Raw genomic sequence first — 72,089 nt, 5'->3', positions numbered from 1 at the left:
CTCTCTCCATCGCTGAAACTCTTTCTCACACCAAGTCTTTCTCTTCTCTCTCATCCCTTCTCTCTCTTGCCATCGCTACCCATTCACCCACCCATCTCCAAATCCCTTTAATCTCAGGTCTTTCTCTCTCCACGGTCTCTCATCTCATCGCTCTCCATCGCTGAAACTCTTTCACACTGAACCTCTCTCTCCTCTCTTATCCCCTCTAGGTATTTTTTGTGGTTTCTAGCGGTGGAGATCAGTGAGTGATTTAGGTTTCTAGTAGTGGAGATCGGCGAGTTGTGTGGGTTTCTGGCGGTGGTGGGTTTGTGATTGATGTAGGCATGAGTCAAGTGGCGCAGCGACGGCAATGGCAGCGTGGGTCGATCGTGGGTTTCTGGTTTTGATTTTGATTTTTTTATTTTTTATTTTGATTTGGATCAGAGATCGGTGAGTGATTTGCTATGGATTTTTTATTTTGATTTTGGCTAGATTTTGCTCAGTGGAGGTGAGTGGTGCGACTGAGAAGCTGGACAGTAGTGGCGGTGGTGGTGGTGGTGGTGGGTGGTTGACAGAGGAAGAGAAATAGAGATTAGAGAGAGAAGTAAGAAATATTTTTATATAATTATAATGTGTAGTATGGAAAAATAAAAGTTGGGATTCTGGTGAATTGTAAAATGGTATTGTATAATTGATAAAGTGGTTTTTTAAGATGGTAAAATAGGATAGGATGACATGAGCCATTGTGAATGCTCTAATAATTGCATAATAGAGTATCTGAATCTTAAACATTTTGATTGAAAAAAAAAAAAGAAATGAAGGTTAAAGTATAGGCTCTTGACAAAGGCTTACTCTTATGTGGTTGGATTAAACTAAAGGTCCCAAGTTTGCCTAGTTAAGGGTACAATTTTGGTTCACTTGAGGATTACTAGAAGTTTGTTTCTTAAAAGTTGGTTAAAGTATAATCACACATTAAAAATAAAATTTTTGAAAAGTTGTACATAAGCAAATAAACTAAAAGGTCTAAAAAAATTGTTGTTTTTAAACACACACTATAACAATACACACTAAAATTTTGTTGTTACAAATGAACTAAAAAAAATACTTCTACAAAATTTCGTGGAGCTAGATAGCTACATCATTTATTCATAAAATATTTCTAAGTTAAAGTCATTACCATTTTTTAAGATGAAAGTCATCAAACCATGTACCGAAAGGTCATGTGTTAATGACTCTTCTAAACATGTGTTGATTATAGTAATTGCTTTCTATACAATCAAAGTGGATTGATTACAAAGATGTGCTATTGTTTGAGGGTGAAGCTTAATGCTAGATTCTCAACTTTTTTTTTAATGCAAAATACATTATTTAACCTTAGAAAGAGGACAAGTACATGCTATTGACCTCGCACAGTAAAAAGTTAAAAAAATCATAGTTGTGAAATTGAAATGCAAAGGTAATCAAGTAGTGGAGCCACAAAAACCACCAAAGTATTTGGCTGAATTCGAGTCCATGTAAAATGGAAAAAATGTCACACATATTCCTTGCAAAGACCCCCACGTTGCCCCGTTCAAACGGAATTTTGTCGGCTGGGTGAGGGTTTGCCTCTTGAATCGTTTCCCGGCCCAACACATTACACATTCCGCACTTTGATTTTCATGCGCATGGGGCAAAACAAAAATGATAAGGTAACATAAAATACCACAATTCGTGTTGTAACTATCTATACAACAGATTATAAGTAGTGAATTTATATAAAAATGACAAACAATCAATTATAAACTAATTTGTAGAATAATTACGACAAAATTTATGACATTTTATGTGGTATTGCCATTATTACAATTACTCTGCATAAAACCCCATACGATCCTCTCACATGTATGCTTTATTCTTTTTATCTTTGATTTGTGTGTGTGTCCTTGCAAATTTTTTTTTTTTTTTGACTAATTAAAGTGAACGTGTGGTGAGGTGGTTCTAGCCAATGAGAGCAAGCCGCTTAGATTTTGTCAAACACTAGAACCAATAAATTTAGAAAATTTAATTTCTTATTACTGTGGGGGGGCTTAGTGGAAGAAGTAATGATTAGTGAATGGATTTTGACACCACTAATCCCTTTGCCACGAGGATCAAAATAAGGGTTTTGTTTCCACCATTGCCCCTCACATGTACCCTTCTATCCGGGCCTTAATCCATCTTTTGAGCATGCTGCGTGATATGGAAGATGAGATAGCATATCATTATTTGGAAAGAGATAATTGATGTCAAATCTAGTTGATTAGTTCAAGAACTCAAGTAAGAAAATAAAGAGCTCAACAAAAGAAAGGTCTAACCAAAAGAACAGTCCAAGACTCCGATCTCTAAGCAGCTTAATCATCTCGAATATTATGTTCGATCATTGAAATTCGAGTACTAGATACGAAAAGACTGTTGCTCCCTATTATAGAGATTAATGACTACATGGGAAAAATTATAGACATGATGAAAACAGTAATACTTGCCGATTAAGGCTTGCAATAGCCACAACTAATAATGGCTAAAAACAAGGAGTTTGCCGACAGAAAAACCTTATTTAAGTAAAAATTCTGATAAAAAACATGTAGGAGAGTATTGTCACATTCAGCTTATTAATTCTCCTTATATACACAATGATGTATGCAGTTGTTTTCGATATGTTACATCACTTGCAATAGTACAAGTTTAACTAAGCAAGCTAATCCATTGATTTTATTAGGTCAGAAGATTGATTGGTGCAAATAAAGTAATTTAGAAATAGTTAGTGGATCTTTTGCCTAGTCCTTTCTATATGAATGGGCATGCTTTTTTGTATCAAGCGCATTTCTAAAGTAAAGGGAATCTTAAATATATAAATATGTAAGTATGAAGGATTAGGGATTGAGTTGGGGCCAGTACATGAACCCAAAGACGGAAATTGCCTTTTTCATGAGTTCAAGAGATTAGTGGACTCGATGCGTCCACTCACACTCTCACTTTTACGGAAGGCCATGTAGCACACAGTGCAAAGCTCTTCCAACCAACAACTAGATTTTTTTTTTTTTTTACCCCCTAAAAAAAGCAAGAACTATTTCTTTTTTTCCTCAAAAAAAAATAAAAAAATAAAAAGAAAAAAAGAACTTGTTGACAGCATCATCGAATTTGATAAGAGGAAGGGTAATAAGTTTAAAATATTGCTGTATTTATATATAATTTTCTCACAAGTTATATATTTCAAAATTTTCATCTCTTAGAGTGTATTTGTATAAACTGCTGGAAAACTGTGTTTTGAGTTTAAAACCAACGTTTGTAAAAAAGTTATGAGGAGTTGTGATTGCAAAACAAATTTTGTGCTTTATAAACGTTATTTTAATATCTCAAAATGCCTAACCAAACGGACCGTAAAAGTACAAATTTGAGAATTTTAATATGAAAAGAGTACTGAAAAATGGAGAAGAAGGTTTGTTAATCATTTCTGAGAGAAGGTGTTTGAAAAATTTGTACGGTTGGGGAAATGATGAAGTTAAAATAGTTGAGGGGAAAGCATTCATGCAACATTGAAGCTAATAGATAAGAGAGAACCTTATTGATATGACATTAAAGAAGGGTGGCGAATTTGCCCTCACATAGGTGTTTAGGAACCGAAGGCATTTTTCCTATGCATGTTTCACCAGATGCAAATTCTAGTACCGACTACCAAGTACTCCTTGCCTTTTGTCTTAATTTTTCATGCAACTGAATTCATAATGATTCAATCCCTCCACTATTCTTTTCCCCTTCAATATCTTGACTCAAAATAGTTTCAGACTTTTGGTTTTTGCTATAAATTCAAATTTTAAATTAAGAATTTTGAATTTTTCATAATTATTTAAAAGCAATAAAGGCAGTGAGACAAAATACAATTTTCCAACTATATATTGTTGAGGCATAATATCTTTGAGACCCCGCTTAAATGTAAGGTGGAAGCTTGGAATGTAAATTTGTGAAGAGAACCACGACCATGAATTATCAAATCAAATGTAGAATGAACTAGATGCATGATGTGGAATGAAATGCACAATAGAAATAGCAGTAAAGACAAACGATCTATGATTGTCTGTGATGAATGAAGGCCGAACAATGGCAACAAGGACTAAAGAATGATTACAACATTGTCGATCATCTTCAAATCTCTCAAGTGGTGTACTCAGATAATAAAAATGCTGGAAAGGCTAGGATCCAAGAAGAATGACGGTAAAATAGTTGTCGTGATAACATTGAATTGAGGAAGTTACTGATGGGAAAGAATGCGAAAAAATAAGTAGAAAGGTGCGGAGAATGGTTTCAAAGTTCTAACTCTGATTATCATGTTAAAATAGACAATAGGAAATAAAATAATGTAGATTTGAAAAAATGGAAACAAAAAAGTAGACATGATTTGGACAAACGGTTTACGTCTACAAGGGATAACTCCTAAGCGACTAAATCTTTATAATATTAAACTGTATATTTTTTTTTATACAAGATAGAATTTCTACTCTAGCCTAATTTAAGTGTATATGTATGTGAATCTCCCTCCTGGAGACTTGAACATCAGTCTTTGCCTCCCACACCTCACAAGCATTTATACCTATGGAGTGATCACCGTACCAAAGGTGTGTGGTGGTATTAAACTGTATATTAAAATGAACCAATGTAGGGTATATATAACAATTAAGCTTATATTGACCCTAGAGTTATAACACTTGTACTAAAACTAAAATTAAGATTACTTAATTTGCTTTACATGTATATGGAGCTTTAACATATTTGGGCGTATTGACTATTGAGGGATAATATCTCTAACACAACCCTAGCATCAAAGTTATTCTTGCACCATCTATATTGGACAAAAGGAATAGTCTAGTAGAAAATATAAATAACATATAGGAAACAGAGAAAACTAGATATGCATGCTTGCGCAATAACAAGCCCAAAAAATGATGTAAAGGAGTTTCTGTAATTCGCACGCGAGCTTTGATTGATAAGGACAAACAACTAGAACGACATATTCAATGACATTGATAAACTTGAGCCTTAGGCTTTAGCTATAAATGTTTAATTTAATTGATAAAGTTGATACCTAGTTTTTACTCTTTTTGATGTCAAATTGTCAATTGACACAACATCATAGTGATATATATTAAGTAATTTTGTTCTGTCCAATTATAATAAATTAATAACCGTACTCCATTTTCAATTTAAATATCTTACTTTTCTACCACTTCTTCTTCTTCTTCTTCTTCTTATTATTATTATTATTATTATTATTGGAAGATAAACAGGATTTTCTTACTATCTCACCTATGATATAATTTTTTTTTTTTTTTAATTTATCAATAAACAAGAAGATGACTATATGCTTTTTATATTTTATTAATAATCTTTCTATTTCATTTTAAGAGACAGAGAATTGGAAAGAAAGAAAGATCCAACTTACCTACCAGCTCAGGTGTCTATGGTCCTCTCTTGGACTTTCTATGAAAATGAATTTTATTCGTTTGTTCATGTTAAAGACCCGGCAATTGTCTCATATAGTCAACCTGGTGGAATTGGATAATTCTAAGTTGTCATATTTTTTGGAACAAAAACAATCAAGAAAAAAGTGAGGAAGTAAATTCCAACTTTCACGTAGTTTTCAATATAACACATCCAACACAGAGCTCACAATCGATAGCTTAGAATAAAACATACATATAAAGAAGTCAATAAATATAATGGGTTTCCAACTTTTGAAACCCTAATAATATTTTGACTATTTATGGCACATCAAACAAATCTCCCCTAAAAAGATACGTGTAATATGTAATTGTTCTTTTTATCTTAATAAATATTCGACCTTTTTGATGCAAAAAAAATATATATAAAACCCCACCTCATAGAGTCACCCAAAAATGATTTAAAAAAAAAAGAAAAAGGGAATGTATATAGGTATGGGGGTTAAGGATCCAAAGCTTATTTTGCAGCTTAGGAAGAATATTACGCTTTAATAATTGGTGATAAATGACCACACGGATAAAGCGAATTCGGATAAGAGACGAACCAGTGCTGGTATGGACCCAGCTTTGAAGAGACTGACCTCTCATGAGTCACGAGGTCCCTCATATACTATTCGAACCAAAGTCACCAAACTATATATAAAATCTAGGTCCCCCCAAAAAAAAAAAAATATACGTAGGAGTCGTGCCATCAAAGCTATAAATGGCCACTTACACAAGATACTTGCACTAAATTTCAAGAATGAGCATTGGTGGTGTCGGTCTCCTTTGCATTTGGGATGGGAAATTTTGAGATTCACTATGTGCTTCTTTTTCAAGTTTCCATGTTCTAACCTCATTGATGTTGAAATAGGTTGAATTTGGACTTGTGGTTCGGGTTGTTAGTTTAATAGTATCGGTATCTTTTGCGATGCTTCCAATAGTATCGGTATCTTCTGGAATGCTTGATGTTTGACATTTGAACCTCACTTTTCTTATCTAGATTTAGTTTAATCACATAAATTGGTTTTCGGTTCAAGACTAGATTTGACTGTCTCTTTGACTGAACCGATATGTATAGCATTAAAGTTTTTTTTGAATTGATTTGGCTTCAATTCTGCTGTGGAATCAATACCTGAGTAGATATAGATGTTAAAAAAATATACATCAACATAATTGATTCACAAGTATGGCAATTAGGTCTTTTTTTTAACTTGAAATATGAAATATATAAGTAGATGAAATAAAAGAGTTTCTAATAGCTTTAACATACAAAATAAACCCCAACATTCTTATCAATTCATTTTATCAGTGGCTTAAATGTGCATCATTATTAGAGAGGATCTTTTTGCATTGGGATGACTAAGTTCTCTTTTTTTTGGTCAACGGATGACTAAGTTCTCATAACATAATATTTGTCTTCTAAAGAAAAGAAGAAGATTAATTACCATGTTTGATAAACATCTTGTTGCCTTGTCTAGTTGTCTTGCATGCCCTATTATTGTAAAAACTGTCTTAAGTAAAAGGCTATATTTCAATTACTGCATTATTCATATTTCTTGCTTTTAGTGAATGATTATGCTTATACACTGTATAACACATGTTCCCCAAGAGGCTAGCTCGGACCTATATACCAATAAGAAATGGGTATTAATTATTTGCAACAAACTTTAATAAGCTTCTAATTTCTTTTTCCTACATTAATTTTGATGTTGTTCCAGCACATTTGAAATAATTGATTTTCCCCCTCCGATAATTAACCTAGCTAGCTAGTGGAACAAAATATATAGATGTCCTAAATTGTTTTATTCGGAAAATAAATAGTACTATGTATGTGATCTTCTTATTTCATGATCACATGGAAGTGAAGTTAACATTATTAAGTAATTCATCAACTTCTTTCTTGAGAGTATTATTGAGTTTCATGTGTATAGGTTTCACTACAGAGGCCTACCTAGTCTGATAGAATACTTTTTTTAATTATCAAAAAAAAAATTCAAATGTGTTTTTAGGATACCAAAAGAATTATTACAAGAACTTCACTTTGTCAACTTTTAAATACAAGACAAAAAAATTAGTTAAAAAAAATTACTTATTATGTTGTTGATGTGATACCAATTACACATTAGCATCTCACTTTGTAAGTATTTTATATAAAGCTAATATTAATTTTAGCATTTTTCTTTACCTTTATATACTTAAAATTTAGTCAAATTTAGCACTTGCACATCTATATCCTATGCATCTTTTAAAGAGATTTACTATCTTAATGTTGCCAATCAAAGCATGCACATAAATAGGAATCTTTCAGGTTCCAATATGAAATAGTTGGGATCGCCAAGGACTTGGGAAAAAGCACAACAAAAAAGAAATTAAAGCAACCTAGGAAGAACACTACCGTTTAGACCCATAATTAAACAATCAGTCACCATAATTTCTCTCTTTACCATTCCTATCAAGCTAAAGCATTGAACACAAACAAGGAGAGATTTTACAGTGAAATAGGTCAGCATATATCGATGCTGGCATGGCCCCCCCACAAAACATTTGGCTTTGGCTCGTGGAAGGTAGCACCAGGACCCAAAACTTTGTCAAAATTTTTACCCTTTTAAGCTGGCTACAAAGACATTTATTCCATTTGCCCCCATTAGAAATTTCCCATATTGGGCTCCCTAAAAAACTTTATACACACAAGGAATTTGTGTAACAAAAAACAGGAAGCAGAATTATCAAATACACTCACAAAGATTGAACATTTGATCATGTAATTGTAATTCTAATGGATTTTAATTAATAATTAGCCCATTCTTTTTTTTTTTTTTTGGTGGGTGTTCTTTTCTCATGCATTATTTTTTTAGGTACTATGGATTTGTAGCTTAAACTTTATATAAGTTTATATCATGTCACGCATTTCCAAAGTGGGCAATTTCAAGTGTTTATGCTTAGCCCCATCAATGGGGGTCCCAAATCGCTCAAAACTAGCATGTGAATGCCTCAATTGAAAGGTACCCCCTCGCCACTTCACAAAAAATAAAAATTCCATATTAATTCTTTTTTCTCTTCTAGGCTAGTGCATTCATCAGCATGACGATTAGGCAATGTGAAGTGCTATGTTCTGTACCAATCAACTATAGTAAGCTGTGAAGTCATGAAAATACGATCCGAATTTATTAGTAAAGAAACAAAGACGAAATTGATTAGAAAGAAAAAACAGTGCTAAGTGGAACGAAAAAGTTGTAAATTGTGGGCTTCCAGATCCCCAAAAGTTTGCTGCTTAGGTGTATTAGAACAAATTGTCATATGATGGTTTGGATAAGTAAAAGAAAAATAAAGTGAAAGCATTGAGAGAGAGAGAGAGAGAGAGGCTTCTTCTTCTTCTTTAATGGCTTCTCCTTTTGTTTCCTTTTCCTTTTCCTTTTCCTTTTCCTCTCTCTCTCTCTCTCTCTCTCTCTCTCTCTCTCTCTCTCTCTTTAGAATCTTTTTTGATTGGTGGGGGTAACAAGAACCCTATGACATAATTTCTCTCCCAAGTCATGCCCACCATAAGAGACTACTTTAATAGTTTCTTAATCCAACTAAATATCATTAAAAAAATGTTTTAAACACTTAATTATTAACACATATTGTAAGGATATATAACCATGCTGGTATATTACTCTGTCTCTCTATTTCATTATATTATACAAAGTAGCTCATCAAAGCATCAGGTGGACTAGGGGGGGTCTTTGATATGTAGGGCTAATTAAGAGGGTGCGTGACTGATATAAATTATAGAATTTACATGTCTTATCGAGTACTACTAATTACTAAGTAATCATGATAGCTAAGCAAACAAAAACATATACACAATCAAGAGCACCATTGATGTCCCATGCAATATGAGTGGCTTTCATGCAATTTTTATTTACCAACTTTCTGTGCAAATTATGATTATATTGGGAATAGCCCACTAAAAAATTGTTACCCTACTCTACGTTTGGCTTAATTTAGTACTCAATTACTTTACTATACACTATGGTAGTATATAGCTTTAGCTAGGCCGTGGTATTTGCATAAAAGTCATAAAGCTTTAGGCGTTTTTATCAATTTTGCTCTTCTTGTTCTTCTTTTTTATGTGTGATTAGCTTATAATAATGCCAATAATGGTGTTATCAAATTGAAGACAGATAATATTCATATGTTTTTCTTTGCCTTTCACCGTGTCATGTTTTCCATAAACTTATAAGCTGGACCACCCTAGAAGAGAAGCTAAAGTTTTTGGCTTTTTAAAAATTTTTCTCTAGCTTTTTCATGTTTGCTAGGCTTTATTATTTGATGGATATATAAAAACGTCCATGTTCACAAAAAATTGACATCTCATTATAGCTCAGAATGTGATCGTTTGCACACTCACATGAAAAAAAAAAGTATGACTTCAAGAAGAAGAGAAGTCGAAGTGAACAACAGATTAATATTAATATTAATTTTACCAAACAACATGTACGGAAAATTCAAGAAATTTTTTAATATTAATTTTTTATTTGACAAGAAGTTTATATTATTGCAGTAAAGAAATAGTGGATTGCTTAGTTTGGACCCTACGACAACGTTGGGTACTGCCACCATTACTGTCACCTCCATGCAAGCCATTTCCCATGCTAAACTCACACCGACAAAATCTATTTTGGTTTTCATGAATTCGAATCGACCATGTTCTTTCTAAAAAAAAAAATACAACTAGAATTTATTGATACCAATATGTCATAAGTTCGATTAAATACAAAGTACGTAACATTTGACTTGTCATTATTATCCCTCGATTTTCGATTTCATTGAAGTTCATCTCCCTTTTGCTTATCAATCTCTGATCTTAGCACAATTTAATTTGGGATCCAAACCCCACTAACTCCAATCCCATTTGTTTAAGTTTCATGATTTTTATGCAATCCATTCCTGACTCTCAAATCCATTAATTATTTCATTAAAAAAAATAATAATAATAATAAGGGAGAAGATCTAGTGTAAATCGATTGGTCAGACTTTGCAGCCATAATTAGGTTATCGATTTATATGAATTTTTTCCAACTCTCGAGAGTCGCAACAATTAGCAGCCGAAATATTGGAAACGGAAATTGAACTTTATTGGAATGTAGTATATTTAGAAATTGCATCATTAGTTTAATCTCTAAGTGGGGTTCTAAGTTTCTTTTCAGGGTCATTGCGGTTGCCTAAACATTATAGATCTCAAAGAGTTCACACATCTTTTACCTAAAAAGAGAGAAAAGAGTTCACATGCCACAAAACATAGTCAACCATCTGTCCCTAATCGTGAGAAATCAGAAATGTTATATTTCTAATTTCTGTTTGAAAAAATTTTGGCTCGAAACAATTTTTGGAACTATTTTGCTTTAATTTATTATGCAATTATTAAAGAAATCATTCATGTAGTTACACGATGTTTTTAATGAATTATGTACTTGTTTATATAATATTCATGAATAGTCTTATAATTTATCACGTAATGAGTTGAAAAATATATAGTCCTAAACCTGTTGGTGCAAAACTTTGTCATTTGCATTTAGGCTAAAGTTTTGCAATTTTTCTTTAATGCAAGGACACATCATTTTTCCTAAATTTGTTTCATAATTGCTAACATATTATTTTTTATATAATATTCATGAATAGTCTTATAATTTGTTACATAATGAGTTGAAAAATATATAGTCCTAAACCCGTTGGTGCAAAACTTTGTCATTTGCATTTAGGCTAAAGTTTTGCAATTTTGCTTTAATGCAAGGACACGTCATTTTTCCTAAATTTGTTTCATAATTGCTAACATGATATTTTTCATATAATATTCATGAATAATCTTATAATTTGTCACATAATGAGTTGAAAAATATATAGTCCTAAACCTGTTGGGCAAAACTTTGTCATTTGCATTTAGGCTAAAGTTTTGCAATTTTGCTTTAATGCAAGGACACATCATTTTTCCTAAATTTATTTCATAATTGCTAACATGATATTTTTCAATTGAAATAACATCACTTTCACTTGAATCTATCACTGATACTACTTTTATTATACACATATGACAACATGCAATGTAAATAATTATATAGAAAAAATGTGATTAATTAACATTGTTTCCCTAGCCTTATTGTTTGCTTATTGGACTAACTCATAAGGAGTTACAATTCATTTGCAATGAATAATAATATCCTGCCAAGCATTAAAGAATTATTTGAAAAACAGGCTTTACTTGAAATAATGATTTGAGATTAAACGTGCATATGGATTACCTCTTAATTTGTTGAAAAACTTGTTTGCTTAATTATTTTTTGAAAGTCAATAAAAATTAAATTGCACCTAGAAAATGTGAGATTTAAAAAACTATCGATAAGTAAATAAGTTAATAATCTAACAAAAAAAAAAACTAGGATTTTGTTAATGAATACACTAAGGACATTCATAAGACAAAAAATTTAGAAACTTTTCATGGCAAAAAAAAAAAACAAAAAAACAAAAAAACAAACAAACAAAAGAATTGATTTTTTTTTTTTTTTTTACAATTTTTAACCTCCCATTAAAGTAATATAAAAAATTTTCTAATATGATTTATTACCAAATTCCTTAAGAATTTTTTTTTTTTTTTAATTTTAAAATTTTAACTTGATGGTTAAATTGGAAGAGAGAATTTAAGCCTTAGTCATTTTCGTTATAAACACCAAAATATTATAGTCAAGTTACAAATCTTTTTGGGTTAGTACAATGTTATAGTCGTTAGAGTTGTTGGATCTTTTCAAAAAATAATGTATACCTATGTTTGAATTTTGAAGTCTTTGCTCTAGGCTATTACCATTTTCATTGTCTACCACCCCTTGTCCAAGGGGGCACGGGTGTTCAATTTCTATTGGACTAGTTGTTAGAAGCACCATCATGTAGAATTATACATTTTCCTGCTACAAAGTAATGTGAGAGCGCTCACGACATTGAGAGGTGAATTGGCCCATTTAGGGTACAGAGGGCCCATAAATTTTTTGTGTATAATGCAATGGCGACCGTGCTCAGAAGCAAGGCCAGGAAAAAGCTTGTGTGGTGTTGAAAGCTGGGAAGCATTGAGGCTGATACCTATGGTGCCGCTATTCAAACCATGCAACATTGTTTCCAGAATCCAGATATCACTGTTTAGAATCTTGCATTTACGTGGGCCACCTTTTCCACTCTATAATATCAAACTTGGACACGGCAATCCCAACCACCATATAAAACGTACAGAGATTTTCCATGGCTACAGAGAAACACAGTTTATATGGAGTAATAATTGCAAATTATTAAATGGATATGATACTGTATATATATATGCAGTGCAGACTAAATTAATCTCCATATTCAGACTTTCAAGTTTAACACAGATATACGTACCACTGCCAAAAACTCAATTGAGTCCGTGTGGGGGCTCAATTTCTTTAATCACTACTGTTCCTAATATTGATGATTCGTGGAAGAGTTTCAAGAAGAGTGTGTGAGATCAGTGCAATTGCTCCTCTGATGAGGGGGCAGTGAATTTTCATTAATTTATCTGGGCTCGTACAGAAACAAAATAAATTTTCATTAATTTACCTTTTAAAGTGAATAATAACTATAACCTATATTCCGAAAAGAATTCAATATTTCCACATAAATGCACTCTTATGCTCAATGTAATTGTCGGACATGGGACCAACCTCTAAATATATATATATATATATAAATGGCCTCACATAGTTTTTGTTTTAGATGAACCTATAAAGATTTTGGTGAGTGTCTGACTTGGGACCAACCTAATTAGGAATTTAGCCATCTTTAACTCTAAGTATGTTTGGTTCTATTTATTTTCATCGAAAAAGGAAGTGTACATCATTGTAAAATATCACATCATCATTTTATAAAAATATAATAAAATAGTTTGTAACCATGACATTACTCTTAAAAACTTGAAAAAAGCCTATGAATTCAACTTTCACATGGGTTTTGTTTTAGAAGAACATTTTGATTATTTAGGTGATTGTGTCTAGCTTCATTTAAATTTATTTATTTTCATCTCAAAAAAGAATATATAGCTTTCTAAAGTATTATACTTTAATTTCCAAACTATGTACAACTAAACAATATTAACATCTATAGAAAATTTTGAATTGGATTGTTATTGCCCATAAAACTCTTTTTTTTCTAATATTAATTTTCCTTAGACAATCACATTCTTTCTACGTGGATGGATGATTGGAAAACACACAATCATCGATATATACATGTGTTTTAAACTTCAACCACAAATTTTTTTTCCCAGTATGAAAAATGGTAACGTGCATGGAAAAAGTTGACTTTTATAGTTTCTTTGGTTCTGACAAAGTGTTTTGACACAAAAAAAAATAGGGGTTCGAGCCTCCAAGTCTGTGTGAGAATTTGAGAAAGATAAGCAACAAGTTTATAGTATATATTATTTTTACAGTAACACAAATTTTTTGAAAGAAGGTAAATAATCTGGCGTAGGATTAGGAGAAATGTCAGATGCCTAACTTTATGGATACAAATCCATGTGATCAAGTGATGGTGATCTAGGAGAGTGTGGCATGGCACTAGTTCTGTACCACTTGATTAAAATTATTATTAAGTAAATGGTACTTTTTTTTTTTTTTTTGTGTTTTTTGGTTTGTAAAAGTCGTATGTATGATATGAGAGACTGTGAGAGAGTCTGAGATTGTGGAAAACTAAAAAGCCTGGCCCTCTTTGCACGCCGAAAAAGAGGCTGCCATATCTCGAAAATACTTCTGAGTGTTTCTTTCTTTGTTTAGTTGTAGTTGTTGTTGTTCTTCTTATTGATTATAATTACTCGAATTTTGTGAGGAAAGAGAGATCGAGTAGTGGGTTTAGTCGGATATGGGTTTCGAGTTGTTCGATTGGGGTTTTCTATATGATTTCTTTTGCACTAAAACCACGTTGGTTTCTATCCATACAGCCACTTGATCGATCACCTTCTTTTTTCTCCTGCAAAACGAGTCAATGGCCTCTTCATTTTCGTTGTTGTGGCCCATTCTCCCAATATATGTAATTATGTATTTTGACTATATAGGGTTATTGTCTCACTTGTCTTTAATTTATGCATTGATTAGCTATTTACTTTCTTTCTTTCTTTTTTTTTCTAAACGATTAGCTATTTACTTGACCAAAATGAGAAACACATTTCATAAATAAATGAGAAACACATTAGTTCAAAACAAAAAAGGAAAAAGTCACTGCCTATTTTTTTTTTTTATATTTTAATCATTATATGATGATTTTTTTTTTTGAGGAAAATTATATGATGATATTAATATGGGTAAATTACATTACCTTTCCCTAAGGTTTATCATAATGAACCTTTTCCCCAAAACTTTCATATAAATGATACTCTCTCTTATATGGTTTTTATAAATGCAACAGTTAAAGGTTTATTTATATCCTTTTTTTTTTTTTTTGAGAAGGATTATTTATATCCTCTTAAACTATGATTAAACTAACTGAATGTTTCATTTTTTAAGATAATTATCCAAAATATGAAAGAAATGACCTTCTATTCTCTTGAGATTTGTGTATACACGACACTTAAGTTAGGTATGCATAAATTATTAGAAATCCATTGAAAAATAAAATTCTAATACTGAAACTCTTTTTTTTAAAAGAACTATTAGTGAAAACTTAATTTTTGCATTTATACAAACCCAAATGAAGGAATTTCATTTTCTGAATTTTTTGGGGATATATAGAGTCATTTCATAAAACCTCAAGAGATTTTGATATAATTTACTCTATTAATAAATATCTAAGTATTTGTAGACCTTTTGAATTTAATATTTTACATTGAATATTATATAATTTTAATTTAATCTTTCTATAAAAAAAAACCATAGTTCTTAGGTTCTATCATTGATCGGTGTTGTTAACTTCATGATCAGTACACCATAATGAAGGAAAATTTTTGGATAGTTGCATTTTTTATATTCCGGTTTTGATGGGATGAATTTGAAGCTTAATGTACTGCATATTCTGATCATTAATTTATTAGGGTTGAAGTTGAGATGAACAAAATTAGTGTTTGTACAATTATTTGAAGTATTTCTAGTATTTGAGCATACTTAAGATATCTTAAGCTCTTTACTGTAATTTATCACATGCGTGTAGTTCAAGTAATACTGTAATAGAATGATATGTATCTGCTAATGATTCATGCAACTCATGTTAGAGCCGTCATAATAAAATTGTAGCAACCCCAATTTATAAATATAACCCTAAATTAGTTGAATCATGTAAATTTAAGTGTTTGTGTGTTCATCTTTGCTACTCTTTCTTTTAGTTACATCCCATATATCTTGGTTAGGCTTCATGTTTTTTTCCTTTTTTTTTTTTTTTTAAGAAGTGAGAGAGGAGGCGTTTCAACAGTTGCATAGCCTATATAATCCACAAGTCAAAATTTTAATTCATTGGTAAATGGAGGCATGTATATCAAAACATTCAACATTCACAATTCACATTCTTTATAAGCTAATGTGTTGAAACTATATCAATCACATTCATTATCATGTATCAATTTGTAAACATCTTCTTATAAAAAAAATGTAAACATGTTGTAATAAAATAATAAATCTAACATTTTTCTTAGACATATATATTTCATCTTTTTCTTGTTATAATGCACATAACTTTGTTAAGTCTAGGCTCATAATTTCTCCATTTTTCTATATCTTGGGGAATCAAGAAGTTATCGTGCGCCAGTAATAGCCACAACATAAAAAATTAATGTCACATGCTAAGTGATCTGAGAGCAAAATCATAATTGAACCTGCCATACTAACTGAAAACCGTTTCATATATCCTTTTTTTTTTTTTTTTTCTGAAGTTTCATATATCCCTTAAAAAAAAGGGAATTGGGTACTTAAGATATTCTCAATGGTCAGGTTTCTGATTATTGCTAATCTACACATATATGGTAAATGATTTGGAGTAGACTAAATCACAAATGATGAGCTAGTCACCTGAGCCTTGTTGCACTTAAATATTGTTATACCAATACTAATAATGTCACTAACATTAATTAATACTGGGAAATCAGAATAAGCATCGTGTTTTGTACAGGAAATTCTCGTTTTTATGAGTTACATTCATAAATTATACATGTTCATACTTCATAATGCAAATTAGTAGGCAATTAAATCTTTGTGTTACAAAAATCATGACCTGGGTTTGTTGAGAACTGAGAATCTCCAGTTCTTCAGTAAGTTATGTAACAACAATTATTTGCTCAGCCAAAAGAAAATTGTTATTAGGATTCACAATTGACAATTAGAAATGTTTCTTCGGCATTAATTTTGTGGGTCAATTAGATTGTCAGAGAAAATATACGTACGTAGTAGGATGCACATGAGTCATACATAGACTATAGAAAACTTTGTTACCACCAGTACTCAAATCAATCAAGGGCTATTATAATTGTACTATATTGATGTGCTTATATCTTCAAGCTGATGCATATAGGTCACGTTGGAACCCATGTGGTCATGTTCTTTCTGTGACATGCTGCTTCTAGATACGACCCCTAATTGGTGCTGCCAAATGGTCCTCGGCATCAGGCTTCGATTACATTCATGCATTGTTTTTTATATGAGTTTTGGCCTCAAGTGAATGAAAAAAAGAAAAGAAAGAAAAAAGAAAATTGAGCTAGTGACCTTTGTTCATGAAAGAAAAAGAAAAAAAGAAAATACAATGCTGAATAAATAGAGTTTTTGCTTTAACCATAATTTATAAAATGAAATGTAATTGCTGAATTATTCTAATAAATGACATGAATAAAACTGATTGTGTCTATTGAACTAATAAGGTTAATTTTTATTTTTTATAATTTGATAGTTGAGGAAAGAGGCATTAAATTTCGAAAGTCTCAGTTAGATATAGAAGAAAAAGTATTAATTGAACTACAAAACTCTTAATATAATATGAATAATACTAATTTCCGTTTCATAAAAAACAAAAAATGACGTGAAATTCGTCATATATGAGGTACTAAATACTTGGTATTGTATTATTTATTAAATAAAATGAATAATTGCTTTAGTAAGTCTTACATTAGGTACCTTTAGGAACATATAGTCCCTACATGAAGTAATGTAATAAATACAGCCCCTTTCAGAGGATGTGGTGCACTGGTGCTTACCCATATCCTCTTTCTTTCATCTTGCAAATTGCAATAGCAATGGTGCTTGTCTCTCACCTGTCTGGCTAGAGGAGAATTCATTACACATCGTTGTCCATTTGATAAAACAATCAATGGTGGTGAGGAGATAGCAAAATTCTCTAGGCTTAATGGGATAAACACCCAAATTTCTGTTCCCATCAATCTTTTCAATGCTTCTTCTTGCTATTAATAATATCTTATATATATGGATCTTGAAAACACTTAGCAAAATTTTTTTTGGATTTTTGTGGCCATGAGAAGCTCCTCCTATTTGCAATCATAAATAGGGTTTTTTTTTTCAGGTTGTTAAAGGTCCGTTACCATGTAGTGTAGGTATAGAGGTTGTATAATTAGCTTTGGATCTTTTTGTGGTCAAAGGAAGAGTGGGCATTGTCAAAATTGGGACCCATTTGATGAATGGTAAGGATTAAGTAAAATTTGGTGGAACCCATAATTTTAAGGAGGTATAATATAAAGTGGGCCCACTTAGATATGGAAGATAAGGGATATTTTTGGAGTTAAATGCTTACAACTTGACACACTCTCTTTCATACTGAGTTTTGGACCTTTGGTCCTATGCTTAGCTGTGAAGGGATAGTCATAGCCCAACCTCCCCATGTAAACCCAATTGATAGAAAGACCAAGGTATCACATTGTACCCATCAAATCACAATTTTAAAGTTTTTATATTGGAGCAGTTTTAGTATCACATAAATTATTACAACTTTTATTATAATTATTTTATGTGTCAGACTGTAATTGGTTTGCCTGTCAATTTTACATAAATTCACCACTTTTTTTTTATTACTTACGGTTTATCACATAAACAATTGTAACACAAGTTGTATCAGTTTATATAGTTTTAGAATTTTTTTTGTTACATTTAATTAGAGTCTAGACTATGGATCTCGGTGGGAATGTACCACTCGTTCTGTGTGTGTGTGTAATTCTATTTACATTTGAGAGGCAATTTCTAAAACCCCATGGCCAATAGTATATCAAGCTTGTCAAGAATTAATGGTGCACTCAATGACTAGCTGATAACAATAGGAGCTAAAAATGAAGGCGGTAGAGACTGAGAGACTTGAGAGGGTTAGAATTAATTGTGGAGGAATCGATCGAAGACAGACATTCGAGAGGGACCCTCGTGATAGTCACGTGATTTCCATCCTATGACAAAAGACAGCTGCCCAACAATCCATGCCTTCTCACACATGCTCCCTTACCCACCCACTCCCCACACACCTTCTCAACTCTCAACCTCTCATGTGCTGCCAAGTTTCACAGACACACGTGACGCTGTATTCACTGTGAAAAACTTATGAGTTATGAATTGGTGCCAATGATTGTTATCTTGTAAGCCATTTAATAACAGCTTATTTATATATGGGAGGGTTTGGATACAGTTGAAACGCGGACGTCTGGGTTTCAGTTTTTTTTTTTTTTTTTTTTTTTTTTTTTTTCTTTTTGCTGGGACGCGCATCGTTCACTATTTATTGGCCATCACCAGTTAATTTAGACCAATGAATAATGATTTTAGGCGTGAACAGTATTTTTTACACATTAAAAAATTATTTTGCTACAGTATTTTTCAGTTAACAATTTCAGTTTTCAGCTGTATTTAAACGGACAGTGCCCGTTTAATAAAGATTATTTTTCTTAACTTATTTTACTATTCAGTTTATTTTTGGTACTATTTATAGGTCTCACTGTACTTTTTAGTACTATTCATAGATCTCATTATACTATTTCAGCTAACTTTTATTTTTATTTACAGTATTTTCAGTAAAAAGTTTTCATTTTCAACAAAATAAGTAGATCCCAAACAGATTTTTAACTTTTTGCTAAAAACGTACTAAAGTATACTTCTACTCTAAAAAAATGGAAAAAAAAATTAAGAAAAAGTGAGTTTTGAAAAATTGTATATAAAAGCTAAAAATTAATTTTAAAAGCTTTGAGTTTTGTGACACCAATATATATATATATATATATATATATATATATAAGACCTGTTCTTCTGATTCTAACTGCTGGGAATGAGCCATTAGCTGCTGGGCTAATTCCTTTAACTCTTTGCTAGATTTCCCAGTGAGCTGGACAGAATCTATATATATATATATATATATATATATATATATATATATATATATATATATATATATATATATATATATATATAGCGGTAGTATTTCACTATTTTGTGTTTCCTTCTATAGAGGTTGTTAGGGTTTCAAATCTTGAAAAAGACATTCTTTGTAATAAGGGAAGAATTTAGGATTTTGGTATGAGATAGGTCCTAAGTTTTAACTTTTTGAAGATGATAACGTGACCCAAATTTGGTTTAAAGACCGACTTTCTATTGCTTAAAAAAACTAGTGTTTTGAGTAGGACTAGGGTTAGAATATGACTTAACCCACCCGAAAATGTTCCCCCAATCATCTAGATCCTTTGAATATCAGTTCCTCAACATGTAAAAGAACTAATATGGTTATCTTTAGGTAGAGTAGGTATGGATATGATCTTCTTTCTTACTTTTTAAGGCTAATTGCACTTTGCTCCAATAAACTATGGGGACAATCTCAATTTCCCAAAGTTCCCCTAAACTATAAAACTAAGGAGTGTCCCTTTGATTGATTGGTAATATACAAATTTCTCCTTGCTATTAGTAAATTTTGTCAAATTTAAATTTTTTGCAAGACATTAAGACCTTGTTTAATAAATTTTTTAGAGAGGTTTTCTCCTTCTTTTTTTAATTTTTTATTTGGTGGATTCCAACAATTTTTCTTATAAATTCAAGAAATTCTTTGTGAATTTCATGCTATTTTCTTAATACGGATGTGTTTTATTTCTTATGACTTTTGGCCTACATCATAAAGCTTCATGATCCACGTTGATCCAAAATGAAAACTATTCATGAGTTGGTACAACATTGCAAATTCCAATTGTCAAAGACCTTCCTTGGACAAATTTTATTTTTATTTTTTTTATTATTATTATTATTAATTTTTTTTAGAAAGAGAAAAACACTTGTGAAAAAAGTCAATGCAGAAGAAGCGTCAAGTTTAGAGATTGGAAATGAAATCTGAGTTAGGGTTCAAGTGCTTGTGCTTTGATATGTTGGCAATCTAGGACTCCCCCCATATTGTCACTATCTCACTTAGTGACAACCTCCCTTATTTTTTTCATTATTTTTTGAATATTGTAAAATCTTTTTTTTATCTCGTTAATATTATATTTATAAATTCATTTTTTTAAGGATGCAAATTTAAAAGAATTGTCTGTTCTTGAATGTTGAATTTCTTTTTTTTTTTTTTTTTACTCATTTGATCTTAAGGGCAAAATTGGAATTGTACAATGATATATGTGTAAAGTATGGTGGGGGCATGGATTTTGAATAAATTGGATATTCAGTTAGAAATGTTGAAGTTAAAGGAATTTATTAATGACAAATATGGTAATATGCATATACCAATCAATCAGAGGGAGACACTCAATTTTATAATTTCATAGGAACATTGAGATTGACCCCATAATTTAGGAGAATAAAGTACAATTAAACCCTTTAGAAAAAAAGAAAAAAAAAGGAAGAACAATTTAGGCATTGTCAAAAATATGATTCTACACTATTGGTCTCTCTGGCCCAAAAAAAGAAAAGGAATAAAACCCTTTTTTGGGTCACTTTTTTTTTTTCTCTCTACATATGAGTCTTGCTTTTGTTCCTAATTTATTGTGTGATATAACATCAATTAATATATAGATTTCCTCTAAAAAAAAATTGATATATAAATGAAAGTAATCGAAACGATTTGTCCCTTCAAAAAGATAAGAGCAATCAAGTTTGGCCGAATCTTTTTGACTTGGAGATAGATATGTATCTCTTGAGTCTTGACACAAAAGGAGCTCTCATGGTCATAGAAACCTTTTGCAAAATTTAGAAGCACTAAGAATGTGTCCACTCGATCCACACGTGAAATATAAACATAGTAGAGGACAGCTTCAAGCCACATACAATCATTTATGTAATACTAATCTAAAACACTGTTTAGATACCGCTTAATGCTGAAAACTGAAAATTGAAAATACTGTAGCAAAATAATTTTTAAATGTGTGAATAGTGCCGTGAGACCCAATTTTAATGAAAATTTTGTTTAAAAAAGAGGTCTGTGAATCTCATGAACAATGTACGAGACCTACTAAAAAAACGTTGCCGCTAAGAAACACGCAAAACGCATCTCCCACACGCACAACTATTTAAAGCTAGCTTTTGAATCATTGGATGAGCTTGAAACTTTTACTAGTCCTTTCTAAGTTTATTACATACTAAATATGCAAAATCTAAACTTTATTTACTTCATGGGACCTTTAATGTAGTAATGTTTGAAAGTTGTACAATTTTCGTTCCTAGATCAGAAAGAAAAAAAGAAAGAAGGGAATAAACTTTCAACTTTGCTAGCTCTTTACACGTGTAAAAACTCTCTCCCTTTAGCTTTTTTGTTAAACTTGTCTATTTGTATTAGGTCAATTTGGACTCAACACAACATGCGATGGTGTAAGAAAAAAAATAGTACACGATTAGACCTTGAAAACACTTTAAATCTTCAAGGTAGAAATCCACATTTTAAACATTTAAAAAGTAAAATAGAGACCAAAATGGTTACGACTTACGATAGTGAACTTATAATTTTATTTTTACAATTTAGGAGTTATTACAAAAACTTAAAGAAGCCTTATTCTAAACAAAATATATCTAAAGATTCTAAACAGATCTTCTTATCTTAATTAATATCCTACAATATATCTTTTTTTTTTCGGTAGAGATATCCTACAATATATCATGTCCTAGGTCAAGATTTTATACATTTTTATGGTCTATGTTAACTTATTAGTTATCAAGCAAAATGGGACTCAAGTCATGTTTACTATGTTCGAATATTCTGACTTTGGGTCAAAGGGAAATTATAAATTTGCATAATGGTTGTCTACCTAAATTTCCTAACCTGCCACATGTGATGACATTGCACTTCTTTCTCTCTTTTTTTCTTTGTCACTTTGGTTGTCATATCATAGAAAATGAAATGTGAAAGAAAAAAAAAATGAAATTGGCCAATTGGTATAGAAACTAGTCAATTAGTCATTAGTTACTTCCAAACAAATTGACAAATTTTCTTTTCCTTCATTTCCTAGTTCAAAGAAAATAAAGATGGAATAATACAACTCTATTTAGCTCATTGTTTTCAAGACTCTCATCGTTGGATTCCACATTCCACTCGATTCCTTTTAGGTTAGGACTTGGACCCCATACTCGAGTGCAAGTTTACAAAATGAAAGTCAGCAAGTTCCTTTTTTTTTTTACATTTTGTGCTAGCTAAAACAATAAATCATGGCATGTATATATAACTTCTCTCTTTTGTCCCTTTCGTTCCATGGTTTTGTTTTTTTATGTATGATAAGAATAATTAAGAACTAAAAAATGGCTCTAGGTATTGAAGTGTTTCTTATTCCAACCCCATCTCCATATCTCATTGCCTTCCCACTATCATTTGCCTCCTTTCTCTATTGCACGAATGGATTGGAGAGATCGATTGTGGTCGACATTAACAAACCTACACGGATCCACATTGAAAATTCAGGGTAGGAAAAAAGAGATTCCAAACAAAGTCAACAGCAAATTTTTTTTAGTGGATTCTCCTACCTAGTCCTACCATTATTGCACATGTTTTTTACGACTTTCGACTACGTGATAAAATATTAAAATCTTCAAGCACTAATAAAACAATAACATTTAAAAGTTACCATATATTTTTTTTCTGTAAGAATCAAAATTTTCATTACCCTGATGCAAAAACTAATATGTAGAGCACAGTTGAACTCCAAGAATCTTTTTTTTTTTTTTGAAAAATAATTAAAACCCAAAGAAGAATTGGCCAACCCAACTTTGAAATTTGACCTAGTTTTTCCAATGTTGTTATAAGGATGACAACAACCTTTGGGATACAATTTAAGCTCAACAAAAGTCACCATTGCAATACTCAAAACTATTCAAGAGTCAAGGCCAAAAATTTAAGCATCTTATTGACTATAATCTGTTAAAATTAAATGGAATTAAGACTTATGTGGTAGAAGAGGATGGGAGGGACAAGATTATCAATGAGTTTGATTTGGTTTTCTTAAGCTTTTATATGAACAATGGGAATATTTGAGTGCAAGGCATGGACCCATTGTTCTTGACTAAGAGTTGGTCGTGGCCCATGAGCCCATAGGGCACTATGCATATTGGGCTTTGGACCATGGGTTGGGCTGGACCTTGTCAAGCTTGGGCCAACGCAGTTCAAAATTTATGCAGTTGGATTGCCCAAATAAGAATGCTTGGGCTTAGGCTCAATCCTAAGTACGATTAAAGTTTTTAAAAAATAAAAATAAAAATTATTTTAAGGTCATAGTCATTCTACACTTACATGTCCTTTATTTTCTATAACAAATCACATTTAATTCTACCATTTGGCACAAAAATCTTTCGATAATGTCATTGTATTAGGTAGATAGGGATATTTCTTTAACTTATTTTTTAGTTACTTCACTTTCACTTACAACCTAATTAGGATATTCACTAGCCAAATTTTACTTAAGTTGGAATGTTTTTCTAACCATCTGTTTTTAAACAATAAAACTTGAAAACAATGACTTTAATTGAGAAAATTGAAATACCACACCAATGCCATAGATCTCATCCATTCATTAAGTTTTTCAAATTATTTTTCAAAATAATAATAATAATTATAAAAATAATAATAATAACGAACTTGACATACAAACCCATCCTTTTGCCTCGAAAGGCATATACTTCATGATAGTCAAATTGCATACCTTTTAGTAGGTTGCCTAACGACTGAGACTGAATGGACCCATCAAACCATCTTTCCACACAAACCGAGAAGAGAAAAAAGGAAGAATTTGGTCATTCTTTTTTTCCAAATAGACGTTAGAATTAGGTGAAAATTATGACTTTCTCTTTAGAAACAAAAAAGAATAAGAATGTTCATCAATTTCCCCCCCTCTTTTCCCGGACAAGATCCAATGCAAGCAGTGTTGTTGTGATTCAAATAGAAGACAGTCTCCAAAAGATTTAGAGGCCCAAAACAGTCAGTGGAGACAATAGCCAGGCCCAAGACTCAGAAATAGCTAATTGGACATTATTCAGTGGACCTGCTGCCAATCACAAGGCCTACTTTTCCAAATGGAATGCTTGCACTCCCACGGGCCTTAGTAAGAGTATGTCTGGATTTAGTAATCATCACAAACCACCTCAGGCCCAATCAGAGGAGCTTTAACTGGCTTTGAAAAGAGAACTTGCATCTAACCTGGCACATACCATGTATGCAAATACAATGACCACACACTTAAAAATAAGGTGCTTATGAGCATCAATTTAGTATTATCTGGCCCAGCTGATGAAGATTTACTTTGAGAACAAAAACTACACCTAATGTATTAGTATTAGTAGTGTTAAAAAGTTATATTGCTATTTTTAGCACTAATAAATACCAAAATATGGCTACATTGGTGGAGCCAAAGTCAAATAATTTGGCTCTACAGCTACAATACACAACTACTTTTGGATGTGCACTGTAGCTCATAGGTAAAATAAAAAATAAAAAATAAAAAAAATTAAATTGTCGTGTTCACACTGCTTTTTAATTAAAAAAAAAAATCTATTTTTCTCTTTATTTCTTCATTCTTTTCCCATTTCCTCTCCTTTTCTCCTCTCTGCTACACTGCGTTTGTCCTCTGCTTCACTGCCTTCTCGAAACTCTCTCATTGCCACTCAATCTCTCTACCCTCACTCTTGATCCCCTCACTCTCTCCATTCTGTGCCAGCGCTTACTTTCCTTCCCATTGCCCTCTCTCTCATTAGACTCGTTGCCCTTCCCATTGCCCAGCTGCAACAAACACACTTGTCGATCTGTTACTAAAGCAAATTTTGTTATTGTATTATTTGTATCTCATTCCCTTTTTGCCAATTTGTTTAAGGTTTTTTAATTTTTTTTTAATTTTGATAATATGTTTATGGTTTTGTTGATTGTTGTGATTGTTGCGGAGGTTGTGATTGTTATTTATTGTAGTAGATATATTATTTTATTGTAGTTGATATATTATTTTTTAGAATTTTTGTATTATTTTATTGTGTTGAAACCTAAAATAAAATCACTAATGTTGTATGCTTTGTAAAGTGAGAAGGTAAAATAGATAAAGTAGCTTTTTTGTGGAGTCATATTACTCAATTTATGGCTCCATCAATGTGGATGCTCTAGGGCTCTATGAAATGGCATACTTGGATCGAATTCAAACCCACCAAAGGATAGTATGGAAGTTCACTGAGTAAGGTGAGGGTGTCATTCAAACCACTTTTTGTAGGTTGATGGACTGAGAAAATGGAACCATAGTAAGTACTCCAGCGGCAGTTGAGTGAAGAGGTCGATTGTCCTGGAACTCATTGGTACAAGATTCTAATGAAAGAAAATGACCTACTTACTATACAAAAAGACCAAAGGCTAACTTGTGGGATTGATCGAAATCACTCCAAAAATTAAGTCTGTTAACGTGTATAGTGTTATGGGCTTTAGGCCCAACTAGATTACTTGTATAGCACAAATTCTTGTACTACACATTTACTTGTACTACACTCCTATGCCTCCTATATAAAGACACATATGTATATTCTTAAATTGAGAAATACAATACAGTTATTCAGTATTTCTAACATGGTATCAGAGCCACTATTCTGACCTTTTCTTAGCAATCTTGTCTTTATTGGTGTTATTCCATTCTCAACATCGCTTCCGCCATCACAGTAGCCATGTTTTTCGCCGTAGAACCTCTAACATCTTCCAGTCGTTGTCTTTGGGTTCTGGACCTGTAGCCGCTATTGTTGAGGAGTCCTGCACCACACAGACCACTGCACTTACTGCTTAATCGTGCATCTTGCTCCGATAAGGGTGAGTTTGGTTTAGCTTTTTAAAACTGAGCTTTTTTAAAAAGTGGAGTTTTCAAAAAGTGCAGTATGAAAAAGCGTTTTTTGAAAAAGCTGAGTGTTTGGTAAAAGCTGTTAAAAAGTTTGAAAAAGCTGAATGTTTGGCTAATACTTATAAAAATGGTGGTTTTAGTAGTAAATTACCAAAAAGGACAATGTAAATATAAAAGGAGTTTGTTTCATATTAGCTAAATATAAAGGACAATGTAAAAAAATTATTTTTTTCTCACCAATATTAGCTAATAATAACCTACCACTTAAGATTTATTGTGAAAGTATTGTGAAAATATTGTGATAATTAATACTGATTTTAATTTGAACATACTATTACAATTATTTTTTTCTCTTTCTAAATTTTTTTTTTCTCACAAATATTAGCTAATAATAACCTACCACTTAAAATTTATTATGAAAGTATTGTGAAAATATTGTGATAATTGATACTGATTTTAATTTGAACGTACTATTACAATTATATTTTTCTCTTTCTAAAAAATTTATTTTTTTCTCACCAATATTAGCTAATAATAACTTACCACTTAAGATTTATTGTGAAAGTATTGTGAAAATATTGTGATAAAAATTGATACTGATTTTAATTTGAACGTACTATTAAAATTGTTTTTTTTCTCTTTCTAAAAAAATTATTTTTTTCTCACCAATATTAGCTAACAAGAACCTACCACTTAAGATTTAATGTAAAAATATTGTTATAAAAATTGATACTGATTTTAACTATTAAAATTTTTTTTCTCTTTCTAAAAATATTATTTTTTCCCACCAATATTAGCTAATAATAAACTACCACTTAAAATTTATTGTGAAAATATTGTAATAACATTTTCTTCTTTTTTTCCCTCTTTTTTTTATCCTCCACACACGGCATTTCTTTCTCTCTCTTTTTTCCCTCTTTTATTCTCCTCCACACACGTACCCTTACTCTTATCTTTTATTATCCTTCTTTCCTCCTTTTTTTCTTCCCTGCCATTCCCCCAAACTCCAGAGTCCAGAACGTTCCAGCTCTCCTTCTTCTTGTAATTTTTTTTTTCCTTTCTCCCTTTTCTCTTAGCACTACGTCTGTAACACTCATGCACTTCTTCACCCTGATCTTCTTGATTCTTTTCTTTTTCTCTAAATTCAACCACTCACAAAGGGGATCTGATCAAATCAGATCGGGAAGAATGGATCAGAGCAGAGCAAATGGGATCAGATCAGATCAGCAAAGGGGATGATTCTTTTCTTTTGCAAGGGATTGATATTTTTTTTTCCTAAGCTGATTTGGGAGTTTGTTATAGATTTTTTTGTGTTTGGATTTGGAAATTTGTAATTGAGAAGGTAGAGCAGAGAGACGAGAGGAATGGCGTGAAGCTTATTTTTTGATTTATCAAAAGGTAATTTTGTAACTTCATCCAGAGTCCAACGGTATGATTTCTCAATGTGCACGAGCTTTTGGAAAAGGCTCCTCCCAGCTCCATTATCTGAACGTGTTTTTCCTTTATAAATGAAAACACAGCTTTTTTACAAAATGCAACTTTTAGTTTTTACCAAACGCACATTTTATAAATTTGGTTTCAAAAAACGCGTTTCAGCCTTTAAAAGTGCAAACAAACGGGCACTAAGTATTTTTCAAGTACCACAGTGATCGTCTCGCCCCGATATATTCAGTCATTGGAGCTTGCACACACTGCCCAAAGATTCTGCGTTGAAGCTTGTGCGCCCCACGCGCTTACACACCCCAGATCTACACCAGCTGACGTTAGCCCTAGGTAACGTCATCACTGCCATGTCATCAACTGACATCATCGTCGATTCGCCTGCCGACGTCACCCGCCACGTCAGCTAACATCATTGTTGACTAGACGTTGACCAGACCGTTGACTTTGACTGAAGGTTACTTTGACCGTTGACTTATCTCTAGGGTTGACTTTTTTGCAGTCCAGGTGCTCCTTACCCAGTTTTTTGCATAAATTTCATTTTTGCATATTTTTCTTCTAAATGAAGAATAATGACAGGTCTTCTTCTTGTTGCAGTAATCGTCGCCGACAATCTAGCAAACGTTTTTGCAAACGTTTTTGCCACAATATTAAGACTTGCTATCATCACAACAAATCAATCGTTTCAATTTCTGCTGCTACTATTGCTAACACTGAAAGTGTCCAACCAATGGCTCTCATCTCTGCACAGTCTAAGTCTTCAGGTCGCACTTTCACCATGTCCACAGATGACATTAAAAACATCATCGCTAATGTCATTCGTATGGTTGGTAATACATCTTATTCCTCTTCTCTCTCAGCTTTATCCGGTATGTCTCATTCCTCTTGGCTTATGGATTCTGCTTGTTGCAATCACATGACACCTCACTCGTCCTTATTTTTTGAACTTAAACTTGCACCACACCCTCTTAATATTCACACAGCAAATGGTTCCACAATGTCTGGTCATAATATAGGTTTCGTTTTGACCTCCAACCTCTCAGTTTCTGGGGTCTTTAATGTTCTTGACCTTTCTTACAATTTATTTTTCTGTGGGACAATTAGCTGAGTTCGGTTATCGCATTATAATTGATTATTCTGGGTGTTTTGTGCGAGATCTAGGGACGGGACAGGAGCTTGGGACCAATCCCAGAGTTGGGCATATGTTTCCCATGGACAACCTTCGTCTTCCACTTGTTGCTCCTGTTTTTGTTGCTGCAGTTTCTTCTATTCCTTCCCTTGCACTTTGGCATGCCGACTTGGTCACACATCTTTTTCTCGAGTACAACAATTGGCTTCTAGAGGTTTGTTAGGTTCAGTGTCTACAGAAAATTTTGATTGTGTTTCATGTCAGTTAAAAAAACAACCAGCTTTGCCTTTCAATACTAGTGAATGAATATCCACTAATATCTTTGACCTTATTCATTCTGATGTTTGAGGGCCTTCCTCTATCTCTAGTATTGGTGGATCTCGATATTTTGTTGTCTTTGTTGATGTTTACTCTCGTTATAGCTGGATTTTTAATATGAAGCATCGTTCTGAATTATTGCAAGTATATTCTAATTTTGCAAAAATAGTTAAAACTCAATTTTCCAAGCGTATCAAAATTTTTCAATCTGATAGTGCTCTTGAGTACACTCAATATGCTTTCCAAGCTGTTTTGCATTCCTATGACACTGTTCATCAACTAACTTGTCTAGGTACTTCTCAGCAAAATGGTAGAGCCGAACGAAAATTTCGTCATATTTTTGACACTGTTCGTGCTCTTCTTCTCTCTGTCAAAATTCTTGCTCCTTTTTGGGCTAAAGTTGCTCTTCATGCTGTTCATGCTATTAATCGCATTCCCAGTCATGTCATCTAAAATCAAACTCCATATTAGCGCCTTTTTTGGGTCACCTCTAGACTATCACCACCTTCGCTTCTTCGGTTTTGCTTGTTTCGTTCTTCTTCAACCACATGAGCATAACAAACTTGAGCCTTGGTCAAGGCTTTGTTGTTTTCTTGGCTATGGCAAAACTCAAAAGGGGTATTGGTATTATGATCCTGTTTCTCATCATCTTTGTATCTCCTGCAATGTTGTCTTTTGGGAACTTCGCCTCTTTGTCGAGCTCTCTCACCTTCATGCTTCTCTATCTTCCTCCTTTGTCTTAGATCTATTTCCAAATGAGGCACATATTCCTTCTGTAGCTGTTCCTGATCCTCCTATAGACTTCTTTGTCTAACTACCAGATATTCTTGATCCCTTTTCTAGTTCCCCCTTTAATGAATAGGTGGAAGATGAACAGGTCGAAGACGAACTACCCAACCTTGAGCTTGGGTCCCTCGCTCCTGCTCCGCCTGAAGATCTTGCACAAGACATTCCACCTCGTCACTCAACTCAGGTAAGATCCATTCTTGCACATTTACTTGACTATCATTGTTACATTGCCCTTTCTACACTGCACGAGCCTCACACCTATCATGATGCTTCCACTGACCCTTTATGGCAGATTACAATGAAAGAGAAACTTGATGCATTATCTAAAAATCATACTTAGGACTTGGTCACTCTCCCCCCTGAGAAATTTGTGGTTGGTTGTAAGTGGATCTACAAGATTAAGACTCGCTTTGGTGGGTCCATTGAGCACTACAAAGCTTGTCTTGTTGCAAAAGGTTTGACACAGGAGTATATGATTGATTATGAAGAAACCTTTGCTCCGGTTGCTCGTATCTTATCTATTCGTGCCCGCTTAGCTGTTGCTGCTGCCAGTAAATGAGACATTTTCCAAATGGATGTCAAAAATGCATTCCTTAATGGGTATTTGAGTGAAGAAGTTTATATGCAACCTCCTCCTGGTCTCTCTATTGAATCTAACAAGTTTGTCACCTTCCACGTGCACTTTATGGCCTTAAACAAGCTCTACGAGCTTAGTTTTTCGAATTCAGCTCTACCATCTCTCGCTTGAGTTACATAGCCAGTCATTATGATTCTGCCTTATTTCTTCGTTGCACTGACAAAGACAGTTTTTTACTTCTCATGTATGTGAAAGATATGATCAGAACTAGTGATGACCTCAGTGGCATTCAAGAACTCAAGGATTTTCTCAGTAAGCAGTCTGAGATGAAAGATCTTGGACATCTCAACTACTTCTTGGGTCTTGAAATCACTCATTCTACAGATGGACTTTACATTACTCAAGCCAAGTATGCCTTTAAACTCTTGTCTCGAGCTGGACTCACTGATAGTAAGACTGTTGACACTCCGGTTGAGCTTAATGCGCATCTGACTCCCTTAGGGGGGAAACCATTGTCTAATCCCTCTCTTTACAGACGCTTGGTTGGCAGCATAGTTTATCTCACTTTTACTCATCCAGATATTTCCTATGCTGTTCACCAGGTGAGCCATTATCTGTCTGCTCCACGATCGACTCACTATACTGTTGTTCTGCGCATTCTTCGATACCTAAAGGGCACTCTCTTCTATGGTCTTTTCTACTCTGCTCAGTCTCCTCTTATTCTCCGTGCATTTTCTGATGCTGATTGGGCAGGAAATCCCACTAATCGCAAGTTCACCACTGGTTATTACTTTCTTCTTAGTTCTTCTCTGATTTATTGGTGAAGCAAGAAACAAACTCATGTGGCCCGCTCTAGTACTGAAGCAGAATATCGTGCCTTTGTTGATACCACATCTTTGTACTTTGATTGACAGCTTCAAGTTGGTCTCACATCTGCCTTGAGTTTGAGGGGGACTGTTAATGTGTATAGTGTTATGGGCTTTGGGCCTAACTAGATTACTTGTATAGTACACATTCTTGTACTACATCTTTACTTGTACGACACTCTTATGCCTCATATATAAAGGCACACATGTATATTCTTTAATTGAGAAATACAATACAATTATTTAGTATTTCTAACAAAGTCAATGGAGAGGTTCGTAAGACAAGCCCAAAAAACATATACAAAGTAATGAAATTCAACAAAAAAAAAAACATTAAATAGATAATTGCAGGAAATTATGGAAAATTTTTTATTGTAACTTATAATGGCGGCTGCTTTCACCTTAATAACTTAAAAGCCGCCACTACAATAGAAAGTTTAATCATTTTCTTCCTTTTGCAATGCTTTTATTTTTAATCCATAGCTAATTCATATATGCAGCACCAATTTAATCCTTTTTACAAACTGTAACAGAATCAAGGGAGTAAATCTCGTACCAAATGCCATACTTGTTAGGCTAGCGGAACGATATATTTCAATATCAATCAATATTGGTGCACCGTTTCAGATTTACTGCATATATATATATATATATATATATATATATATATATATATATATATATATATATATATATATATATTGAGTTATACAACACAATAATATAAAAAACACACAAAAGTTATTGTGAGAGACCGCGAAAAGTCTCTCAAAAAAGAGAGGTTTTTGGAGTGCGTTTTAAGACACCTCTCTTTTTGGGTAAGTGGTATGGAGTCGCCACTTATTTTTTATGTACAAAAAATAAGAAAACTAAATACAAATTTGACGTAAATGCACTTTTGGTCCCTACATTTTTGGGTCATTTCTATTTTACCACTTTTAGTCCCTAAATTAAAAAAACACGTTCTATTTTAGTCCTTACCATTAGTCCACTAACGAAAATTGCTTATGTGGCTAACTGAGGGCAATGCTAGCACTTTTAACACTGATATGGCCATTAAAAATATTTTTTAAAAAATAATTTTATATTTTTAAAATTCCATGTCAGCATTTTTCAATTTAAAAAAAAAAAAATTAAAATCTGATTAAATTATAATTTTTTTTTCCCATTTTGGGTTTTAGCTCTTCTCTAAACTAAGGAAATTTTTTTTTAACAGACAACTTTTGATCTGACTATCTCCCTTTCTTTTTTCCCAGCGAGTCTCATTTTCACACACTTTCTCACCTTCCAAACAAACGGCAAGAAAGTTGAGCGAGAAAGCAAAACCTACAGAGAAAAAAAAAGCAAAAAAATTGTAATCGTTAAGTACTAAAAAGCGAGGTCCAAGACTCCAAATATAAAAGGTCAAGTCGATTTGTTTTCAGTTCCGTTTTTTTTATCAAACACTCCGCCACTGATTTTCTCAACTCGATCCTTCGAAGTTGCTCTGTATGATCGGTTTTTTTGAGTAGAGGAAAAAGTGAGTATGTTAATGGATTTTAGCATGTTGTTTTCTTATTGTTCAATATTGGCCTTGAGGTGGGGTTTATTTTTATAAGTCTTGCTATAGCCTTCGCATTTTATGTGTCCTCATAAAAAGAATTAAACTAAAGCTTTGAACTCAATGTTTTAGCTCTCTGTTGAAAGGTTAAGTTCCATGAAGAAATATGTTTTTGGATTAGGCTCTGCTCAAGTTTTGGTGACAGCGGTGGTGGGTGGCTTGGGTTATAACTCTTCTCTAAACTAAAGGAAAATATATTTTTTTTAAAATTTAATCATATTTTAATTTTTATTAAGTAAAATTTTTTTGAGACTTTTTTAATTAAAATTAAAAAAAAAATTGAAAAATGCTGACATGGAATTTTAAAAATATAAAATTATTTTTTAAAATATTTTTTTAATGGTCATGTCAGCGTTGAAAGTGCCAACAATGCACTTAGTTAGCCACATCAACAATTTTCATTAATAAACTAACAGTAAGGACCAAATGGAACGCATTTTTTAGTTTAGGAACTAAAAGTTGTAAAATAGAAATGTAAAGACCAAAATAAAAATGATCCCAAAATGTAGGGACTAAAAGTGCATTTACCATTCATTGATTGAATAAATAAATAAATACAAGTTCAAAAATTTGAACTTTACATGGCTTTGAGTCCTAGTTACAATCTACCAAATATATATGGCTTTTTAGTTCTAGTTACAATCTACCCAAAATAAAAACAAAAGATAAAGCTAAGTCTACTTAACCAAAAATCTAAATTTGGAGGCTAGGTTACTGAATGGGAAGGTATTAGACACCCATTCCGCCCAGACAGAGTCTAGTTTTAGTAGACTCTTGTGACCAATGTACTATTTTATGCATGTTATGTATGATATGTTGAACATGTGAAATAAAAATTAAATCACACAAATTTTTTTATGATTGAAATCTCTTCTTTTGTTTTTGAATCAAATCTGTTTTGATTAGTAAAAAAATTGATTTTGGGTTTATTAAAAATATCAGATCTGTTTTGTAGTATATAGAAAAAAAAAAGTGGTTTTTGGAGATAAAAATTCAAATATGTTTTGTGATGATAAAAAAATTAGTTTTTGGGTTTGTAAAAAAATCAAATATGTTTTTGATAAATAAAAAATGGTTTTAATTCTATGATTGAGCAAAGTTGTGATTGAGCAAGGGATTGTTAGTGATGCTAGGCCTTGTAAGCGGCGTGTTAAGTTTTAGATTCCTGTAAACTAGATTATTTAACCTAATTAATTAACCAAGTGAATACTTAGGTTTATTATTCAGATCCAGCTTAAAACAAAATAATTATATCATGTAAAACAACGGAAAATATAAAGAACACAAAGATCTAATGACCCAGGAAAACCAAACAGGTAAAAAATTTGGGGAGGATTTAGCTTAACTATCCTCAAGGTAAAAAGCAAATTCACTAAAAAGAATTGAAATTTGTACAATAAAATTTAGACCACTAACATCCTATTGCTACCTTGAGTAGAAAACTTACTATCACGATCCCATGATAGCTCCAAGTCTATGGACTACTTCTTTCATTGATCTACAGCAACCACAAGTTCTCCTACTTGTGAATCTTGATCTTCTTGAATGTTCTTTATGCAGCAACTGAAACAACCATTAAGTTCTTGATGTGAATCTTGATCTTGATAGTTCAAAGTGTGTGTATGATGATAAACACCTATAGATCTCACAAAAGATTCACCACACAACTCAAAAAGACTTAGAGAGCTTTTGGGTACAAAACCCTAGATCTACAAAAGAGGCACACTCTTCTCTCTTTGAAAAGCCTTTTAAAAACGTGCTTAGGATTTCCTTTATATACAAGAAGAAATAGATTTGAAACACTAATCCTTTTTGGGCTTGAACTGCTAGTTGGGCCTTAATTAAATTTTTGCAGATACGACTCTCGATCGATCAAGCCTGTTTTTCGATCGGTCGAACCAGGCAAATTCTGAATTCTTCTTTCTGCAGCTTGCTTGGTCTTGAATCTTGACTTGTATCACCTTGAGCATTATCTAATAATATATATAGACTCTAAGATCTGTACTTAGACAAGTTTGGGTTCATGATTTGCCAATTGTTCTAAACTTTTAGAACCTAACACAGCGCAATCATTTTGTCGTCTATTAAGTCTTGAATTGCATGATGAATGGTGAAACAACGGTCAGTGTCATGACTAGGGCCTTGGTGGCAGACACATCTTTTATTTAGATCTTACCTTGAGGGCAAGGGGTTCGGAATTGGTCTTAGGTCCAAGGACTTTAGTAACCCTTTTGCTTTTACCTTATCAAACACTTGGCTCATGGGCATGTACAACTCATGAAATTCTCTTTTAGGCCTAGGCCCTTATGTTACTTACACGGGTGCAATCAATTGATAGAGATCATTTTTATGAATATTAGAAATTTCTGTATCCTTGGAATTAGATCCTATATTCTTTCTAAACCTCGGTGGGTCATCAGTTTTTATGGTTCCATTATTTAAAGCATCCTCAATTTGGGTTCCAGCAGCAAATAGAGCTTTAAAATTGGGAAAGTATTGTGCAAACAAATATTTATGATACACAGGTAACAAATTCTTTACAACCATGGCTAATTGTTCTTCCTCACTAGGCCTACTCATCTTCTGTGCGGCCTTAGCTCTCCACTTGGTGATGAAAGTGGAGAAGGACTCCTTCGGCTCTTGTTTGGTAGTCTCAAGGTCTCTTTTTATGATCTCAACTTCTGTATTGTACTTGTATTGCTTGTGGAACTCTCAGCAGATGTCCTCCCAACTTCTTGCTCTTGCATCATCTATATTGAGGAACCACCTAAGAGCGGCTCCCGTAAATGTGCTTTGGAACATTTGAGCATGCACTTCCTCGGCCGCGCCTAAGGGCTGCATAGCCCTTATGTACATCTTCACATGGGACTTTGAACAACCGGTCCCATCAAACTTGTCAATGTTTGCATCTTGAACTTGGGTGGCAATCTTGCATTGGGGAACAGTGAGAGAAAATCATAGTCCATAAGGTCTTCCATCTTACGGGCTTTTCTAATCATCTCCTCCATCTTATTCATTCTCTCGTTGATCTTCTTCTCACTTTCTATGGCTAGTGGATCATGATCAGTCTTATCTTCCTCTTGATTACTCTTTAGATTCTGAAACTATTGCATCATACGGTTCACGTCTTCCCTTAGCTGAATCTGACTAGCTACCATAATATTAAGTAGCTCTTGGGTGTTCATGGGTTCCTTTGTATTTGGGTGTTCTCATTCTTCTGCTATAGTATGGGGAGCTTTAAACTTCTGGTGGTTTAAACTACCTTAGAGGTCGAAGATGGGGTTGTGGTGTTGCAACAGTGGAGTTTTTTCTATGTTTGACGGCTTCAGTATGGTGATGGGAGTGGCAGGCTTGGAACTGGAGCTACTGGCTTGAGTGTCGGACTTGTGTTCTCTTTGTAATGTGCATTGATAATAGCTTAATTTTGCATATTTATATCATTGTTAGAAAGCATTATCATACTTATTTTGAGTTAATTCATGCATTTTATATTTGATTTTGGAATAATGGTGAATAATTAATTTTGTGCTTAATTGAATCTTATTACGTGAATTTGTCTTTTGTAGGAGAATAAAATTAAATAAGTGGATTTTTGCAAAGAAGAATGCTAATGGACTTTAAATTTACAAGGGCCGTGATGAAGTTAAAGAAGGTCAACCCAATTAAATTTAAGTCCAATTGAAGCAGGGAATCAAAGGAAATTTGCATCAAATTCAAGTTCAATTTGGATTGGGATTTCAGCCTACACATCAGTTAGTATTTTCGGCATAACTTTCTGGTCAGATGTCCAATCGAGATAATTCAAGTTGGGCTGGGAAGTTAACTTAAAGGGCTACAATTCTGTAGTTTACCAAAAGTCTAAATTCTAACAGTAAAATGGCCAAAATCGTCAGTTAAGTGAAGCCTAAAAATCTGGGATTTTCCCCAAACGGGAATTCAACTTGTAATAGAATTCCTTGACCTATTTAAAGGCTCTTTAAGACAAAATTCAAGGAGGCTAGTGCTAGGGCTGGGGGCTGATCATAGAGAGTGCGGCTACTTCTTTGGTTTTCTTCCATGACAGTTATTTTTATTTTTATTTGTCTAGTTTAATGTTTAGTATTTTATTTGTGTGTTTTATTTCAATTACTATGAGTAGCTAAATTTACAATTAGGGTTGAGGATGAAACCTTGTTAAGGATTATCAGTAATATTTATGTGATTTGATTTTTCCCACAATAGTTGTTCTTTAATGATTTAAATTGTTCTTGCTTCATATCAATTGACTAAGATGAGATTCTAGATATGAGTTCAATCATGTTTTTCTCATGATTTAGGATTTATCTTAATTATTTGAATGCTTGGTTTATTAATTCTTGATTTTTATAATTGGATATATCTTGTGATTTGTTTGGCTATAGATACAATTGATGATTTGATTTTACACTTAAGAAGCGAAGAAGAACATACTTTTGATTTTTAAAATAAGGATTTTAATGAAAATATTTTCCATGATAGCAAGATTGATTTCTAGATTATCATGTAGTGGTTGGGAAAAATTAAAGATCATAAATATATGCTGATATGAATTAATAAGGTGGATTCCAAAACCTTAATTCCTTTCCCTTGATTGTTTACATCTTTTTATTGCTTTATATCTTTTGCTTAGTTTAACTATTTGCTTAATTTTATTATTTGCTTAGTTTATTTAATTTCAAAACAACAATTTTTTATTATACTAGATTAGGATTAATTTGGTTAAGATTTAATTAATTTTCCTACGTTCATTCAAGTCCCTGTGGGTTTGACCTCGTTCTTCTCAAACTATACTTCGATACGGTTCGTACACTTGCGAGTATTTTAAAATTTCACAACAACCTTCCTTCAAATCTTGACCAAATTCTCCCCTAATGACAGGCTTGGTCAGGTTAATCAAAGCTAAGACTCCATCCACATCCATCAATCAACCAAAGTAAACACACACAACATGCAATGCAAGTTTAACGGGACCGACCTAAGGATAGGTTCTAAGTCATTACGTTGTAGGGTGGGTTTATTGTTTCGTTGTTTCCCATAGCTTAGACGTTACACCTCCCAACTTGTAATGTAATGAACATTGTGTTGCTCCAAACAACATGGTTTGTCCTTTACAGTCACCAGGAATTGATCCTATGACTTTGGGTTATGAGTTGGTGAGTTCACCACTGGGTACCCGAATGTAATGAAGACCGGTGATCCATGGTTACTACTACCAAAAAATTGTTGCAAAAAGGGTGCATACATATTGTTTGAATGCACACACAATGACAGTTAGAGAAGGATTTTAACAAACAATGCATACAATGAAATATCATACAAAAAAATATCATTCAACATCCCATCAAACATAAACAAACAAACAATAACTATATCATGCAAGACCATGCAAAATAATGGTACATATTTGGTCACTTAAGTCTAATACGAAGCTTAGCCCTTGTGGGAGAATCAAAAAGTGCCTCTCAAAAAAGAGAGATTTTTGGAGTGTTTTTTAGGGCACCTCTCTTTTTGGGTAAGTGGTATGGAATCTCCACTTATTTTTTATGTACAAAAAATAAGAAAAACTAAATACAAAATTTCATGACTGAATGTTCCATTCATTGATTAAATAAATAAATAAAATACAAGTTTGCAAATTTGAACTTTACATGGTTTTGAGTCCTAGTTACAATCTACCAAATATACATGGCTTTTTGGTCCTAGTTATAATCTACCCAAAATAAAAATAAAAGATAAAGCTAAGTCTATTTAACCAAAAATCTAAATCCGGAGGCTGGGTTACGAAATGAAAAGGTGTTAGGTACCCATTTCGCCCAAACAAAGTCTGGTTTTCTAGACTTTTGTGACCAATGCACTATTTTATGCATGTTAAGTATAATATGTTGAACATGTGAAATAAAAATTAAATCACACAAATTTGTTTATGATTGAAATCTCTTCTTTTGTTTTTGAATCAAATTTGTTTTGGTTGGTAAAAAAATTGATTTTGGGTTTGTTTAAAATATCAGATCTGTTTTGTAGTATATAGAAAAAAAATGTTTTTTGGAGATAAAAATATTAGATATGTTTTGTGATGATAAAAAAATTGGTTTTTGGGTTTGTAAAAAAATCAGATCTATTTTAAATAAATTAAAAAATGGTTTTAATTTTGTAATTTAAAAAAATGGTTTTTTGAAGAGAATTTCACTCATAATTTGAATTTGTTCAATCATGAATTAAAACAAACACAAAAATAAACATAGTAGTACATGATCTCTTCCTTTATTTCAACAATTTGCATCTATTAAAAAATAAGATTTGTATCTTAAGAAAGATACAAATCAGTTTTGATTTAAGAAAAACTTAGATCTACATCTAAAAAAGATGTAGATCTATTTTTATATTGAGAAAAATTCCAAATCTACATCTAGAAAAGATGCAGATCTATTTTTTGATTAAAAAAGTCAGATCTACATCTTATAAAGTTGTAGATCTGTTTTTATTTCAAGAACAAGTATTATTCACAAGCAAATTATTGACATTCAAGAAAAAGATTATAACAATCATGTGGAAAAAACAATCATGCTTTAAACAAAACAATTACGAGTCATTCATGTTATGGAAATAAATATTCATCAACATAAAAGGGAACATGGAAAAGATAGGGTACAGGAAACAACCTCTTGCATGAGCACTCTTTGTTCTTAAGAGGATGTTTTAGGGTTCAAAAAAACTTATTCAGTTATACTTGAAACCTAAAAACCCTAATTCTTGTAGCAATTCTCAGAGAGGATCAAAGAATTTCAACACTCTTTTAGTCTCAAAACGTATGCCCTCAGAGCGTAAAAAAAAGGTGCTGAATTATGAGATTTAGCCTCTATTTATAGAGGTCAGAGGACTCTAAAAAATAGGTATGGACGATTAGGGTTTGAATCCAAATGCATTCTTTTACGAAAAGGTCGAAAATGGTGTGCATTATCATCATTCGAAGGCCGTTAAGCCAAAGCCCATCCAAGTGCAATTCGGCACTTTTAGAGTGCCATTCAGACTTTTGTGTTCGGGTGCCATTTGGACTCTTCTTGAGTTTTTTGGCCGATCCTTGTATCTAGACGTGTTTTCATCCTCCGTCTATGATTTTTTTTTTATCTCTTTTCTAGATAATTCAGGCTTTTTAAGAACAATTATCTTGAACAATTATCTTGTGGATAAATTCCTTAAAATAAATCTTGATAAAGTTCAGGTTATCCACAATTTTATTGTTATCCAATCACCCTTTTTATTCCTATGCATGCATCCCTATCTTAAACACTAATTATCAACCAATCACAAAATTATTTAATTAATTTTAATTATTTGACCAATTAGAATTAATTTAAATTAATCGTGTATGGTCGGCTCTTCCTAGACACAACGTATATGGACCGTGCAAACTTGATCATGCGATATCTTTCGATTCGATGGTTCAATTTAGAAATCAGAAACACTGTTGCGACCGTTAGATTCTCAAAATCATTTTCATGATACGTAATGAATGACATGATGCATGTAATGTAAAGACAAAATGATGTATGTAATGCAAGAACAGAATGATGAATGTGATGCAATTATGATTTTTTTGGGTACATGGATAGCCATTTGAGTCATTCTCCTTGATTAAATCATATGTGCAAAATCGAGTGTCTACAGTTGCTTTTGTTGATAATTGCAAAACAAACATTAAAGTAAATGCTTTGAATTTCAAACATTTTGTTCACATGAGCAGTTAGAGTCTTGAAAACACAAGAAACAAAGAGACAAAAAGAAGGTAAAGAAAAACAGATCTAAGACCACAGAATAGAAGAGGAAGATGAAGCTACAGCGGAAAAATCAAAGATGTACGAACTAAACAGAAAAAATGACTAGGAGGAGAAGGGGAGATGACCGGTGATCTAGAGGCTATGGCGGCAGAGCAAGTGAGCTGTCTGCCACTACTTTTTCTTCTTTGTTCTTATTGTTTTCTATACTGGCCAATTTATGTTTTCCAGCTGAGATATCCGGTATTTGCCGATACATCTGGTATTGTTTGGTATAGGCTGGTACTTTGAGCAATACGAATCAAAGGGATTTTTGTATCGGTTAGCTCGCCGGAACGATGAATTCTAGCTGTACCGACCGGTATGGTATGGTATTCACTCCCTTGAATAGAATCCAAATGAATCTTTTGTTATACATGAGGCAAAAGTTGTATGACTCATTTTCCAAAAGTAGAAAATATTCATTTTGAAATCTACCCTAAATATATACACTTAAATTTTAGTAGCTAGTATCAAATTTTGACAATGGCTGGTGTGCCTTATGTCAAAACTTCACTTTCTTGAGTAATTCTTAAGTATTTCTAGAGTGTGAAAAATTATGCTCCATTCACAATGTTGAATCTGTAGCAAAAAAAAAAAAAAAAAAAACACACACACACACACACACACACACAAAGGCAAACACTTAAGACACCTTTGCAATGGCTTGTGAATAACTATAGCTAACAAGAAAGGATGCTACTATAACATCTAAAAATAGATGTTATTGTAGCATCATGCAAACATTAAAATCTCATATTTTTATTTTCTCTCTAGTTTTCACAATGGCTGGTATTACTTTAAGGATAAAGTTTAGCTATAAAATTAGTTGTAATATTATACTACAACCTTACTCAATATTTTTTTTATGAGAAATAATATGTTTACAACATTTTCACAACATTTTTATAACAAATCCTAAATGACAAGTTGTTACTGGCTGTTATTGTTGGGGTAAAAAAGTAATTTTAGTGTTAGGTTCAAATTTAAACCAATAACAGCTGACTACCTATGATTTGTTGTAAAAATATTGTAGACGTAGCACTTCCCTTTTTTTATTTTGTTGAAGGTGAATATTTGACAAATCCACTATTAGATTACATCTTCTTCTTATATCCTTCATGCTTGTAAAATTTCTAAAAAATTAAAGATCAATAACTATGCAAGTTTTTGTAATTTAAAATTATGCATAAAATATAAACTTATAGATCATATAGTAAATAATATCTTATTAATACAAAAATTTGACATGTGTATTAAGAGCATTAAGAACATGTAATTCAATGGTTCAATTTTCAAAATATATAGTAATATTTATTTTATTGAATAATATTGTAGTCTTATATTACAACTAATTTTATAGTTAAACTTTATCTTTATTTTAATATGCTGAGAGTATATTATCTTAATGTATTGAGAATGCAATATAAAGAATAGAATGTAAGGTGACATAAGATTGATTATGTAAAATAAATAAAGTACGTTTTGGAGATGCAAAATGCATATTAATTTGAAGAAGCTGATGGGAGTGATCTTATTGATCCAAAAGAAAATCGTTGTCCGTTTAGTCTTCCCTGTAAATTTTGAATTTACGAAGTTGCTTTCTAAAAATTCGAACGTTGAGTTAGACATATATATCTTGGAGCAAATCAATATGTCGGTAAGCTAGCTAACATGGATGTCTAACTTTTGGAACCTTTTTTGTGTCTATGACCGTTACCCAATTTTCATGAATTTTGATTTCTTATGGGACTACAAACTACAAAGAACAAACAACTTAGCCCCTCTCATGATATATAATATAAAAGGATTTCTTTTTTTTAGAATGAAATAATATAGTGTTGGAAATACTTGCAAATTCTTAGATTTGTGAAATGCAAATAACAGAAAGAACATAACACACGTAAGAAATTATATGGTTCGGTAATTTTTCTACGCTCATATAGTTACAATAATTTACTATTTTCAAGAAAAATATACAAAATACTGCAAAAATGATATTCTTATCTATCCAAAATAAATTAAACTTCAAAAAACCTATCATTAAAAACTGTAACACTTTTATATCGAATCTGTTCATATTTCAGATTAAACACAAACTAAACTTTACATATCCGACATTTAAAAAGGATATAGTTATACTAACTAGTCTATTTTAATACAAATGATATATATCCTTATAGATTAATATATATATATATATATATATATATATAAAAAGATATATATATCCTTATAAATTAAAAGACAAAAACCATATGACTACCCGTTAGGCAGTTCAGAAATTAAGCTCACATAACACGTGCACGAAACATTGAGCTGGACGGCAAAAAGTCGGTCCTCCTGACACATACATGTCTTTTTAAGCTTGTGGTTGTCGTCATGACTCATTAGCCACTACCATTTCTGTGGCTCAAATTCCTTAGTCGGTTCCCATGGAGGCGCTCGTGATTATTGTAATGAGCCATTAATTTCTCTTTGTGGGACCAAACCCACACTTTATATATTAACGACAAAGATCATCTGAAAAAAAAAAAAAAAAAAAAAATCTCACAGTATAATGGTTCAAGTTTTATTAATACAAGGAATTAACACACACCTAGGGGTTTATAAATGTTGTAAAATTCCACAGTTTATAGTAAAAGCTGCACTATGCTGAAAGGTTAATCACTGTTACATTTTCCTTCCTTTTATTTCTGTTTTTCTCTCCAAAAAAAAGTTACTTGGATTGTAAGTTTTATCACTTGATCTTCTTCTTTTAAGCCACAACATTTTTTTTTTTAATTTAAAAATGTGGCTTATTTTCTAGATGGGTATGCTAATAATAGCGCAGATAATTCGAATGATGACATTGATAATACAAAAAATTATATTAAAAAAATCTATGATTTAATAGCTTATCATAGGTTATTAATTAATCATAGGCCAATAATGGAAACAGAAAAATATACCAAAATGAATAAGTTCAAGAAGCTACTCGCCCTGTTCCTGTCAGAACCCACCAACCTTATCTCTATGAGTCCTAACAATAAATAAATAAAAATGAAGATGAAGATGAAAATTAATATATATATATATATATATATATATATATATATATTATTGATAACGAAAATGACCTTAAACCAGGATTAAAGGAACATAATTTCATATAAAATAGGAAGTTGACATTATCACATTTAGGCCTAGAGAAAAAGAAAAACATTTAAGAAATTTTAAGATGGATGCTCACCTTGTTTATATGTAACGAATTGTATCAATACCCTTCAATTGATGTGTTTAACTGAAAATTACATTCAAATTAAGAGCATCAAACACCTTATGTGTCAAATTTATACTCCAGAAAATGACAAAAACTAGTCCATTGTTGGATGTTAGTTAAAGGTTAAAAACTTAGTTACTCTTTTTTAAGTACTATTCCTTAGATTTCTCAATATAATTTAAAATTTCACGTACATAACTGCTTTGATTAATACAAGTGTACCGCATAAACAATCTCTAAAAAAAAGATATACAATATAAACAATGTATATTTTTAAATAACAAATAAGTTAATAAGAGAAGATTCTAAGTTTTGCCCTTTGGTAAAATAATGTCACAGAGAAAAATGTAAAGAATAGCATTTTAAAAACTTTTGACGTGTGTATGCTACTAGTTTTTACAAACTTTGAAATAATTAAGAACATCATTCAAGTGCATTCGCGTGCCCTCTTTTAGTCCCACGATTACTTCCTAGTCTTCGAGTGTTTCATCCAATTACCTTTCGCCATCAATTCCAATTTCCAAACTTTAATTCAAAGTCAAGAATGTTTGCAAATTATAAAAGCAAAGTGATAGTTACAAATGAGAAAGACAAGGACAAGGACACCCATATCTCTTCATGATTACAAGTAAAGAAACAAAATAGTAACGTTAGGTATACAACTTTTTTTTTTTTTTTTCCAATAACAATATTTGATATTTTCTTTAAAGGATCATAACAATATTTGATATAATCCGCTGTTATTGAATTAATAGCACTTTCACCTAAGTTTATATACCCTATATTTATTATGTACCAATCATAATATATTTTGTTGCTAATTGTAAAAATGTTGTTTCTTGAAGTTTTTGAGTTGAATGAGTGGTCGGTCGGTTGGAAGTCACGACAATGCACAGTTTATTCTCTCTCAAAATTAATTCAACTGGGACCTTCCAACCTTTGTCACGCTACAAATAGCCCATTCCTTACTCCTGACTTCATCAGCCTTTTGATTGACTCACTCAACAACCAGTTCTTGCAAAAAGCCTTAAGTATACCACATTGAGATAGTAAGAGCACAAGCATTGTTCTTTTCTAAAACTAGAGAAACAAAATGGAAGGAAAGGAAGAGGATGTGAGGTTGGGAGCTAATAGGTACAGAGAGAGGCAGCCTATTGGAACGGCAGCTCAAAGCCAAGACACCAAGGACTATCAGGAGCCACCTCCAGCTCCTATCTTTGAGCCTGGGGAGTTATCATCATGGTCCTTTTACAGGGCAGGCATAGCAGAGTTTGTGGCCACATTCTTGTTCCTTTACATCACTGTTTTAACAGTGATGGGTGTGGCCAAATCTCCTAGCAAGTGTTCTACTGTGGGTATTCAAGGAATAGCTTGGGCTTTTGGTGGGATGATCTTTGCTCTTGTCTATTGCACTGCTGGCATTTCAGGTAACCCCAAGACTTAATATGACACCTCTGAATTTGTGAACTGAATTAGATAAGCGTGTGTTATGCGGGCATATGTTAAGTCTCACATCAGGTATTTACTAAATTGGATTACATAAACTATTACAAATAGTTCCAATCGTAGCTTGACTAATCATTTTGAGGTAAAGAGTATTTGTGACTAGCGTTCACTTAGGTTGTGACACTTAATGTCACATGTAAAACGAAAACAAAGCCATTCAAGCTCCATATAATAAGCTTAAAATACAACCTTAGATTTGTGAGGTCTAATTGTTTGTGGGGAACTGGTGTTGTGCAGGAGGTCATATTAACCCAGCAGTGACTTTTGGGCTGTTGTTGGCAAGGAAGCTCTCGCTGACCAGGGCTGTGTTTTACATGATAATGCAATGCTTGGGAGCTATCTGTGGTGCTGCTGTGGTAAAGGGCTTCCAAAAAAACCAGTACGAGAGGCTTGGTGGTGGAGCCAATACCATCAGCCATGGATATACCAAGGGTGATGGCCTTGGAGCAGAGATTGTTGGCACCTTTGTGCTTGTCTACACTGTCTTCTCTGCCACTGATGCCAAGCGAAATGCCCGGGATTCCCATGTTCCTGTGAGCAAAATCTTAACATAATATGCGTTTCTTTTTCTAACAATCAATTATTGTAACTTTCATGACTTTAACAACGAACTTTATGTTCAGATCTTGGCGCCACTGCCTATTGGGTTTGCAGTGTTTCTGGTTCACTTGGCCACCATTCCTATCACAGGAACTGGTATCAACCCAGCTAGGAGTCTTGGTGCGGCCCTCATTTACAACAAGGACCTTGCTTGGGATGACCATGTAAGCTTTTTATCATCATTCTTATTACTAGTGAAACTATAAAAGAATGTGGCTGATCCTGACTGGTCTTATCCATAGCCATAGAAATAGCCGACCCCAAAATTTTGAGATTAAGACTTGAGAATTGAATCAAAAAATATCAAAAATCTAAGAAAGTTAAAAATGTCATATTAACAAGTTATCATGTCAGAACTTTGAAAAGATAGGAATTAAGAGATGAAGCCAGTGCAAAAAACACTTAAATAACATATTTGTTGCAGAATTTCTCTGACAGTTTCTTGTTTATATGTGTTCTGGTGCAGTGGATATTCTGGGTGGGACCATTCATTGGGGCAGCACTTGCTGCTTTGTACCATCAGATAGTGATCAGGGCCATCCCGTTCAAGTCTAAGTGATGCATCATTGAAGCAAAGACCTGAAAAATGACTGTTTGATATCTGAAGTTACTCTACCCAGTGGGAAATCTCCCTCTATAAGTTTTCCTTCTACCATGGTTTTTTCTTGTATTTTCTTCTTCATGTATGAAAAAGGTCAAGCAAACAAAAAGATGAGGCCTATGTTCTAGTCTTACTCAACTTTTCCTCTCATTTGGGATTGCTTGTTCTCTATGTTTTCATGATGGCATGTGTATAATTACCCCTTTTGAAATCAAAAATAATTTATCCTTTTGAAGCTCTCTCTTTCTCCTAAGTATCATTTAACTGAAACAAGACACTACAATTGGGATAGGATATTAGGATTTGGTAAGCAGAGTGCATCAACTGACAAGAAACAAATTCTTAAATGTTAATAATAGGATCACATAAACAGCACAATATTAAGGCATGGTTAACATGTAACAAGAGTCAAGAGAGACGAATTAAGCACCATGGACTTTAACTCTTAAAGACCTATAAGTCAATATTGGCATCCTGCTATTACTTAATGCAATTGTGGAATTGGTCACACCAAAAAGTTCAGCAACGAATTGGATTGGTTCCCAGTTCAGAAGCTAGGTTGAGTCTAACCTCTACAACTATCACAGAATAAAACATAAAAGTGTCTGAAATTCAAATTAACCTCATCACACAAATTTAATTTCCTTCAGATCTTTGTTTCCTCCATCCACAGTAGCTAGGCTCTCCATGTAAGTTGCAATGCTGGTAGAAAACATTGGAGCTCCATTAGTTGGAACTGCCTCTGCTTTGCCAATAGTGGGGTCATATAGTAACAACTCATCCTTATGATTCTGCAATATGACCACCCCATTTTCCCAACACCCCAATGGAGTCCAAAGAGTTGAGAAAGGTCCAATTCTAAGTACTTGAACCCAACACTCATCAACAACATGGTCCTCCTTCATCACCCAAAGTTCAATAAATCTGATATCTTTTTCATAGGAAGGATAATACATTATAGCAACAGATTCATTGTATACCCCAAGTTTCTTGCTATACGTATAGTGATAATCTTTAGCACCAGGCACATCAACCTGTAGAAAAACCTCATTGCCCATGTCAAAGGACAAGACAAACTCCTCGCGAAGCACGTCTCTTCGAGGTACAAAGATTGTGTTTGGACAAATGGGCCCAAACCCCAACCAATATGGCACTCCTTTGAGCACCACTGAACACCTTCTCTGTTCAACATAACAGGGTATAATTGCATTGATCACTCTCCAAGAACCTGAACTCGTAGAGTACACTTCAACTTTGGGAGTAATTTTACCGCTAAGTAGGTAATTAGTATTCACCATCCTCACCACCTTGTAATCCTCAACATGAAAACCAAATCCTATAGACCACGTGATTAAAGGATTAAAAAACTCGGTGCTAATGCATGGTGTAGGTAGAACCTTGTGTTCTTTTGTTGCAGGGTTCCATAAGACAATCTCCGAGTCCCGGGACAAACAGACTAAGCCATTACACGAACCAACAATGACTTCACGTTCTACTTTTGGAGTTCTAGGACTATCTATAACATTGAGTGTTTTGTTTGATAGCAATGAGATGGCATGGTTTTCGGCTTGAGTGTGAACAAGTAGGTGATGGCAATTATTGGCTGATGAGTAATTGAGATGGGTGGCAATAAAATTTGGATTGTGCAAGAAGGTAAACCAAGATTTGCACACCAACCTGAATCGTATCAAGGACTTGACTGGTAGCCTCAAGAGAATGTTTGTGAGTATTTCTTCTGGCAAATACTTTGTCCTTGTTTCCATGGCTCGGATTACCCTCTCAAATCAGTGATCACTCTGGTCCGGTTTGCTAGAGATTGCCCTGCACTTTTGGAGGAGATTAAGGTTTAATTCTAAGACTGCTGTTACCAGTGTGCGTGTGTTCAACGCCTATAGCTTAAGCCTTTGAGGTGAGAAATTATGCGGTTCTGTTTCTGTGCCCTGCGCTTTTCTTTTGGACCTAATAAGAGTCCATAGCCCTTAGGCCTTTTTAGTTATTGGGTTGCACATCACAAATAGTTTATTGTTTGCTCAAAAAAATAAGAAATAAAAATTTGATCATCCCAATTCTAATTATTTTAATGGACAAATTTTAGTTACAAAATTGATTGTAACTTAAGAGTAGAACCTTACTCAATAATATAAATATTATTACATATTTTGAAAATCTAACCATTGAATTATATGTTCTTTACGCCTTTTATATATATAAGATAGACTAATATAGCATAATCTAAGTATAAATGACTAAATGTGTGTGAAGTTCTCTCTTAGAGACTTGAACCCTGCCCCTTACCCCCACACGACCCCACCCTACAAGTACTTATACTTATGAAGTGACCACCACCTTTAATACAAATATCAAATTTTGTTTCAATCGAATATTATTTACTATATGATCTATAAACTTATATTTTATGCATAATATTAAACTACAAAAACTTACAATTTAAACAATATATTGATGACATAACTATTGAACTTTAATTTTCTAAAAATTTTGCAAGCATGGAGGATATAAGAAGTAGATATAATTCAATGGTGGATTTATCAAAATTCACCTCCAATAAAAAATATATTGAGTAAGATTGCAGCCTTAGATTACAAACCAATTTTATAGTTAAACTTTATCATTTTTTTAAAGCCTAGCTGTATAAGCTTAAACACAAAAAAAGCCCAACAACAAAAGTAGAAATTGTTCATCTTAAACCTCAGAAAAAACTCATTTAGATCTTCATAAATTTGAAATAAAACTAATGGAAATTTCTTAGTTTACATTGCACTATTAATATAAGATATACATTGCCCTAAACTAATAGATAAACGTATTCTAGGCAGTAACAATTAAAGTTCACTTAACAATGATAATTAATATGTTTAGAAACAATAGATGATTTCCAAGATTTGATCTTAGCAACAATAATTAGTATGTTCATTGTATTAAGAAAAAAAAAATGTCAAATGAACTTTTAGTTTATCTTTTATTATCTTGTTAGTATGTATTATGAACAAATTTGTAATAATAGAACCACATAGACCGCAAGAATGGGATAGCAATTTTTCCTCACCCCGCTTAACCCGTCCCTCCCCGCTTCGCCTCGTGTGGATTTTCTCCGCCCTCAAAGGCGGTGGGGCGGAGATGGGGCAAGATTTTAGCCCCACACCATGGGGCGGAGTGGGGATGGGTTTAAACTTTTTAGATCCACCCCACCCCATCCCCACCCCACCCCGCATTACTAAGGGTTATAATTGTAGTTTTTCATACCCTAAAACCTTACTATTTAAACAAACATATTAATATTAGCATATTTTATTTTACCCAATGTGATTCTCTGCCTTTATTTTGTTATGTGTTATATTATGAGATTTTTATTTATTTATTTATGATTGTCTTGTTAAATACTTGGATATATTATTCACTTTTTTCTAAAAATTGATTTGATTTTATGGGATAAATTTTGTTCTAATTTTGAGTATATTATTATTAATGAAATATGTTTCATTAAGAAAATTGTACTAGTTGTAGTCAAATTAACAAAAAGTAGAGTTTTACGGGGTGGGGCGGGGTTTCACGGGGCCCTAAGGGGCGGGGATAGGATGAGAAAGTATTCCCCATTATGCGGGGCGGGAATGAGATAAGACAAAACTATGAGGGGTGGGGATGAAGACCCCATCCTTCGGCCCCGCCCTGCCCTATTGCCATCCCTACGCAAGATTCATCTCTTACCTAAGATTAATTTTCTTACTAACCCCCCTAGAAGAAAATCCTAGAATTGCCACTGACTTGCACTAGGAGTTTAGGATTCAAGGAATATTCTTGTTGTATTACACATTTCTCTTACATAAATGTTGATTCCATGTTTGAAACTCACTTGTGAAATCTACTTTTATATGAAAGAAATATGTAGCATACTAAATATACTAAATAATTTCACCTCTTGTGTATTATCAAAGAGGCTAATAAAAAGTAAGCTATTATGAAAAAATACATGACTGTTAATCAAAGTAAGATCATAAACATATATATTAATCACATGATAATTAAATAAGTTGTGATTAAAAGTACATGTGAATGCTTGTTTGAAACGCCATATAATAGGTTGAAATAACTTTTCTCCAAACTCATTTTTATCATTCATTCTATATTTTCTATGGGTTTTTATCACTCATTCAACATGTTGTAAGAGAAATTATGATACCCATGTCATATGCATACCCCCCCCCCCAAAAAAAAGAAAAACAACAAACAAAGCACAAGATTATATGATAAGTTAATTCTTCCCTGACTATTCCCCCACCCCAAAAAAATAATAAAAAACAAGAAACAAAGCACAAGATTTGTAAAGTAGACGGTAGACCTTTTTTTATTTTTATTTTTTTATTATTGTTTTGTTTTGTTTATGCTAATCATCACAAATGGATCACATGACTCACATCACTACAATAACTTTTCTCTTTGGGACACAATACAAGCCCAAACTCTCAGTGTTTAAACTCAGTAGTTCCTTTGGGCCTTGGCCCACGTAATTTTGTCGAAAAACCAAAAATAACTCTATCCGGATGCGCATCTACCCCCTCCAAGATCCAGTTTTTTTTTTTTTTTTTTAACAAGAACCAATCCCTATAATTTTTTTTAAAAACAATTAGTTTTTTGGATAAATAATATAGAATTTTAATAAATAATATAGAATTCCATGATAATTATTCTTTATCTTCAGGTCAAGACATTGATTAGTTTTTTGTGTAAGCATAATTGGAATCTCAGATCACTTAATCAATGACAAGAGATAACAATTAAATTTATGGCCCCATAAATTTTAGGGTCGTTACTTGTTAGTGGTTGTTAACCATTAGATTTTTGTATGTGTCACAGAAAACAATATATTAGAATATTGTGCAAGTTAGCCATTTGGCCCATTTCTAAATGTATAACAATGATGAAAAAAAAAATGATAAAAAATAAATTTCTGAAAACATCCCCGTTGGCCCAACATATCAGATTTTTCCTAATTAAGTAGCTAATTGGTTGGAATCATTTATTATGACCCTTTGTTTTAAGGAGAATTTCATGGTATACATTTTTTTATATGTACCATATCTACTTAATATTGACAATTCATAAAGGATATTGAATTATTTAATATATTATTTATAATATTATAAAATGTTAAGATTTTTTTTGGCTGGGGAAATTAAATGTTAAGATTCGATAGATATGATATGTAAAATAATAAGTGTTTATATTATAGAATGACCAGTTGTTTAGACATTATTTGCACCCTCCTAGCTAGGTCACCTTGCCAGAACAGGAAAGCTGTTTCGTGGGAACCATTTGCCAAACTTTTAATGAAAACAATCTTTGTATAATGAGGGTGACTGACATGATCAATTGTAATTCAATGTTGTAGGACTGTTACTAGTAGTCTCACAAGTCACAAATCAAAGTGGTATTTCAGGGATTTGAAAGACAACGCTCTTATTAAGCATGATTAAGTTGATTAAAAGCTTCTTAACTACCCGACAGGCCTCTCCAATAATTCTATAAGACATTGGCGTTATCACGTTACTGAATATTGATGTGATGACAGCGACAAAGTCCTGCGATTCAGTAATATTATTGTTTGATGTTCTCTATGGGAAGGACATGGACTTGTACACCTCCACTTTCTAACTTTAAACAATTTATGTTTCACGTAATAATAGTATATAAAGTTTTAATTTATATCAAGTTTTGAATGGAGTTATGGTGCGGTTTTATATTATAAATTTTTTTTCCTCTCTTGTGTGTGTTTCTCAAAAAAAAAAAAAAAATAATAATAATAATAATAATAATAATGAATAATTGTCTCACAGTATAACTTGTCTTACGCTTCCATAAAAGTTACTAAGGCTTTTGAGTGAAGTTGTAGTATACTTTTATATTAGAACCTCTCTCTCTCTCTCTTGTGTGTGTGTGTGTTTGTTTTCCAAAAATAAAAAAGGATAATTGTCCCACATTGCTTAAGAGAATGTGTTATGTATAGTATAATTTGTCTCATAGCTTAAAAGTTATCATGGTTTTTTAGTAGAGTTATGATTTGCCTTTGTGTTAGAACCAATTTTCCTCTTCTTTGTGTGTATGTGTGTGTGTTTATTTCTCAAAAAAAAAAAAAAACTTATACCAAGTTATTTTGTAGTTATAATTTATATATATATATATATATATAGAGAGAGAGAGAGAGAGAGAGAGAGAGAGTAAGAACTTTTTATTAAGATTAATTTTGATGACTTTGATTTTGGGCTTTTGTTAAATGAGGGAAAAATTGTAAATAAGACATTTGAATTTAACCATATGGAAGATAAGTGTCACAAAATAACAAACAAAGAAGCTCAATGTTTTAATGGTATACACATGAGTGATATCTAAAATTTACCTTTCGTTTTTGTATAAAATAAAATAAAATAAAATAATTGAGTACTTATTCTTCGAATATGAGTATCTTTTGCTTTTGCATTAATATATCTACTCTCTCTCTCTCTCTCTCTCTCTCTCTCTCTCTCTCTCGCACACACACACATATATAATTGCAATATTGAGAGAGGAGTCTAATTCCCTCGTTAAGATAATCAGCAATGCTTAAATATATTCTAAGTCTTTTTTATTTATTTATTTATGTGTTTAAAGGTTGCATTAATTTTATCCTGGATGAAGTTTTCTAACTCAATTTAATCCAACACCCAAAAAAAATAATAATAAAAACAACAACTCTCAATTTCTAAGGTCACCTGGCAAGTACTTGTTTCTCTCTGGTCACACAACTGAAAAAGAGCTCTCTAGCTTTACCCCAAGCCTCGTATGAATTAAGATAAGAAAAAGTAAGAGCTTCTTGGGAGATAACTTGTTTGAAAGTGATTGAGATGCATAAACTTATTGCACAACTTTAGGAGTTAGGAGACAGCTAAACTGATCACTAAGTTAGATATTACAATAAATCAGGTTGCATATGATATGTTAGGTCATTTTCATATTCAGGTTGTTCTCATCTCATAGTTTGAAATACTTCAATGTTGTTTGAAACGAAGTATGAAATTAAACAAAACCAAACATGAGAATCTTAACTTTGTATTTTCTTTTTGAGTTCCTTTTAATTCAAGGGTATATTTTGAAGATATTCTGAGCATCATTCGCCTTTCTTTTCTGCTTTCCCATTACCTATTCTAGTAGGGGTAATGATAATTTTACATCCGCTTTCACGTTTTGAATGTGGACATTTTTTTGGCCATTTAAAATGTGTATATCAACATATCAATTATAAATATTGTGTAAAACAAAAGATTTATTAGAACGAAACAGAATGGTTCCCGTCTAATATAGGATTATGGCCTAAACAAGGTGTGGCAGTAAAAAATGGTATTCACCAAGTATTTATTAGCTATTGGTGTTTGTTATATAAATATTTTTTTTGGTTTAATTTTGTCTGAGTGCCTTCAAAATTTGGGAGATTCAAACCGACTAAATAGGTGAGACTTAGGGCAAGGCCATGTGCATTCATAGTGTCTTATCAACTATTCGCATAGGATTAATTGTGTTGCAAATGCAACTTCTATACACTTATTAAAAGCAATGTAGAAAAAAATGAATCCAACATAAATGTGCAAATGTGACTATATGAGAAATATTTTTATAGCTAGGACAACTATATGACCCCACATATTTAGTTGTACAAGGACCAGCAGGCTCACATTTTCTTCCATAGCTAAGGCCCAGGCTCTCATCATTGTGTTTATCTCTCCCATAGCTCCTATCTGCAAGCTCATGTAGCTTGAACCATTAATCCAAAAACACGAATTGTTTTATATTGAGGTTTATTAGTTATTATATATGGCACAGTACATACGATTTGACATGGTTGTGGCTCACATTTAATAGTCATGTCACAATATGCGGATGAATTTTAGTTTTGTTGGCGGCTCTTAATCTTTTTAATGGTTGGTTGGAATTATTGTTTAAATAACAGTTTTGAATATCTAAACACCACAACAGATATTTTTACAACATTTTTTCACTCACATATATTTTCACAAAATTTAAACAACATTACTAAAAAAAAATCTCTAATATTTTTCTATATCATCATGTGAAACATTTAAAAAATTGTGAGTCTCGGGATGTTTTGACAATTTTGTGTTACTTTAATTTTTCTTTTTCTTTTTTTATACTACATCGTCATAGAAAAATGAGTAAAACTAAGTTCATAATATTTTTCTCAATATCCTATTTGCCTATGACGTCATATATGAGTCATTAAAAAAAATTAAATCATGAGATTGTGATGAACATAGTGTGAGGTGGTAAACAAATTAGGTAGCTTGTAAAATTGTCGTAAATTTTTGTTCTGGCATAGCAATTATTTAACTTTTATTTGCGAAACATTCTAAACTAGAAGGTGTGAGTCTCACCATATCTCACGGGAAGGTGTGAAAGTACAAGAACTGAGTGTAAAAGTAACGTTGTTCGATCAAAAAAAAATTAGAAGGCATGAATTTTTAGTATTTATACTTGCAGTTTGCAAGCAGTTGTAGAAGATACATTTGGTAATCTTTTCATCAGTTTTCCTTTTTTCAGTTTCTTTGTGTTTTTCAAAGGTCTTAAAGCATCCGCACATTAGTTAGTAGATACTCTTTTATAATACAAAAACTTTTTCATTTTACATATTTTGGCCAAAAAAAAAAAAAAAACTCACATCAGTGGGTGTAAAGTTGTGCCTAAATATACAAATGCTACAGTGACCGTGCATATATGCACGGTCACTGTAGCTCGTGTATGTATTAATTTAGTATTTGTTTCTCTCTCCTCTCAACTCTCTCAGGCTCACGAACAGAAAATTCTCACTCTCACCTCTCTCTCGTTTCATCTCTCCCTTAATCCACCGATCTCACCTCAGGCCACCGATCAGTCCACCGATCTCACCGATCTTACTCTCACTAATCTCACTCACCGCCAATACAATCTCAACAGGCAAACCACTTCGCACGAGACCCAGAAATGATGTCGTGGCAGAGCTCTCAGTGAACGCCGGTGACTCCGACGGGGTTGTTCTATTTGATCGTTGATGGTGGCTGGTGCCTGGGTGTGGGTGATTTTGGATTTAAGTTGGGTCTGTAGCTCAACGGAGAAGACGGTGGCTAGCTGAGCGTGGGTGATTTTGTTGAAGGATGGGTGTGGGTGTGGGTGTGGCTCGACGGAGAAGACGTAGAAATGAGAGGGAAGGAAATAATAAAAAATGTAAAAAGAATAAATATTTTATTGAATAAATGTGTAAAATAGATAAACTGATGTGAGTGTTTTGTAAAAGTGGAGGTGTAAAATAGAAAAAATAGGTTTTTTCTTGCAAAATAGATAGAAAATTTGTACGAATTAATGTGGTTGCTCTTACCAGCAATTTAAACTGCTATATATATATATTACACCCATGCCATCCTTTTCGTCATTATTATTGTTGGTCATTATTATTGTTGGCCCAATCATTTAGATCAATAATGCTAAATTTATAAAAAAATAATTTGAAATAGTTGAGTTTTTTTTTTCTAATTTTATTAGTTTGCATTTCAATCTACCACTAACATCATTTTATCAAGTATAAATATTTACAATTTTCCTAGAACATGCTTATTTAAATCCTTTTTTTTAGGTTAAAACATATTTTTCCATTCTTTACGCTAAATAAACTAATGATTTAAAAAAAATTAGAACAATAATTCTATAAACTAATGAATTTAAGCTCTTACAAACTAACACTAAACCCTTTTTAAAATTTAAGTTGTGTCTCTCATAAAAAAAAAAAAAAAAAGTGGTGTCCTACACGCAAGTGATTAATAAAAGAACAATATTATATATGCAAAGGTATAATAACCATATCAAAGATTCAAACTACATAATTACCATCTCTTCAAAAAAAAACTTACATAATTACCATACATAAACCACAATTAAATTATACACGTGCCCGTAGGAGTTGTTGGCAGCAGCTAGCTTATTTAATATAGAGAATTGGAGGGGCAAGGCAAGAGGTTCCTAACTTCAACAACAAAATCCACAACCAGCATTAAATTTATATGTTTTTTTTTAGTTTTCTACCAATTTATTCCTTTCAAGCTAACCGTTTCTTGAGGAGAAAAAGTTGGTTGCTACTATTATCTACCAGTGTGGAAACTTTTGCAATCGTAAAAAGTCTTACAGAAATATAGTTAATTTATTAACAGAAACATCGCGAAGTTACTTAAAGAAGGAAATTCTTATCTTCAACAATCAACATAATTGTCTAAATTAAGTGGGTTGGAGCATGAATGATGCAGAAAAAAATCGCCAAATTTGTTAGCGTTTGCATTGATTAAAAAGTCTAGCAAATTGTGTAAAGCTCAACTACGACTCTCCAAAGTCCAAACTCACACCTAGCTAGCTAGCTATAACCAAAGCTCTAGCTGTATGGCTTGGCTTTTATTTGGACTTTCGGATATGGCATATTACTCCCATGGGACATAGGGTCAGAGAGTATATATACTACGTACTATTATTCCTACATTTCAAAGTACGCAAGCAAACAGATACACATAACTATAAACACCTGCTACAGATAGATATAAGGCAAAAAAAAAAAAAAGAGAGAGAAAGAGATAGGAAAAACTATATGTGAAGCAGAAAAATTAGGTAGAAAATGCCAAGGTTGCTATTAATTTGAAAATAAATGTAATTAACAAAATAAATAAATATCTACACTACCTTTTTTCAAAACAGTTTCAAAACAGGGACATATGCTAAATTTTTTAAAAAATAAGGGCAAAATGCTAGAATTCCCTTACTAATAGATCATTTTAGGAAAATTTTAATACCACTTTCATGAGAAATATAAAAAGTTGACATAAAAGTTAATTGCTTTTTTCTTTTCTATAAAAAATTTCTAAAAATATTTCCTAAATCAATACTCTCAAGACATCTATTAACTTGTGAGAAATGTGGCTAATCAAGAAGCAAAGTATATCATTCTCAAAAAAAAAAAAAAAACAAACAAACAAACAAAAAAGTGAAGTATATAAGAAAAATGAATGATTAATATAGCACAATTGAACTCATATTCATTAGTATAAAAGTTTAAGATTAAAGCTTTTCGGTTAAATATAATATCTCTCTTGATAGTTATTCCACAAGTATAAGAGTGTGTTTGTTTAGAGGTGAAATAAGGTGGATGGAAAACTTTGGAAAAAAAATGAAGAGGAAAACTTTTTGAAGTGTGTTTGATTGGGTGGAGAGGAAGGAAAATAAATGGCAAGGCCCAAGTGTTTTCTCCTCCGGGTTTTTTTTTTTTTGGTGCTGTCATGAGGACATTGCCTCCCTTTTTTTAATTTTTTTCTTTTTTTCTTTCTTGGGCTCGACATTGCCTTCTTCTTCTTCTTCTTTTTTTTCACCTAGACATGATGATTTTTTTTTTTTAATAAATTGGGTGATTTTTTTTGTTTGTCACTTTTTTGTTTTAATTGGCCATCATTTTTTTAACAAGGTTATATGAGTAAATTTATACAAACTCGTTTTTTCCATCCATCCACTTTTCCACTTCTAACCAAACAAAAATGAAAAATTTTTATATCCTCCCCACTTTTCCATTATTTATATAATTTTCTATGCTCACTTTTCCACCTCTCCAACCAAACGAATCCTAAGTACTTATGAAGTATGAAGGGTAAGGGTCGGGGTTCTCAGAAGTGAACTTCACATATATATACACTTAGATTGGGTTAGAATGAAATTATTTTGTATAAAAAAGTATTATCTCCCTACTTTTGAAACAAAAATTTATAGTATTAATTATAATATAAAAATAAACAGAAACTCCCAGGACATAAAGTTGATGAAATATTTATAATAGAATGTCATGCCCTAATGTACCTCATTTTGCAGACCAGTTGGCTAATGCCACCGATGATGTGCATGTTTCCACTGATGTTACCATACGAATTGAAAGTGTATATAACGTCAAAATTACAGAAACTCTAAAGACTAAAGGACACAAAAATTGATGAAATACCTAAAATTGAAATACATACAGTAATTAATGTACCCCGTTTTGCAGACCAATGCCACCGATGATGTGCATGTTTCCACTGATGTTACTGTACAGAATTGAAAGGTCATGAGAATCACCAACACAAATAAAAAATTTTCTAGTTTATCAAAACAATAAAAATTTTCTAGTTTATAAAAATTAAAGAAAAATGTTGATAGATGCCTTTGAGACAATAATTAATAATCTATTTAAAGAAAATTTTTATAAAAAAATAAAAATTAATTAATATTTTGATAATTTTTTTCATTTTTTATGAAACTAGTGTCAAATTTTTTCTAAAATAAATTATTAACTATTATTCTAAAAGTAACCATCAACGTGACTCAAGATAAAATAAAATAATCATTCTCAAGAAAAAAAAAAAAAAAAATTTTGAACTGTCCCTAGTTCCTACATTAATGATTGTAGGACTGATGAGCCACGTGTAGAATGTGACTCAACGTTGTTCTAATACTATACAAGACATATATAGGAGCAATATTTTTTTCCACGCTTCTCTTCTTACATGAAAAGTCGCTTTCTTTTTCTCTTCCTTATATAAGGTTGTTACTGCCCATTATATGTTTTCTTTTCCTTCTTTTATCACAATCCATAACTGTTTGAATAATAGCTATTACGTACATGTTGCACAGGGATTCTAGCATTTTGTTCTTATTTTTAAAAATATTTGGCAATATGACCCTATTTCCAACCTATATAGGTTCGTGCTTCTGTTTTGAAACTCAATTAGTTTAAAATCAAGTTATGCATGATCAAACTTTTTTAAAAAAAAATGCATGGAACTCGAGTTCATGGAGCTTAAGTTTCATATAAAATGCCGCTATAGGTCTTATAAAACGTAGCTATAGGTTTAAGGTAATCAAACTTAAATTTTTTTTTGCATGGAACTCAAGTTCATGGAGCTTGAGCTCCATATAAAACGCCGATATAGGTCTTATAAAACGCAACTATAGGTTTAGGGTGATCAAACTTTTAAAAAAATTTGCATGGAACTCGAGTTCATGGAGCCCGAGTTCCATATAAAACGCAGCTATAGGTATGGAACTCGAGCTCCATGAACTCAAGTTTCATGCAATTTTTTTTTTTTTTTTAAGTTTGATCACCCCATACTCGAATTTCTACCAATCGAGTTTTTTGATTAAAACTTGATTTTAATAAAATCGAGTTTTGAAACAGGAGCACAGACCTAAATAGTTTCAAAACAAGGGCATATTGCCAAATATTTTTAAAAATAGGGTAAAAGGCTAGAATCCCCCATGTTGCACACAACTTATTGCATACTATTTAAAAAAAAAAAAATTGAAATCTTAAGTTAAAGACAATTCTCAATTTAAAATCATATTTTCAACTTACAATTTCAACTAGAGATTTTACTTAAAATGGCATTACTCACAGTGAGCAAGCATCATCCATTATCATTTATTGCCTTCATTTTTTTTGTATGTTGAAATTTAATATGAGAGAGAGAGAGAGAGAGAGAGAGAGAGAGAGAGGACTTTGGTTTAGGAAAGACAAGATAAAAAGTGAAATGTTTAATAAATTTTTTTAAAAAGGTTTAATTAGTCAACATATTGAACTAAATTGATTTTACATTATAACTGTGAGTGCCCAATAACCGACAATGAAGTTGAAGAGTTGCAATACTGGAGTGGGGATATCATCGGCTTGAGAAGAAAAGTCGCTCGAGGAGAGGAAGAGATGAGATAAAGGACTCTGAAGCGTTCCAAGTGGAAGAAGGGTTTGAAGAGAGAGAATTAGTGATAATAGAGGAAGTTTTCAGTTTGGAGTAGTCTGTTGCCTCCGCATTAAATGGTAGGCAACAGTTTTATCAACTGCATTGATGAGGAAGTGACCTGAACAGTGTAAGTCACAGTTAAGCAAACTACTTCTACCACCTTCTTCAGACGTATAAAGGGACAAGTGTCAAGAGGGGAGATAGATGATGAAAAGATAAAAGGTCAAGATGTGAAGAAAGGGGGGAGGATATAAGAGAAAGAGGGTTTTCAGAGAGAGGGATGGAGAGACAAGTTAAAAAAAAAAAATCAGAAAAGAAACAAGAAGAACATTGAGAGCAAAGAGAGAACAGTACCATTTTTGTGTAACTTTGGCTTCCTCGGGCCAGCTTGTATAGATAGATTAGCTCATCTATTCAATAATATCAGCCCGTTCTTCCTTATTTTCTTCCTCGGGCTGAGGCCCATCTTGTTATTTGTTTCCCTTTCTTACAAATTTATTGTTTTAGGCTAGGGTGAACTGTACACCTCACTGATCTAAATAGGCTTGGGCCATCTGTTCATCAAGTCCTTACGATTGGTGCTGTTTGTGGGAAGCACCAAGGTGCTGTGGATTCGTCCTGAGGAGTTATGGCTAATGTAGGCCAGAATAGGGAAGAATCAATAGACTCACAAAGGGAAAACCAGTTTGTTAACTTGGAGCGAATGAGAGATAGGCAACGTACCCCAAGTGTTATGGTGGAGTCCTACCACACCAATCGCACTGAATAGAGTCACTCAAGAACTAGAAGTCATGTTTCCCATGATCAGGAGACACGTAAGTTGCAGTTGGAGATAGATCACTTGTGCAAGAAGTTAAAGCGCAGGGAACGTGACAGAAGGAGTCCATCTCCCCCATCAAGTGATGGTTCAAGGGATAGCAGGGATCGCTCATATCATTATAGATCCAGAACTCCGTCTAGTAAGTCCTATTTCGCTTCTTCATGCCAAGACAGGTTGGAGAAAGGCGGAAACAAGCGTGAGAAGGGGTCTTCCCACCATGGCATAGAGAATGATGCGATAAGTAAAGCCCTACAGCAAATTTCTAAGTCACCTTTTGTTAGAAGGATTAACAAAGCCAAGCTCCCCATCATTTTTCTCAGCTAACGTACACCATTTACAATGGAAAGACTGACCCCGTGGAACACGTCAGTCACTTTAATTAGAAGATGGCAGTTCACTCTGGTAACAGGACTTTAATGTGCAAAGTTTTCCCTTCCAGCCTTGGGTCACTAGCTATGCGTTGGTTTGATGCCCTGGAGGAAGGGTCAATAGGATCCTTTGAGGAGCTAACAAGGGCATTTAGGGCTAGACTCATAACATGCAGTAGAGTCCCTAAGCTAGTAGATTCTTTACTGTCTATGGTGATGAGAAAAGGAGAGGCACTCAGGACGTACTCAGATAGGTATTGGGAGACTTACAATGAGGTGGATGGGGACTTCTAGGACATGGCCGTGAGAAAGTCGTTTACGATGAAGTCCGCTGCAAACATGCGCTAGCTTATGGATCGCATAAATAAGTATAAGTGGGTTGAAGAGGACCAGATGCAAGGTAAAGGCAAGGCTAAGATGTTCCTGGAGAAAATGGGTCCTTAGGGAGGAGGGTATCACCGTAATCGTCTCAAGAGGGACTTCCCCAATCAGACGCCATCTACGGGGGCTCAAGTGTTTAACTCGTTGTTTTGTGATCTTTGACAAGTCAAAAGGTGATGCTGGGGCTTGTTCCAGGGTTATGTTCGTGGGTGTGGGCCTTGACATAAAGGCCAGAGATCAGACTCCTAAAAGAGCTAAAGTGATGGCCACTCCTACCCTGGGTTTTTCCAAGGAGGATTAGGAAGGAACATTCCAACCACACAATGATGCTTCAGTGGTTACCATTAGGATCGATAGATATGATGTAAAGAGGGTCCTAGTTGATCAGGGAAGTGGAATGGAGATCATGTACCCTGATTTGTACAGGGGGTTAAACTTGAAGCCCGAAGACCTGGAAATGTATGATTCACTATTGGTGGGTTTTGATGGAAAGACGATGATCCCCCGAGGAATGATAAGGTTACCCGTACAGGCTGGGGATGAGAAGGTGCAGGTCGACTTTATTGTCGTAGAAGCTTATTCCCCCTATACAGCTATCCTAGCCAGACCCTAGCTACATGCTATGGGTGCAGTCTCTTCAACCTTGCATTTGAAAGTTAAATATCCCAATTAGGAGAGAGTGGGAGAGCTAGTTGGTAGCCAGGCAATGGCTAGGCAATGTTTGGTGTTGGCAATTACATGGCCTCCTATGGATCTCGTTATGGACATGAGGGAGATAACTCTATAGCAACTAAAGGGCCTTGTAGAGGGACATGAGGCCGAGGCATGTCGGGAGTCATCCGAGGACTTGGAGAGAATGGTAATTATGAAGGATGAGGAAAGGTATTTTCAAGTTAGGTCCCAATTGCCAGATTTTAAAAAGGCTGAGTTTGTGAAGTTTCTGAAAGTTAACATTGATGTGTTTGCTTGGAGCACATATGATGTACCAAGGATTGATCCTGGGTTTATATGTCATCAATTGAATGTGAATCTTAAGCTACACCACGTAAGCAACCTCTTTGGTGCTCACCCAAAGAGCACGTTGAGGCTGTGAAGGTTGAGGTAAACAAGTTGAAACAAGCTGGATCGATAAAGGAGATCTTCTACCCCTAGTGGTTGGCTAATACTGTGATGGTGAAGAAGAAGAAGAACAAGAAGTGGCGTGTTTGTGTAGACTTCACTGACTTGAATAAGGTTTGCCTAGAGGACCCCTTTCCCATCCCTAGGATTGACCAATTGGTGGATGCAATAGGGGGTCATCCTTGTATGAGTTTTTTGGATGCCTTCCAACTTTACCATCAGATACCATTGTCATTGCCCAATCAGGAGAAGATAGCTTTCCGTGCCCCTAATGGGAACTACCATTATCAAGTGATGCCCTTTGGCCTTAAGAATGCAGGATCCACGTATCAGAGAATGGTGACGCGAATATTTGAGTCACAAATGGGGAGAAATATGGAGGCCTACATTGACGACATGGTGATAAAAAGCAAGCAAGTAGAAGATCATTTAGTGGACTTGAAGGAAATTTTCTTGGTTTTGAGAGAACATAAGTTACGCCTGAACGCTTCCAAGTGTTCTTTTGGGGTTAGCTCGGGCAAATTTTTTGGCTACATGATTACGCACCGAGGGATTGAGGTCAACCCCAAGCAAATTAAAGCTATTAACAGCTTGCACCCTCCTCGAAATCCCAAGGAGGTTCAAAAATTGACTAATGATAGGCCAAAAACGTATTGACCACTTGTGATAGATTAATTGATTAATTAGCCAAGTTCAATTAATTAACCAATTTAACATGCAAACGCGTGGTAGTACAAACAAATCATCAATAAATTAAAGTGCAGCGGAAAATAAATTTGACACGGTGATTTGTTTACGAATGGAGAAAACCTCCAAGGCAAAAACCCTACCGAATGATTTTAAGGTCACCACTCCCGAGAATCCACTATTATCACAACAAGCGGTTATAAGTAAAGGAATTCCAGTACCTTATACCAACCTACTGTTGAACCCTTACCCCAATACCCAATTGGACTTGTTCTGTAGTGACAATCTCTCCCTTTTGATGCACGGCTCCTAGTACGTGACTAACCAAACTCCACAGCAACCCTTTGATTGTTGTAGTTGATTTGCAGCAGCTTTACATAGAAACACCAATAAGATCTTCAATGTTGGTGCAAGAGACTTTGCTTGGATACAGAACCCAAAGGCGTACAAAAAACGCAGCAAGAACTCTTTCTTCTATAGGAGGAGACTAGGGTTTCAAAAAGAAAACCTTATGAAGCTCTCTAGGGTTTTTGGTTTTTCTTTTTCCACCTCCTTTAAATAGGAGCTTAATGGGCTCTCCTATTCCAAATAGGTTTACACAAACTTTGGGCTTTCTTAGTCTAATAAGAATTATACAAACCCATAAACAAATAGCATTTTAGAATAAAAACGTTGCTGGCTATAGTCTGAATCTCGTAAGCTCGATAGATCGAGACATCTGTCGAGTTTTAATGAATCTCGACAGATCGAGCTTCTATCGAGGAGGTATCGAGACCTGCAGTTTGCACTTTTCTTGAGTAATCTTCATGTCTTCAATTTAACCACTTGTAATGATCATCTTGAACTTACTTAGATATACTCAAATACAAGTAAAATGTGTTTTTTCAAAGGATATGTAAATTACATAAAAATATGTCCCCAACAACTAGGATGGCAACGGCTTTAAACAGGTTCATTTCTCGATCTGTAGACAGGTGTCGTCCTTTTTCCAGCTTTTTCACAAGTGGAAGGACTTTTGCTGGACCGAGGAGTGTGTAGCAGCTTTTGAGGAACTTAAGCAGTATTTGTCAAGCCCTCTAATCCTTTCCAAGCTCGAGAAGGAGGAAGTGTTGTATACATACTTGGCAGTTACAGATTATGCTGTCAGTCTCGTCTTAATCAGAAGTGAGGATGGGGTTTAGACGCCTGTCAACTATATCAGTAAATCTTTGTAAGAGGCTGAGACACGTTATTTACCCCTTGAGAATGCGATATTGGCCATTGTGCATGCCACTAGGAAGCTTTCTCATTATTTTCAAGCTAATACTGTGGTGGTGCTTACCCAGCTCCCCTTGTAAGCACTTTTACGAAAATCGGACTATACAGGAAAAATTGCTAAGTGGGGAACCATGTTGGGAGCATATGATGTCAAGTACATGCCTTGGACTGCTATAAAAGGGCATGTCCTAGCAGACTTTGTGGCAGAGTTCACCGAGGGTGCAGTTAATGAAGAAGAGAAAGCATAAGGGTTATGGTCATGTCGGCCATTGTTGTTCTCCCCTGGGAAGTTTATACTGATGGAGCAAGTATAGGGATTGTGTTAATCACCCCAGAAAAGTTGATAACAGAGAAATCGTTGCAAATGGGTTTCCTAGCTACCAACAATGAGGCCGAGTACGAGGCTCTGTTAGCTGGAGTGGCTATGGTCGCACAGTTGGGAAGAGTCATGGTAGAGTTATATTATAATTATCGGCTGGTGGTAGGCCAGGTTAACGGAGAGTTTGAAACCCGAGATGAAAGGATGCAGGGATATCTTGCTAAGGCACAATGCGTCTAGGCTCAATTTAAGAGCTTTGTTTTGAAGCAAATCCCTAGAGGACAAAATGCTCATGCCGACTCATTGGCAATGCTGGCCACCTCTCTAGGATCAAATCTTCCTCATAAAGGGACCTTTGGTCGGGGTACATAGAATCCAAATGGGGCCAAGCTGGATGGATTCCGTAGTAACTTTTTTAGAGAAGGGATTGTTACCCGATAACAAGGGTGAGGCAGAGAAGGTGTGTAAGAGTGTTATTCGCTATTGGCTATCTGAAAAGCAGAAGTTATATAAGCGGTCTTACTCAGGACCATATTTATTGTGTGTGCATCCAGAAGCAGTGGAGCCTTTGTTGGAAGAATTAAATGAAGGCATATGTGGGAGTCACACAGGGGGTAGGTCTTTGGCTCACAAAGCCCTCACCCAAGGATACTGGTGGCCGAGCATACAGAGAACCTCCTAGGAGTATGTGAAGAAGTGTGACCAATGTCAGAGATATGCCTCAAATATTCATCAACTAGGGGGAGTCCTAAATCCATTATCTAACCCTTGGTCGTTTGCTCAGTGGGGCTTAGATATAGTGGGACCATTTCTCCGAGCTATAGGGAATAGAAGGTGGCTCCTCATTGACATAGACTACTTTACCAAATGGGTAGTAGCTGAGCCACTTGCTAATATCAGGGACATGGATGCTAATAAGTTCATATAAAGGAATATTGTTACAAGGTTGGAGTTCCTCACATATTAATCTTGGATAATGGCCTTCAATTTGATAGTTAACCTTCCAATGATATTGTGGGGAGTTAGGGATCAGGAACAGGTATTCTACACCTGCTTATCCTCAGGGCAATGATCAGTTCAAGGCTACCAACAAGGTTAAAGTGTCTGGGCTGAAGAAAAGGTTAGACGATGCTAAGGGGAAGTGGGTGGATGAATTTCCCCATGTATTGTGGACCTATCATACTACACCTTAAAGATCAACAAGGGAAACCCCTTTTTCAATGACTTATAGGGAAGAGGCTGTAATTCCCCTTGAGTCAGGGTTCCCAACTCTAAGAACTGATCAGTTCAATGTTGAGGAAAATAACCGTTTACTTTTGGACAGTCTGGATGTGGCCGAGGAAAGGAGAGAGGTGGCTACAGTAAAAATGGCACATTACCAACAGAGACTTAAATAAGGGTATGATAAGGGGGTGAAGTTGAGGGCATTAGCTTTGGGAGACTTGGTCTTAAGAAAGGTGGTGGGAATAGCAAAGAATCCCGCCTGGGGAAATTGGGCCATAACTGGGAAGGGCCATATAGGATAACTTCCATTACTGGCGTTAAGGCTTACTTAGAAGATTTGGATGAAAATGTAATTCCTCGTCCTTAGAATATAAACAATTTACGACGTTATTTTTATTTAATGCCGTGAACTCCTTTGTTATTCATATCTTGATTAGTTAAGTTTCATTCAGGATGTGTGTGGCGAGCTAATCAATTTGTATGAAATTCTCTAAGTGTTAAACATAACCTAAGCCTTATTCGACTCCTCAGGTCACAAGCCTAGGGTAAATTAACATTGTATGAAATTCTTTAAGTGCTAAATAGAACCTAGGCCTTATTCGACTCCTCAGGTCACAAGCCTAGGGTAAATTAACCCTGTATGAAGTTCCATAAGTGTTAGACAGCACTTCGGCCTTGTTCGACTCCTCGGGTCACAAATCTGGTGTAAATTAACAGTTCTAGGAAGAGCTTCTAAGTGTTGGCTAGAATTTGGGTCTAGTGTGGCTCCTCGGGTCACAGATTGGAAACAAGGTTATCCTTGCAAGAAGTTGCCTAAATGAACAGTGAAGTTAATAGCCTTAAGTACTTCCTCGAGCTAGTGCCGATGGGTTTGTTTTGAGATTCCAAGTTCAATTTCAAGTAAGTGTTAGTTATTATTCTTCTTAGGTTCTATGAGTTAGTCTATTTATTGTATTACAAATAAGCCATAGATCAGTATGCTGGAATTGTAACAAAAGAAGGAAGACAACGCGAGATGTAAACTAACAAGTGCAAATTAAATAGTTGAAAAGGCATAAAATGAAATCTAACTTTTCTCATTGAAGTTTAAGAATTTGAATACAGTGAAAAGAAAGGAAGGACACTGACTATACTGAAGCCCATTTACAAAATTGATTATCAATTTCCTAATCTAGGGCTAAGCTACTTAGAGGTTTCTTTTTCTTTCCCTCCTTTTTTCTCTTGTTCCTTCTCTTTCTTTTTCCTTTTTAGCTATGACACTTCAACTAGTTCTTCTGTCTCCACATCCAGCACTTCTGTTGGAGGTGGCAGTTCTTTTTCTTTTTCTTTTCCTTTGGTTGGAGTGACAGATGGAGTGGAGGCAGGTTGATCTGAGGAGGAGACGGGGCCAGAGCTAGGGTCTGCTGGGGGCTGTGGGGGAGTGGGTACCAAGTGCAAGGCGGGAGGGTAGTAAACCTTATTAGGAGCCTTGAGCTCTGATTTGGTACTAACCCCAGCTGCATTCAGGGCTTGACCCCACACCTCCAAGCAGAAGGCCCAAGCAACATCCTCAAGTTAGGCCGTGAGGCTTTCTGTAGCCTTGGTCATGTTCGAATCGTAGGCTGCCTGCTCGGCCTTGGCCCTTTCAGCATCCTTTTCCTCCAATGTCTGTTTGAGCTCTACCACAGTTAAGGCCATCTTATTCTTCGCTTTCCTTTGGGCCTCCAAAGCATCAACAGCTTATTTTTCAAAGCTTTTCAAGGCAGACTTAGCGTTTCTATGAGCTTTCTCCACCTCGGTTAGTTGGGCAAGGGTTTCTTTCAGCTTCTTGTCCACCTCGACTTGAGCTTTCTCACATGCCTCTACTTTGCTCTCGGCCTTCCTCGCCAGGTCCAGGGAGTGGTCCACCCACTCCTCGGCCATGAAGGCACCTTGGACAAACTGCAAAGAAAAAACATAAATGTCAAATGGTGCATGTATAATTTAATGTTATAAGCTAATAGGAATAATGATATACCTTAGCTAAGTCTTGTTTCAAGGCAAGAAAGACTTCACACTTCCTGAAAGACCTTAACTCCGCCATATCTTCAAGCAAGCATAATGCATTTTCTAGGCATTCTGTCACTAGGCTTGAGCTGCCTTTCTGGGGGTCCCTCAGGTTGGCGTCGTCCAGCACTAAACTACCCGAGCCAAAAATTGAAGAGGGGCCTCCAGGTAAAGGGCTTCTTTGGTTGGTCTCCCCCAAGTTCCTTGGAGGTCCCAGAGGATGTGGTTTTCTTTTGTTGCCCTGTTCGGGCCTCTTTGGCTAGGGGCTGGTAAAAGGATTGAGTGATCTCCCCTTCCTTGGTACCTTCAGTGCCTTTGCCTCCTTAGGTCTTCTTTCGTTTCTTGTCTGTTGCATTAGCGAAAGAGGTACGCATTCGGAAGGGGTGGGTGGTCGGGGCACCACAGCCACCACTGGAGAGGAGCCCCCAGCGTGGGCTGTGAGTAAGGTGAGCAGGTCCGGAGTCTTTTCCTTGAATCCCATTCCTTCTGGGATGTTGGTCGCCTCTTGGTTAGTGCTAACTTAGGCGGGGCGTAAGTGGTGTTGAGAGGTACTAGGAGCGTTTTCAGGGTCCTCTTGTTGGTAGAAGACCTCAAAATCCTTATCAGTTACTTCTTGTTGGACTGGTTCTAGTGTGGGCTCCTTGTCTTCGTCATCCAAAGAAATAGGAGGTTCGTTAGAGTAGAGGAGCCTAGATGCTAGTGGGGCTGGAAGTTGGGCGTCCTGAGTTTTAGCGGGAGCAGGTTCAGAAAGTAGAAATCTCCAAACAGCAACGTCTATTAAAGCCAACAGAAGGTCTCTGGCTTTAATAACATTTCTCAGGATTTGGAAGCACTTGGTGGAGGGCTTGTACCCGAGAATGACATGTGTAGCTCAGAGTTGACCGTCCTTGTGTAGAAAGATTTTTGACTTGAGGATTTGGTTCAAGTTTGTGAAGTTCACCAGATGCTTGGCCGGGGCGGTGTGGTATTCGTTTGCCAATGAAGATTGTGAAAGTTGTAAGTAAAAAAAAAAAAAAAAAGACTTATAAAGTTAGGTATTATCCTATATGCATCTATGGTCCTCAGGAACCCTACCTAATTCCCCTTCTTGGGTGGGACAATGTAATCCATCGTGCCAGTCTCTCGAGACGATGAGGAAGTCCTCGTCTATACCCTTGCTTGAGTCAGGTAGGCAGGAGATTAACCTAACCGAGGGAACCCTACATTTGATGTAATATTTGGTGTTTTCCCCCTTTTGGCAATTTTGTACCCAACTTACATCGTGCCAGGTGAGGTTGGTCCCCATTTTTCAATTTAGCATGTCTACACACCAGAGGACCCTAAAGACATTTGGAGAGCACTGGGTGAGTGTCAATCTATAGTTTAGTAGATAATTTCTGGTAACCCTTCCCATGGGAAGTTCCATCCTACCTTCAATGAAGGCGATCATCGGATTGATAATAGATTCAAGGGGTCTGTTTTTGACTAGCCATTCACCATATTTGCAATGTTGGATTTCAACACTGTTGGGAATCCTATATTTCGCCCTAAAGACAGTCCTAGCCTCGGGAGTATTTACTAGCTTAGCGTATGTACCCATGGAGTTTTATGGTATGAAAAGAGTAAACTTGTGCAAGAGAGAAATGTAAGGATGAACACACCAACGAGAAAAGGGAAAAGTTCTCCTCGGGAGGCTACTTCAACTCAAATTGCCAGAATGCGTAAATGAACTTCAACCAACCCCAAACTCTCCTTATATAGAGGTAAAAAATGAGCATTAATTTTCCCACTCATAAATGAGGGAAAAAGGGGACCGTAGGATCTTGATTGAGTCGTAGAACTTGGGAAGATAAGCAGCTGCCTGAAGCCATAAATGTGAAATCATGGATTCTAAAGCGTCAAGAGCGTGCTGGAGACAGGTGAAAGGATGTTACCACGTGGGAATGCGTGTGGCACGTGTGTAATTTGCTTGTATAACTAAAACTATGCTTTTACCTCAAGGTTAATAGAAAAAGTTTTTGGGGGCTATTGTGGGTGTCTGAGGACCGAGAATGAAGTTGAAGAGTTGCAATACTGGAATGGGGATATCATGGGCTCGAGAATGAAAGTCGCCCGAGGAGAGGAAGAGATGAGACAAAGGACTCTGAGGCGTTCCAGGTGGAAAAAGGATCTAAAGAGAGAGAATAAGTGGTAATAGGGGAAGTTTCCAGTTTGGAGTAGCTCATTGCCTTCGCATTAAATGATGGGCAATAGCTTTATCAGCTGCATTGATAAGGAAGCCAAGCAGACTACTTCTACCACCTTCTTCAGACGTATAAAGGGACAAGTGTCAGGAGGGGAGATAGATGATGAAAAAATAGAAGTTCAAGATGTGAAGAAAGGGGGGAGGATATAAGAGAAAGAGGGTTTTCAAAGAGAAGGATCGAGAGACAAGTAAAAAATAAAAAATAAAAAAAAATAAAAAACAGAAAAGAAACAAGAAGAACACTGAAAGCAAAGAAAGAACAAAACTATTTTTGTGTAACTTTGGCTTCCTCAAGCTAGCTTGTATAGATAGATTAGCTCATCTATTGAATAATATCGGACATTTCTTCCTTTTTTCTTCCTCGGGCTAAGCCCCATCTTGTTGTTTGTTTCCCCCTCTTACAAATTTATTGTTTTGGGCTAGGGTGAACTGTACACCTCACTAATCTAAGTGGGCTTGGGCCATCAGTTCATTAGGTCCTTACAATAATTACATGGAGTTTTTTATTTTTTAAAATAATAGAGGAAATTGTATTTTTTTTTCTACCCTAAACTATATTCTATTTTATACTTACCCCATTGAATTACAAGAATGTACAATC

At 34.0% G+C, this 72,089-nt stretch overlaps 2 protein-coding genes across 2 annotated transcripts; one reads left to right on the top strand and one right to left on the bottom strand.

The window, feature by feature from the left end:
* Window positions 1-45,323: 45,323 nt before the first annotated feature.
* Window positions 45,324-47,467, top strand: LOC142610125 (aquaporin PIP1-2-like). Its single transcript, XM_075781850.1, has 4 exons — window positions 45,324-45,952; window positions 46,269-46,564; window positions 46,655-46,795; window positions 47,098-47,467. Exons 1-4 carry the CDS (start codon window positions 45,619-45,621, stop codon window positions 47,188-47,190), a joined length of 864 nt encoding a protein of 287 aa, XP_075637965.1. The 5' UTR covers window positions 45,324-45,618; the 3' UTR covers window positions 47,191-47,467.
* A 278-nt stretch (window positions 47,468-47,745) lies between these two features.
* Window positions 47,746-49,090, bottom strand: LOC142610124 (putative F-box protein At3g24700). Its single transcript, XM_075781849.1, has one exon. It carries the CDS (start codon window positions 48,993-48,995, stop codon window positions 47,859-47,861), a length of 1,137 nt encoding a protein of 378 aa, XP_075637964.1. The 5' UTR covers window positions 48,996-49,090; the 3' UTR covers window positions 47,746-47,858.
* Window positions 49,091-72,089: the final 22,999 nt, after the last annotated feature.

This window comes from Castanea sativa, chromosome 9, assembly GCF_040712315.1.
Source record: "Castanea sativa cultivar Marrone di Chiusa Pesio chromosome 9, ASM4071231v1".
NCBI classification, from domain to species: Eukaryota; Viridiplantae; Streptophyta; class Magnoliopsida; order Fagales; family Fagaceae; genus Castanea; species Castanea sativa.
The sequence above is the reverse complement of the archived record's forward strand: the minus strand, read 5'-3'. Positions and strand labels throughout refer to the sequence as shown.

What these genes read in the sequence shown, in the direction of transcription:
- LOC142610124 (XM_075781849.1), bottom strand. Translation starts at nt 48,995, where the DNA reads ATGGAAACAAGGACAAAGTATTTGCCAGAAGAAATACTCACAAACATT.
- LOC142610125 (XM_075781850.1), top strand. Translation starts at nt 45,619, where the DNA reads ATGGAAGGAAAGGAAGAGGATGTGAGGTTGGGAGCTAATAGGTACAGA. An exon ending in TTGCACTGCTGGCATTTCAG is followed by an intron (nt 45,953 to 46,268) that starts GTAACCCCAAGA and finishes GGTGTTGTGCAG; the next exon opens with GAGGTCATATTAACCCAGCA. An exon ending in CCCGGGATTCCCATGTTCCT is followed by an intron (nt 46,565 to 46,654) that starts GTGAGCAAAATC and finishes CTTTATGTTCAG; the next exon opens with ATCTTGGCGCCACTGCCTAT.